Genomic DNA, 72,089 nt, shown 5'->3' on the forward strand with positions numbered 1-72,089 from the left:
GTATGCCTTGTGTGTTTTTATTTGAGGTTATCAAGCTCCTCAACAAGTAGAAGATGAGCAATCTATTTTTAGTAGACTTCTGCATTGAATGGGAGTTACAGTTCAATGTTCTAGATCTTTTAACCTGCCTGGACTGCTTTGGAATCTACTACTCAGATGTGATAATGTGAATAAAATTAAATCCCTGTAGTATACTTGTCACATCTGGCACAGAAGACCTTCTGTTTTTATTTTATTTTGAGCAAATCATTTGTTTCAGAGGCTAAAGGTAGCGTGAAAATTTAGTTAAAAATTTTCATAACATGTTTAGTAATAACCCTCCATGAGTGGGAGAATAACTATCAAAGATGATCACTTCCTCTAATCACATGCCATGAGTGTTTATAGATATATTTTCCCTGATACCATTTCCTTAAACTTTTTCTAATTGGATATGAGAATAGAGAGTATCTTTTCTCTTATACTTGAGACAATAATGGGCTAAGCATGAAAGTGTGGAAACCATGTCTTCTGAGCACAGTAACCGGCCCAAGAAAGAGAAAACAGAAGACCAAAGAACAGAGAGGGAAGCTCCTAGTTACACAACAGTCTCTGAATCCCATGTCCCTTAAGCCAGCTTTACTCATTCTTCATGTGCTTTGATCATATGGACTAATAAAGTCCTCTTTATTAGTCTAAACTAATTAAAATAATTATAATAAAGTAATATTTCTGACACTCACACCCAAGGATTTCCGATTAACAAAAAAGTGTCATTAAGTGAAGAGTTGCTCATTGACTTTGGTATAAATGGGCAATACATATTTTATTGGTTAGATAAAAAGATCCCATGAGTTTTTATTATTACCATTAGCATTGCCATTGTAATCATTCTTTAAATAATGTAGGATGAGTAAAATGTAGACTAGAAAAACCATTTGGGAAAATAAATTCAAAGGGGTCACAGGAGCATGGCCAGTGAGAAAATCCTGGGAGCCTGGAGTTTCTAAGATCAGAAAAGGAAGGAATCAAGCCCTCCAAGGAGGGATGATCCCAGATAAATGTTTAAAACTGAAGAGTCCCAATACAGGAAAGGGTGTCCAGTGACACAGAGGATTTAGTTCTGGTATGATCTAGAGAATTTCCCCCATTCCAAGGGAGTCTTTGAAGTGGAAGACAAAAAATTAAAGCAGGGAGGCAAAGAATAAGAGAGGAAACATATCTTAGAATGCTTTAAATATTTAAACATTTCAAAGTATAATATGAAAATTCAGATTTCAGGGATCAGACAAAATGATTACTCCTTGCATCCTCCATTCTCTGCTTAAGTCATCTTTCTCTAGTGTCTCATCTCTGCTAATCTTCAGTTATTTTTATTTCTCTGAACGACCTCCTTTCTTTGCTTTGCTTTATATATACATATATATCACACTCTTTCTCTCTGTGATTATTCATTTTTATGTATATTCTACTTCTCTCCACATCTTCCACCCTCTTTGGTGTTATTGAGTTTGGGCACCAGGTAACTGTGGGTCAATGCCTGGGTTAGACAATGGTGACAGAGCATATAATGGAAGTTTAGCTTACATAACAGCTAAGCAAAAGTAAGGAGTGCAAAGGGACACTTGCCCTCAAAGTCATTCTTCTCATTCATAATTATTTCAACCCTAATGTCTGACATCAGCTCTTTGTTCTGAATTCAGTTCACTGGATGTTTTGAGCTTTAACTTTGAGCTGGAGTTCTTTAAAAAATGCTGGAAGCTTAGAAAAGACCAGGACCTTTGTCTTTTAAGAGTTGGCTCATATATAGTTAGAGAAACAAATTTTCTCCTATTATTTTGGTGTGTAGGATGAGTATGAAGAGGGTGTCAGGAAGAGGCAATGTTACAATAACCTAGAAAAAAACAGTGTTGGTTTGGGGAATGAAACTACAAGGGCTTTTTTTTTTTTTTTTTTTTTTTTAATTAAACAGGGAAATCCCAACAGCAAGAGGTAAAAGATTACATAATATTAAAAATTATGATTACCAAAACTACTAATCTGAAAATAGAGACAGAAACAACACAGATGCCTGTAAAACCTAAGCTTTATGTTTGGAATGGCATGATGTCAAAGATAAAACTTTTTTAAAAATAAAATACCTATACATTTCATATGTGGAAATGTTTTTTTGTGTTCATGTTATTCTTGGACAGTGAATTTTATGTGACTGGGACTTCACTGCAATTAGCATTCTGATAAAGTGTTACCACGAACAGGCAGATTTCAGGGGCGCAGACTGACGAGTAGCACCACAGTCTGAATTAAGGGAACATCAGTTATCTATCATTCAAATTCAAAATATTTTAACTGATTATTCAACAGGAAATTATACTTCTCACTATACCTCACACACTGCTGCCTTGGAAATTCTCCCTTAATGTCTCTTTAGGGAGCTTATGATTTCCTAGTGTCCTATTATGTTTCCATTCCATCAATTTGTTTGCTACAGCATCTCATTCTTAAGAAGACATGTACTCTCAGGGATCGCTATCTTGAATGTGGTACTCTCGGTCCCTAACCTTGGTCCTGTACTGCATATATCTCGACTAATTTCCCACCTACTTTGATTGTCACAGGCATACCACATAAGAACTGCTGCTCTTTGCAGTCCTCACCAAACCTCTCATATGGAGTCTTTGGATGGGAGACATAATTACTGCCACTTCTGAACCCTGTTTCTGCCACCCAACCTACTTTGCCAATCAGCCTGTGTATATATGGATTACTCATCAAACTGCTGAAGGATCAAAATTTTAGTACAAAGAAAGACTTCATGAACCTCTAGTGATGTTAACTTCTCCCTACACAATCAACTGTCACCAAATATGAACCCTCCCTTTTTGAACTGTGCTCTCTGCTTGGATCAACTGGACTTGTTCAAGATATCCTTTATGGTGGGACATGCAACCGTCAACATGCAGACAGAAAGGCAGTCTCTGCTCTTTAACTCCTTCATTTGATTAATTCATTGAAAATTGTTTTAAATCTTAGTGATGTTTTATTTCAAGGCGTATTATTTGCAATAAGGTATATTCTTACAAGTGGAAAACAGTAGAGAAAAATTAGATTGTGGGATTAAAGTCACTGGCACTAAAGTTGTGCACTCTATTATTCTTCATTAGTATATTAGTGTATGTTTTGGATACTCTGGGTTTCAAAGAAAAGAAATATTCCCTTTCCTGTGAAATATACACTAAACTGTAAACTTGGAGATATGTTGCCATATATAGGATTGCTAAAGATAGACTGGAGTTTTGACATCTCAATTTTTTTTTTTCTTTTTATGAAACCAAATAAAGGAAAATAGAGAAAGTTAAAAAAAAAGAATGTTTGAAGTTAGGTTATATTTTTGGTTCTCTTATTAACTGGATTTTTTTTTTCTTTTTTGAGTCGGATTCTCACTCTGTTGCCTAGGCACACTCATGTCCACCGTAGCCTCGACCTGTGGGGTTCAGGTGATTCTTCCACCTCAACTTTCCAGGGATCTGGAACTACAGGCACATGCCACCATGCCAAGCTAATTTATTTTATTTATTGTAGAGATGAGGTCTCGTCAAGTTGCCCAGGCTTGTCTTGAACCCGTGGGTTCAGGAAATCCTCTGACCTCGGCCTCCCAGTGTTGGGATTATAGGCGTGAGCCACTGCGCCCAGCCATTAACTGGATTTGATCTTATACGCAGAATTCAAGTTCTTTGGGTGTTACCTTCCTGGTATGTAAAATCGGATGGCACTTCATACTCTGTCTCTGAGGTTTCTTCTAGCATTACCCACCTATCCATATTACATAATGAGTGTTGGTAGTGGCATGTCAGGAGTGAGCTGTTTATGCCCCTATCACAGTCTAAATTCTTCTACATGGCCTAAGGAAGGAGGAACAACAAAAACAAAAATGTTTAAAATGTGATACAATATAAAACATAATAATGTTGAGATAAATTTGTAAAATGGTAAAATCATGATTCCTATATAACTACACAATAAACACATATAAAATACTTTACTCATTAATAAATGTGGGGTCACTGAGATGCTATAACTGGCTCAATGGCTAATTCAAATAACATAAACAGATTATTAAAAAGGCTGAAATGAATTTCACAAAGATACATGCTCACTATCCATAGAGTAAAAACAAATGACATTTCACTGGACACAACTGAAAAAACAATCATTTGCATTATTAACAATTTTCTGCAAATTACAGAATTATGTAGTAGTACTAAAGAATAATAAATGGAGTTGCCCTAAAAAGTGAGCTACACAGGCCACAAAATAATTCATTTCCCCCATTTCAAAATCTTTTACAATTTTTTTCTGACAATAGTATGTGAAATTGGTAATGTTAACTGCAAAGCAGTATCACATCAATTCGATTTTCTAGGTTTGATATAATACATAAGATGTCATTATTGGAAGAAGTTGGGTAAAGGGTTAAAGGGATTCTATGTACTATTTTTGCAACTTCTTGTGAGTCTATAATTATTTTTTCAAAGTTTTTAAAAGTTAGTCATGTGTTGAGAACATAAGTAGACTGCTGATTGGTAAGATGTGGTATAAAGTTTTTAGTGGGCATTTCTGGAAAACCATTACAGGAAGACCAAAGGCTGTTAATTAAAGTTAGAAGATCCAGTTATTAATATATAGAAGCTCTCAAACTTTTAAGGGTAGATGTAGAAGTAGACAACAAAGTCAAAAGATTAGAAATTATCCTGATTTTTTAAATTTCTTATTCACCATTTGTTTGTTTCAATGTTTGTGAATTCCCCTTTAGTTCCCACTTTGTTTCCTGATGATACCAGTCACTCCATTGCAATCTCAAGCGACTAAAGCCCCACTGCTCAAACATGGATCACTGGAAATACTGGTGTTAAGGGATATTAATGGAATAGATATAAAGTTTATATTTATATAATTAATATTGGACTCACCAAGTTAATCAGGTTTATTTTCTCCCTTTTAAAAAAGTGTGTTAGTATGCTCAAGTGTAATTTCTAAAGGAGGGAAGGGAATGATTATGGTTTTCCTTTCCTCCTTTTCAGACAGTGGAGTTGAAAGAGACACATCACCAGTGTACCCAATTTTTTTTGAACCAGATAATATTGTAAGTTTTGGTCAAAACTAATTATAGTTAAAATTCATACTTCAGGTAATGTGTTATTTCCCTCACTTAAGGGACTTTCTACAAAGGGACAATATCTAAATTTGTCTTTGATATACACTATCTTTGGTGGTCGTTTACTAACAAAATAACCTTAGTCATGTAATTGACGGGAAGACTGTTATCACACTCATAATCATAAAAATAAGTGAATAGTGGTTGATTTTGTGTTTTTAAGAGCGTACTCTTTCTGCTGGGCAAATGACCACAGAGATTAATATGTCAACTATGAAGTTGATTCCAGGGGCCTTAACTTTCCATGTTCTCTAGATATTGCAAGATGAAGAGGTGACATTGATTGTTCATATTCTTCAACTTATAAACCAAATTTCAAAAACTCTTCAGCTTTGACAATTTTAGTATGATTTACTGAGATGTATTATTATACTCGAGAGAACAGGAAAAATAGTCAACCACATTTTGTACATCCTTGGGAGCTGCAAGTGTCAGCCTGAGTGAATGATGCAGGAATGTTCTCTTCATCAACTGCCAACACATGGAGAGGAATGGTTTGTACAGCAAGCCAACATTTACTGAGGTCATGCGATGGAAGTCTACTCAGCAAGATTTTTATTTTCCAATTCAAGGCAGGAAACAATATGGTTATGGATTCTAAAAGAATCCACCTTCTGCTTTCCTACTTCCTACCTTCTGTCTTGTGCCTTGGTACTCTGCCTGGGAAAGTCTCTTCTTTCCTCCCATTTTTGTCCTTTTACTGAAGAGTTTTAAGAGCTAAAGAGCTTAATAATAAAACATCACCTCATTTGCATAAGGTGTTCTGTCATTAACATTTGTTAGCTTTACTTTGCAGCTTAACAGATGTAGAAAGTAGGGCTGAGTAATGAAATACTGTCAGAAAGACAGAACTAGCCTCACTTTCTGGCTTTATAAGCTTTTATTAAAATAACTTTCAACAAAATACTTTATATTTTTATCTGAAAAATATAAAGTATTAGTTAATTCATAGGGCTATTATGAGGAACATACATGAGAATTACCTAACATAGACAAAGAAATTTTGGATTTTGAATCTCTTGAAGGTACTGTGCCTCAGATATTTTTTATACTTCTGAGCACATTTTTCTTTATGTATGATATTATTGTCATATATACCCTTTAGCGTTTTTATATTAGTCTCCTTTTAGCAAGCAAAGAAAGCATAGACTAGACTTGGGTTGGCATTATTGAGATTTCCATAGGGCATCATTATTTCAAGCATAAGCAAATCAATTGTTGCTTTCTCAACTACAGAGAAAAATAAAATGTTTTTCAAAGTTTACTTTTAACTATATTGACATGCTTTCTTTTCCAAATCTTTCACTGACTGCAATGTTGAGTCTGAGTAAAACAAGTACAAAACATATAAACCTTCTTCCTTAAGAGAGTCTTTTACTTCTTGAAATACTCTTCTAGACAAACCCCTATTAAGTACCAAACATAGGATGAGAGACACTGAAAAAGTAGCGAAACACCAATACTGAAACAGAGTGGTCACCTGGCACCCATTAGACTATCAGCATGTCTAACAGGTCTTATTCTTAATGGCAACGGATGAACAGTGATGCTACCATAATTCTATTGGGGATGCTGAACAGCACATTGCTTAGTAATGATCTTGAAACTTAAAATAAATGAGCACCACAAGTTACAACCTTTGCCTGTTGAACTTTAAAGTTTTCCAATAGGGATAGAGAATGAAGGAACTTTTCCCTCAAGCTACTGAAATCATGTAGAATTGATATTGTCTAAAGAAGTCCTGCCTGTTAATATGCACACAATTCCTGAATAGCTAAGAGTCACTGAAGTCATAATTTGATTCATAACAATAACGTCTTCCTCCTAAAATGCAAATTAGAACTAGGGTAGCTATAGTGGTAGATACAGAGTCTGTAAGGATCAAGCCCCTTAAAAAGGCAGAGGAGTCAGGGCTGTGGGTCTATTGACCAACAAATATCCCAAGTTGTGCTTGAGATCCTATGCTGTCCTCCAGATAATGGGATTGTTGGATAATCAGAATGTCATACTCAGGGTCTCCATTTGGTTTCTCCACCTATAAGATCTGAAGTTTTATGCTTTGAAAATATTCCTTCGAAGGTTTAAGCATTTAGCTAATAATGTGTATATATATTTTTTACTTGAGCATTAGTTTCACTGCTGTGAGAGTGAACTCTTTAAGCCGTCTCTTCATATGAATCCTGAAAACACTTTGTATGTCTGAATTCTCAGCTTTAACGCTTACTCTTACTTAACCTTGTGAGTACTGTAGAGCTTCTCAAAAATTTAGTTATCTTAAATGTAAATGATAGATAATGGTAGTGTTTATGGGGAGACCCTCAAAAAATCAAATTATTTTTTGTAGGGCAGGCCCCTTGTAGTACACTTGGAATTTGCTCCTCCAGATCAAATGAAACCAAAGTTTTTAACTGGAAGTTTTGAAAGGATTGTATCACGATTTGCGGAAGAAATGTCCTGAATTGTGGCAAACAGGTCACTGGTTCTTCCACCCTGACAATGCACCTACTCACACTGTGCTGAGTGTTCAGCAGTTTTTGACCAAACATGGCATGACTTCTGTGCCCCACCTTCCCTCTACACACAATCTCATTCTAAGCAACTTGTTTCCCCAGATTTTAAAAAAAAAGTCCTTAAAGACAAACGTTTAGCTGATGTAGAAGAGGTGAAACAAAAAATGTCATAAGTACTAAATGCCATCAAAATTGATGAGTTCGAAAACTGTTTTGAGCAGTGGAAAAACATCTTGATAGGTGTATTTCATCAAACAAAGAGTTTTGAAGATGACTGAAGTTTCAAAATGTAAGAATAAATACACAATTTTTATAGCCAAAACAAACTTCAGTAAAAGGAACAAAGCAGGAAGTATTACTTTTTCAGACTTCAAACTTTATTACAAGGCCACAGTAATCAGGACATGGTATTGGTACAGGAATAGGCATATATATAAATTAAAACAGGACAAGGATTCTGGAAGTAAAAACATTGTCTCTCAACCAATTTATCTTCGACAAAGCCACCAATAACAATCATTGGGGAAAGGAGGCCATATTTAGCAAATGGTGCTAGGAAAACTTGTTAACCACATGCGGAAGAATGAAACTGGACCCCTACCTATTACCATACACAAAAATCAATTCAAAGTGGATCAAAGACCTACACGTAAGACCTCAAAACATAAGAATCCTAAAAGAAAGCACAGGAAACACCCTTATGCACACCGGAGTGGGACACAATATCTTGACCAAGTCCCCAAAAGCAAATGCCATAAAAATTAAGGTAGACAAGTGGAACCTCATCAAACTGAAAAGCTTTGCACAGCAAAAGGAACACTCAGAGAGTAAAGAGGCAACCCACAGGATGGAAAAATATTTGCAAATTATGCATCTGACAAAGGCCTAAGATCCAGGATCTACAAAGAACTCAAAGTGAAAGGGGAAAAAAATCTCATTAAAAAGTGACCAAAGAACATGAACAGACACTTCTCTAAAGATAGCATACAAGCAGCCAACAGACACATGAAAAAGTGCTCAGCTTCACTAATTACCAGAGAAATACAACTTTCCTAACACTGGTAAGAATTGCTATTGTTAAGTCACAAAACCACAGATGCTGGCATCGGTGTGGAGAAACAGGAACGCATCTTCTCTGTTGATGGGAGCACAGGCTAGTTCAGCCTCTATGGAAACTAAAAATTTATCTTCCATTCAATCCCTCTCCTGAGAATGCACCCAGAGGAACTAAATAATTTTACAAAAACAGGCATCTGCACATGCGTATTTATTACCGCAATAGTCACAATAGCAAGAACATGGAGGCAATTCTGCTCTCAATGAAAGTGAACTGGATAAAGAAAATGTGGTACATATATATGATGGAGTATTACACACCTACAAAGAAGAACAAAACCACGGGCTTTGCAGGACATTGGATGGAGTTGTAGACCATTATACTAAATCAACTATCACAGGAACAAAGAACTGAATACCACATATTCTCACTCATATGTGAGCTCTGAACACTAGTCACATTAGCACAAAGGAGGAATTGACAGTAGTAGGACTCTGCTAGTGAAGGGAGGTACAGAGGAGGAGGGAGGCATGTGTCAACACAAAGCATACCTAGTCACTAGGAATAGCGAGGATCAGTTAGGAGCCCAAACTTTGCCTGCATGCATCCTAGTTATGTAGTTAACCCTCACTTGTACCCCACATCTCTATAATTTTAAAAAACAAATAAAATAAGTAAATAAATACACAATTTTTTCAATAAATAAATAAATTCTTGGCTTTTGGGGTACTTCCTTGTATATCACAAGGTTATGATGAGGAGCAAATGATAAGATAATGTAGAGAACAATAAGAGATAGTGGGTATAGAAAGCACTCTATAAATGTTTACTATTAGTAGACTATAAGTGTATATAACTTATGAACAAAAAATAAATGCATTTTAGGTGACTTAACCTGACTTCCTGATTGAGTAAGCCATAAATGTCATATTATTTTATGTATTCTAAAATAAAACATTTATCCTCTCAATTCTTAGACATTTTATATATCCATAAGGTACATAATAGTTTACTCCATTTCCTCCCAAATATCAAAAATATGTAAATAAATATGTTTTAATCTACTTCCTTTATCATATTTTTTTTCTGGGTGCATCTAATTTGGCATTTTCTTAATGCTTTTTCTATCCATTTTAAAACTATCTTTTAATCCTATAGTCCTTCTGGGTAGGTCAATCTCTTTATCATTAATTCCTCGTCCTCATCAGTGTCTGCTCTTTTCTAAGCCATCCCATGGCTATATCTAAGTTCATAAGGCCCCCTCTCATATAATATGAAAATGTTACTATCTGTAACATTGCTGTGGAACTTTTCATTTGTTCAGCAATTTTCAATGTGCTTGAAGAAAATAATTTGGTATTTGCTTTACTGCTTATAAAACAGTCCCTAAGGGGCCATTAAAACTTTCCACACTATAAATTTGATAGTAGATTATTTTTTAAGTATTTGGGCTGAATTTTCATCTTCCTAGCTAATATAATTTAAGTCCACTTATATAAGGCATTCCATAGCCACCCAGCTGGTAAAGAGAACCAAGTAGAATTATTTTTCCATAAAACTCATTTGACTTTTATTGAGTATCGTGATCATGCAATGATATCTTTGTCTTTATGATATCTTTGTCTTTTATGTGCCATTTATATTATATATATTAGCTGTTTTTGAACATAAGCACACACTTTATAATATGGCAAGCCACATTAGGAGTGACTGAGAAAAGAATCACATGAAATGCAATACTGTAGCAGGCAGAAAGAAAAGAGCTACATCTCAGCACCTTGTAAATGATCCTCTCAGTTACAAATTAAGCTGGCAATGATGATCAACTGCTTTAATATGCAATAATCATCTGAAGTCTGGGACAAAAGAATAAGCTGACTTTAGGCTATAAAACACAAGTATGCATACGTATGATGGTATTAATCTATTCAGTTGAAATTCGACAACACATTAAAGAGATGTCCTTATGCAAATTGTAGTGCAGGTGGATATTAAAGTTGGCTGTCAAAGACATCACACCCCACAGGGTCAGAGTACACAAGCTTTTAGGTCAAAAAGTGACATTCAGATATTCTCTGACAAAGAATGAATTAGATATAGCGGTTACACATTACAGCTGCTAGAAAACTTCTATTCCTGCTCTCTTAGGGAATTCCTGGTCTACCAAGTTTAATCTGATGTCTCTTATTTCCCAGCCACATGGTCTAAACTATTGCCTTTGCTTTTCCAGTCTCCAACAGGATGAGTCTCTCTGTAATGAAGCTCACCAGCAGCCATAAATCTTTTTTTGTTGTTGTTGGTTGTGTGTGTGTGTGTGTGTGTGTGTGTTTTATCAGAAGATGGTCTCTGGGCTGTGAATTCAATGGATTCCAGTCTCTAAATTATAGATCCAGTGAATCCTACAGCTTAAATTCTAGTTCCAACTTCTTGGCACCAAAACTACTTCTGTACTAGGTACAGCTTGTCAATTTAATATAAACCAGCCTGCAGGCTTGGCTTCTATAAATCAACTTAATCCCTATTTAGACTCCTCCAGAAAATGCTCCTTTTCCTTATATTCTTTCAGTACAAACCCTGTTTCAGGTATTGGCTGACCATCAACTAGTTAGTTTCTCTTAGAGAGACATATCCATTATGCAATCACAAAATGGTCAAAGTTGAGAAACTACCTTAGAATTGTATATGTCAGATAATTGAAAAATTTATATGTATGTAAGAGAAATTATGGGATTATTTCATCTGCTCTCACTATTTTATAATGTGACAAAAAGGTTAGTAAACTAACATTTTAAGAAATTCAAATAAACATTTTTTCTTAATGTTTTTAGAGTTATTGACAACTGTGGCTGCCTTTTTTAAAAAAAAACTATGACAAATTATTATGTGGATAACTTTGGGTGTTGATTTTGTAAGAAACAGTCTATAAAATTAGAGCAAGAATAGCCCATTTGTACAAGCAAGGAAAATTCTATAGTCTACAGTAACTGCTAATCCTAGAATTACTGTTTTCTGCATAAAACATTAACAAGATTCAAAATAATTTAGAGTATGCAAATGTAAAGGAACTAAGACTTTATTCAGCTTTGTATAGTAGCTTCAGGGTCCCACAGAACAGCAAAAGTGATGGAATTTAATGGACTATGACACACTTTCTCTAAAGTCACTTATCTTCTCTTTACATATTTCCACTCATTTTCCAGAGACAGATTAAGCATATCCCCTTTAGGGTTAGGGTCATCTCTTACCTCCTCAGCCTTACCTCTCACCACAGTGCCTATACTTCCATGCATGCTTGTGGAATCGACTTGAAATGGATCTCTCTAGCTTTCAATTTCTACTTTAATATATTGAATAATTTGGACAGGATGGTCAGTTTAACCATTATATAGCATTCACTATGTACTGTTGAAATTGTGGTCATTTCCAAGTTTAAGAACACACACACACACACGTGCACCAACACATACATGCAGTCATTTGTAATAGTGAATAATGAGTTGCTCAAAATCCAGGGTGGGCATCTAACTTGACCTACCTCTAACACTGGATTCTTTTGACCACTTTCCTTTATTTTTAACACATGTTTAACTTGACTTTGGTACTTCACGGGCTACTCTTCCTTGGTCTTTTGTGGGCTCCTCTTCCTTTGCTGATTCTTTCAATGTAAAATTTTCTCCTAGACCCTATTCTCATTTTCTTCTACATATTTTCTTCAGCTTTAATAACCATTTGTATGGGAGATAGCTGAGCATTGTGGTTAAGAATATAGTCAATTGGATTATGCTGCCCTAATTTGAACTCAAGGCCCACTCTTACTCCTGTGTGACCTTCTAATCCATTGTTCACATTGCAGTCATAGTCATTTTCTAGGAGGCAAATTTGATCTAGTTATCTTTATATTTATATCTAACAATGTCTTCTCCTTATCGAAACCAATGAGGGAAAAATAAGTTTTAGAATTTAGAGATTTTTTCAGATCTTAGATAGATAATAGAGTGGATAAACTATACATTATAGTACTCCAGGTAGTATCTTAGGCAACACTCTATAATTAAAAATATTGATTTATTTCGGAGGCACAACATAAAGATATCCGCACCAAGCAGCAGCAAAAGAATATGCATAGTTTTTCATTAGTTTGAGCCAGGCAATTTCATCTAAAGAGTGTAATATCTCACTTCACTTTTTACCACCAAGTTCTAAAATAAAAAATGGTTTGGGTTTTCAGAGTTTTTTGGATTTTAGAAGACTATTCAGATCCCCTTTAAAGGCTTCGAAAGTCCATTGTAACCTGGCTCCTGTCCAACTATCTTCAGCCTCATCTTTCACCTCTCCTGTTCTGACACTCCTTGCCAATGCTGAGCTTCTTGAAACAAGACTTTACCTGACTACCTCTTTGCCTTTAGTGTCTAGTTCAGCTAAAGCAATTTCATATCTTTTGAAGATAATGTTAGGGTATGAAGACTCTAGGTGTGAGATTATTGGGGATCAGATCACAGGATAACTTTCATACTGAAACTGAATTTGAGTTTGAAAAGGTCAAAATGGACTTTTAGAAAAGAAACATTATGAAAATGCATAGGAACTAGATTTAAGATAGGTGAGACAAAAGGCTCAGGGGCACTGAAGACCACCTCTAATAGTGGAGGTAAAAAGAGCTGAATTCAAGCAATATAAGAAAGCTACAGGGAAAGCAGAAGACTCCAACATGTTTTGAAGATGAAAACAGCAAAGCATGTTGATCTGAGATTGGAAATGGGAAGTAAAAAAGAGGACATCGTAGATATCTCCCAAGGATCTTGTTTCCAGAATCATACAGATGGTACACTATAACTAAGCTAGGGTGTAAAGGACTTGAAGCAAGAATGGGCCAGGTGGTACTGATTAAGAGGGCAGTTGAGACTCTGCTGGGTTTAATGTTGTAAAACATCCACAGGGAGTTTAGAGGTCAAGGGACAAGATAAGATAGGAGATATTTAATGATGATAAAACCAATAATTTTCTAGTTTACCATGGAGTAAATATTTATTTTAAAAATAACTATTAACTTTGGTTATTCTTGAGGTGAGGATTCAGTGTTAAATAAATAGTTGCCTGTCCCTACTTTAGAGATTATAATTCAAAGGTGTGTCACTCATAGAGTAGATCATAAACCAGGGTAAATCAATGGAGTTACCAAACATACAATTTCATTAGGTTAAAATTTTTAATCATGAAGACTTCCTAATGAAAGTAGCCGTGTAATCATGTACATGTGGATATATATGACTTATCTCATGGCTGATGGGTGAATTTTCATGGACTGGCTTGTTTGAGTAGCTCTAGTCTAGGAGACAGTATAAAAAATAAAGAAATAAATGATAAAATTACATACAGGGACTAAGAAATGACAAGGTAACTTAATTTATTTTTGGATATGGTGGCTAGAAAGCTAACAAGTCTTAATTATTTTAATCCAGATAAGAAAAAACAGCTGGGTGCAGTGGCTCAAGTCTGTAATCCCAGCACTTTAAGAGGTCAAGGTGGGAGAATTACTTGAGCCCAGAAATTCAAGACCAGCCTGGACAACATAGTGAGACCTCATCTCTATGAAAAATAAAAAATTAGCTGAATGAGGTGGCATGCAGCTACTACCAGCTATGCTGGAAACTGAGCCCAGAAGGTCAAGGTTACAGTAAGTTCTGATCATGCCCTACATCACAGTCTGGGCAACAGAGTGAGACCCTGACACACACACACACACACACACACACACACACACACACACACACGTACACGTACACACACACACACGTACACACACACACACACACACAAAGAAAAGAAAAAGATAAAGAAAGACCAATTTTAGAAGAATGTTAAACCACATAGAAACAAGATGTTTATTGAAAAGAGAGTAAGAGGTGAGATAGTTTTAAAGAATTCTGACTTATAAAACAATAAAAGCTGTATAATCATGAAGAAAATGGCACCATGTAAAACTTTGAGGTTGAAGACTGAGTATGTTTATAAAGCTGAGAAAAAAGGAACCATTAGAATGGATGAAAATGAAGCAATTGGAAAGAGAAAGAAGTAATAATTGAGGAAGTCCTCAAAGTCAATTTTGTTTGAGGTGGGAATGGAGAACATACAGCAAGGATCATTTCAAGCACTAAAATTTGTGAGATTTGATTTTTAAAAGGATTACATTAATATAGTGAAATGAGAAAGAGATAATAACATTTCAAAAGTGACATTCAAAATGATAAATCAGGGAAGCCTACTCACAAAAATAGGTACAAATGTAAGATACACACTAGAGGGTAATGTTTATGGAAATACAAAGTAAGGTGAATATAAATTTTTTTAAAAGCTTGTGTAGAAGACAGAATTGGACTAGAGAGCCAGAGATCTGCATTCCAATCTCAAGCTCACAGTTTTCTGGCTGCAAGTAACACATTATTATTCTGTGATTATAGCTCCTTCAACCATGTCACAAACATGTTATGAAACCTTAATGTGGAATCCATGAAAGCACTTTCAGACCAGTACAGTGTCACAAAAAAAGTTGACATGAAGCAATACAAAGTATTTTGGCAACATTTCCTAATTTAATGACTATATAAACATAATATTTGAACTTTCTCAAATTTTGTGGGCATATAAAGGGTGAGGAGGCAAAAAACAAACAAACAAACAAACAAATAAAACAGAACTATCTATAACTTAGGCCAGTAGGTAAATGTTCTAGGAACCCATTGGCATCAGTGTACCAGTTAGCCTTATTGTGAGGGGCTGCACTCAGTTTCAGTGAATTGTTGAGGGAAGATTCTTTTCACGTTTGCCCATTTCATGACGGGTGATTCACAGAAACAACCTACCCACACCAGGCTGAGTGTTCAGCAGTTTTTGACCAAAAGCAGCATGACCACATGCCCCATCCTCCCTATTCACCAGATCTTACCTCAGCAATTTTGTTGTTGTTGTTGTTGTTGTTGTTGTTTCCCCTGATGAAAAAAGTCTTCAAAGGGAAAAGATGAGACAAAAAATAGAAAAGATGAAATAAAAACGGTAGAAGCGCTAAAAGCAATCAAAATGGACAAGTTCAAAAACCGTTTTGAGCAATGGAAAAAGCTCAATAGGTGTATTACATCAAACGGAGAGTACTTTGAAGATAACTGAAGTCTAAACATTTAAGAATAAATATACAACTTTTTACAAATAAATCCTGTTTTGTGGTCCCTCTTGTATATGTATATATCACATTCATAATAAATATATACAAATATAATGGCATTCTCAGAGGGAGGTTTTCTAATTTATTTAATAAAAAACTGGTTCTTCATATGTAAACCTGCTGGATTACCATAAATGAAATATATGGCAAATTCTAATTTTTAAAAAAATTGTGGTCATATCTATTTTTAAAATGGTATTCAAAGTTCCAAAAGGAATATATGAAAAAATTTTTAATATTAAAAATTTGTCATTTACATATTTTTAAAAGTACGTTGATTTTGAAATGTTGTAAAAATAACAGATGAATAGTGGCTATAGTAGATTTTCCTCTAAATTAAATGACACTGATATACCTACAGGAATGAAGGAAAAAACTAATTAAAAACTTATGATGCCACAGTGATTCAGGGAAATTGTTATACCGCTGATCATGATGGTGAATATGAGCTAAGAGAAATGTCTGGCTAGTGTGTGTGGTTTTAGCATCTGTAATATAATGGAAAGATGTCATAATTAAGATGCCACAACAATATAAAATTGTACCTAGATTTCTGGCTAAGCTAATTGACCACATTTTTCCAGGTATAGCTTCTTTGATTCCATTGCTCTGACAGGAAGAAAATAAGCACATATTCACATGCAAGAACTATAAAAAGTGTTTAAGAAATGCACACACTAAAACAATGACTTCTATCCATCTTGTTCTTTTTCCAGGTAGCTCACTAGTTTAACAAACCCTGGTTCACTGAATGGGATTCACTTGGGTATTATATTTAAATATAAAAGAGATATTTATGTTCATTTACCATTTCATTAAAGGTAACTTTAGAAGAAAATAAATATGTCTACATGCTTATATTTATTGTGGATGAAAGTAAAAATAAGATGTTAATAATTTGATATATTTCTTCATTTGATAAATAATTGGTGAACACCCACTGTGTGCCAGATGTTGGGTCAAACAAAACTAAACAACATCACTGACCTCATGGAATTTGTGTGTATTGCATTCTTCTCACATATGTGAGTACCCTAAAGCTGAAATCTTACTCATCCTGCACAATCCATTTCAAAAGACATCCCTTGCAATTTCTCCACAGAGTGTGTGGGGGCATGTGTGTGTGAAACCACTCAGATAGACTAGTTTATAGTATATGGAGATCTGTGTTCCTGAAGAATTAAAGCCTAGTTGAGATAAACATCTGTCAGATATGAGGAGTTTGATTTTGGCTTTGAGGGATGGGAAGTATTAACCTAAAAAGAAACTCAGGCATCCTCTTCAGAACAAATTAGTTTATTTGTGAATAGCAGAGAATTACAATCACAGATATGCATGCCATGAGGAATCATAGGCGTGTCTAGGGAAGTCCAGGCAAAAAAGGAAGCATTTAAAGACAAAAAGAAGTGCAGGTAACCTGCTTTGAAATAAGTTCATAAGTTCATTGCAGGAATTGCTGTTTGTTCATTGGCAAAGACAGCTGTTTCCACATAAATACCCTATGAACGGCTTACTGGGAATACTGCAGTCTTGAGGAAGTTCTTGTGAAAGTTCTGTTACTGGTCTATATACAAGAATGTCTTGTAATAAGTCCTGTTACATGCAAGTGTGCATGAGGGTTTCTTTATGGCTTCCCTGACTCCATTTAGTTAGTTTGACATAAGTGACTCCATTTTGATACAACTTTCGTAGAAGGATTTGAAGGAATGGGGAAGAAATGTGATCAATATATTTAGCAGAAATTTGTAAGCAAAACAATGGGCAGAATATCCCATTGATGCCAAATAAGCAAATACTATAGAAGATTCGAAAAACACAATCATCTATGGAACAATTTTAAAAGATCAAATTACATAAATAACTTTTTGTTTTCCAATTGCTAAAAGATGCTTTAAGACAGAAGTTGCTAAAAGATGCTTTAAGACAGAAGTTTTAAAAAGACATTTCTAATTCTAGGACTTTTCTTTACGCTATTGATTTTTTTATAGTGGTAAGGATGATTTTAACTACTTAATATGAAGGCAAGTTTTATGCTGCTTTGTCTTTCTAGAAGGATGAGCAAAAGAGAAGCTCAGCAGGGAGTGAAATGAATCACTCTTGAAGGTGTCAAATTTCTCACTCCCAACTGAGTTGGCAAAGGTTAGCACACTATTAAAATTCAAGTTTTTGCAAGTGTATTTCATTGGTAGTCCACTCACTGAAAGTATTCCAGTTTTTAGCAATGATTCCTAGTGATAGTCTGTTTGCCAAATAATTTTTTGCCTCACATTGAAAAAGAATCCAGTAACTCCATGGTGGATAAAACATGAGTTGCTTAACGATGATAAGCTAAATAAGAAGGCAAATAGAAGACAATTTGTAACAATCATCTCCATGGCAAGTTGAAACACTAAGAAAATAAATAATCAAAAATTGTCAAGAAAGTGTTATTTCAGTGGCTATATTTGGGGACTTCATAAAAAGGGCAAAAATACTCATGTAGATATATCAGATACGATGCAAATATTGTCACCTTAAAATATTATTTTTTTCACCTACATACTCAATTGTCTATGTAGTTCTGGGAGCAGAAGTAGCAAGCTTCTCAAGTTGTCTGTATAGCATTGTGGTTCCTGCTAGCTTTGGAGACAGACAAGCCTGGTTTGCAACATGGAGTCCATGTTTGATCTATTACCTGGAGGTTACAAAACTTATCCAAGCCTCTGTGGCCTCATTGCTAAATAGTTTATAGCAATTCTTATCTCATGCAAGTGTTGGAAATATTAAATTATGCCACACTTTTATATGATTTGCACATAATAATTGTTAAACAAAACATGTACATAATTAGGAGTTGGAAAATGATGGCTGTTAGGACTACCTTGCTGGAAAAAATTTACACACTCATGCTCAAAATACCCAAGCCCAATAAGAGGGGAAGGGACACTATATTCATCATGAGCAATATTTTTGAAGACAAACTACACCTTATTTCTGCAAAAGAGAGAAAGATAGAAAGAGAGAGAGAAGCCGAGTGACTTCCAATAACCAGCGTGATTAAACTGCTGTTAAGAACACATGAATGTATTTATTTATAATTACAGTCTAGGTTAATTAGTCATTTTATGAAAAGACCTGCACAAGAATGGGCAGGGTCTCTGATACTGCATCACACCAAGCAGAGTGAGGTTATATAAACATGACAGGGAACAGGTAGGGACACCAGAACATCTTCACACTGTAACTCAACTGAACTCATACCTCCCGCCAACATGCCCTACAACAGCTGCTCTGGAAACGTCTCCCCCCTGCTCCCTTGGGGGTTACCTGCACTACCCAGGCTCCTCCTGTGGTTCTTCCTACCCCAGCAACCTGGTCTACAGCAGTAACCTCTGCTCTCCCAGCACCTACCAGCTGGGTTCATCTTTCTACAGGGGCTGCCAGGAGACCTGCTGTGAGCCCACCGGCTGCCAGATGTCCTGTGTGGTGTCCAGCCCCTGCCAGACATCCTGCTACCACCCCAGGACTTCTATGCTGTGCAGTCCCTACCAAAGGATTTACTCTGGGTCTCTGGGCTTTGGATCCGGCAGCTGCCACTCCCTGGGCTGTGGATCTAGGAACTTTTCCTCACTGGGCTGTAGATCCAGTGGCTTCAGACCCCTGGGTTATGGAAGCAGTGGCTTCTCTTCCCTGGGCTATGGATCTGGATTCTGCCGTCCAGTGTATTTTCCTTCTAGGACCGTCCAGTCCTCTTGCTGCAGACCAATCTGTGGATCTGGCTTCTACTGATCAGCTGGTTCAATGCTCCAGACCTCGCTTTACAATTAAAGTTTATCTTACCTATCATCTGGATAGAGTCTGTATTTTACTACCTGGAAGGGTGATTGGTATTTTTAAATTCTGTTAATAGTAAAAGAATTTGTCTCATAGAACACCTATCTCTTTTTCTTCATTTTCCTTGTGTTTTTCCTTTTCTCTAGTTAAAAATTGAGAAAGAGGTGGGTTTTTTTCCTTAAATAAACTTATTTAATCTGATATCAGATCACAAGTCTTGCTGTTAATTCCCTTTGTAAGATGATTGTTAGTAACTTCAAATTGCCAATCTTTGTCTAAAAATAAAATATTTAATTTGAAGAATGGGAGTAAGTTCCCTGATAAACTGAGTGTTCTGACAACACAAAGTTCGTTTCTGAGAATGTCTACTAATTAGAATTAGAGCTTGGACAGGAGATTGCCCTCTACTTTTCTATCCATGGTCATTTCAGCCTAATCAGGGCACCTCACTTTGGTAAAACTACTAATGAATCTAGTCCAAGATAAAAAGTTTCAGAGACAGCAGTGATGCTTCCACAAGTACTAGCCTGACTGTTTTTTTATGAGTAAATTGTCAAAATTCTTCTTGTGATCCTCCTTCTCAGACATACATAAGCCATAATGAAATTCTGAGATCATAATTTTAACTAATTACAGTAGCTGGTGTAATGAAACAAACATTTTAGGTATGGAAAAAATTAAACACGCATGCATTCTATTATAATAAAAGGATTTTAATTTCTAAGAGTTATTTCTTATGTTGGTGCTTAACTCACTCTAAGACCATCTGTTTTCACAGTAGAAGTCACCTGTGAACTATTTGAAACAAGGCAGTATCATGAGTAGGAGTTCTAGACTGAGAGGGAAGACTATACTTCTTGATATCCTGGGCTTGGGTCTGAATGTGCTAACTCGGGAGTTCATTACATTCTCTTATTAAAGGGAGTACAATCATCTACATTTTCAAATATGTAAGTGGGAATAAAAATATATAAGTGGATGTGAGCAACTTATTGTTCATTGCTCTCACAGTTGTTTATCTCCCCTCTCTTCTTCCTGTGGTAACTAGATTTTGTTTGTTTATCTCTCCTTAACTGCACATAAATTAACATGACCCTGCCCAGGTAATAGAATTGAATCTGGCTAGTCTGCAGTACCCCAGCCCCCACTAAAGGTGATTGGCTTAAGAGTGAGTATGTAATCTGATGTAAGCCAGCAAGAAACAAGGATTTATTATAGAGAGATGCTTCTAGTAAAGTTCTTCCTAACAGTTTCTTGAAACAATCCTTCTACCTCTGAAGTTTGTCATATGTAGAATGCTGTATCCATCTTTTATATGGCCTGAAACGTAAGCCATCGACCGAAAGAAACCAGAACAAAGAGAAATGCAGAATGGAGCCTGGATCATCTCATTTTTGGACTTTGGCTTATGTAAGCCAGTAGGATTTCTTATTCTTGACTTTTGAATTGCAATTTGTTGCATGTAGCTAACATGTTTCTAAATGAGAAACGCATGTAAAATTTTAAGCAATTTCTTTTCCTAATAAGGACTTCTTAATATAATCTTAAAGACCACTGGTAGCCTTACCTGTGCCCTCTCTCCAGTCCCCATAACAAATTCCACCAATATACAGCCCATCAACATTTAAGTACCAGTTCCCTCCACATACACATTTTACCAACATACACTCCATTGGTGCCACCTCTTTTCATTTCCTTGAGTACACTGTGCAGAGCTGAGTTCATATACAGCCTAGGGCCTCTAGAAGGAATGTTATATCTCTCCAACCCTTCAAAGTTCAGAGAAATCTTATCTGTCACCTCACCCCTTTTAGACAGACTCTACAATCAATGGAGTTTATTATTCTCTTAACGGTACTAGCATTAAAGATATTTACATAACATAAAATGCCAGTCACTATTTTTGATATTTAATTGAAATTATAATTATTTTTAATCAGTACTTCTTTTAATGTGTTTGTTTATTTTCTTTGTATGCTCAGTGGACAGATTCTTGCCTAACAGAATCTTGCAAGTAATAAATACAGGCATATCTCAAAGATATTGCAGGTTTCAGAGCACTGCAAAGACTTGAAAGTCAAAATTACTCCTTGATTCATGGGCTGTAGAATAAGCATTGTGTTAACAGGAATGAAAACAACATTAATCTCCTTGTACATCTCCATCAGAGATCTAGGGTGACCAAGTGAAATTTCAGTGAGGAGCAATATTTTGAAAGAATTTTATTATTAGCAATAGATCTCAACAATGAGCTTAAAATGTTTAGTAAGCCATGATATAATCAGATGTGTTGTCATCCAGGTTTGGTTGTTCCATTCATACAGCACAGGCAGAGTACATTTAGCATAACTCTTAAGGGCCTTGGGATTTTCAGAATGGTAAATGACCATGACTTCAACTTAAAGTCACCAGCTGCAATAGCCCCTAACAAGAAAGTCATCCTGTCCTTTGAAGATTTGAAACCAAACATTGACTTTTCCTCTCTAGCTATGAAAGTCCCAGATTACATCTTCCAAAAGAAGATTTGATCTACATTGAAAATCTGTTTTTTAGTGTAGTAAACTTCATAAATTATTTTAGCCTTTTTTCCTAGATAACTTGCTATGGCTTCCTCTATCAGTGCTTCATCTTGCACTTTTATGTTTACCTTAAACCTCGTGAACCAGCTTCTGCTAGCTTCAAACTTTTCTTTTGCAGTTTCCTTGCTTCTCTCAATTTTCATAGAATTAAAGAGAGTCAGAGCTTTCCTCTGGATTAGTCTTTGACATAAGGGAATGTTGTGGCTGGTTTCATCTTCTATGCAGACCAGTAAAACTCTCTCCCTATCAGCAATAAGGCAGTTCAACTTCCTTATCATTTGAGTGTTCACTGGAGCATCACTTTTACCTTCCTTCAAGAACTTTTCTTCTGTATTCACAACTTGGTTATCCATTTGGTACAAAAGGCCTCATTTTCAGCTTCTCTTAATTTTTAACACACCTTCACTACGCTTACTCATTTTTAGCTTTTAAAGAGAGACACATGTGACTCTTCCTTTCACTTACACACTTACTGGCCTCTGTAGGGTTATTCATTGTTCTAATTTCAATAATGTTGTGTCTCAGGGATGAGGAAGACTCTAGGAGAGGGAGAGACCAGGGGAATGGTTCTTAGGTGGAGCAATCGGAAAACAAACATTTATTAAGTCTGCTCTCTTATTTGGACTTCATTTGTAATTCCCCCAAACAAATACAACAATAGCATCAAGGATCACTGATAACAGATAACCATAACAGAAATAATAATAAATTTTGAAACATTGAAAGAATTACCAAAATGTGACACAGACATGAAGTGAGCACATGCTGCTGAAAAAATGGCACCTATAAGCTTGCTCAACACAGAGTTGCCACAAATCTTCAATTTTTAAAAAGTATAAGTGCAATAAAGCAAATTACAAGAAAATTAGGTATGTCTTATACTCTACAAAAGATCATTGAGGCTGGGTTCAGTGGCTTGGCCTATAATTCCAGCATTTTGGGTGGCCAAGGTGAGTGGATTACTTGAGCCTGCAGGTTTGAGAGCAGCCTGGGCAATTTGGCGAGACCTTGTCTCTACAATAAAAACAAAAACAAAAACAAAAAAACAGTTGGATGTGGTAGCACATGCCTGTAGTTCCAGCTACTTGGAAAGCTGAAGCAGAAGGATCGCCAAAACCCAGTAGGTTGATGTTGGGGTGGCTGTGAGCATGCCACTGCACCCCAGCCTGAACAACAAAGTGAGACTCCAACTCAAAAAAAAAAAAAGATAATTGAATAAATAAACTAACGAAATGGTGCTAGGGTGACAGTCCCCAAGATATATTATGTCTAAGACATCAAACATGCACTCATTTTTGCTTGTGAAATTCTTTTAAGATGAGGTAGTTGTCACCACTCCTCTGATCATCATCATCGAAATTGATTTAGCACAATCTCAATAGTACATTGTCACAATTGCAGTGTCCATAGAAGTGTGATAAGTCAAAAACAAACTCGCAACTCTGGATCACATAAAAACAGAAAAATAACTTCATTCAAAGCTAGCCTCAGAGGCAGGCAAGAGCAAGCGCATCTGGGGAAAGAAACAAAAACAAGTGTATAATTACTATAATAAACCATGACACTTTCACACTGAAGACATAATAGAACAAAAGGTTGGATAATATGAACTATAAAACTCAGATGGTCAAGATACCATGGTTCATTCTTTTCGCCAATTGTTCATCATTAAGAACTACACAGATGCTGTGTAATCCTCCATTTTTTCTTCTTCTTCTTCTTTTTGGCTATTTGAATCACAGTCTGGTATAACTGAATTGTAAGTGACTAAGGCTTATCCCAAGAAGTAAGTTTATTTAGAGAGAGTCTCAGATATAACTTCATCACATTCTAAAATCTGTTTATCATTAGAAACAAAGAAAGGTGGTAACAGATCATTTCTATACTCCACATAAGAATCATTATTATTGTCATAGTGCTATGATTATGAAGTATTTCAGAGCCTGAAATGTTTTTTCATATATGCATTACAGTGTCTGAGAAGGGTTATATGGTACTTGACTTATTTCATAGAATGTTCTATCTAACAGAAGTTAGTTATTCCCCTCAACAAACTCTTTTGGGGGTAGACCAATTTGTTCTTGACCACAAAAACATACTTTTTATTTATTCTCAGAATTTGCTCTAAAATACTATCAAATCATTCATTATACAGTTATATATATCTACCACTTCAGTCTTTGGTCTTTCCTGTTAAAATTTTATAAGTAATTTCAATAAAGATTAGATGACCTAAAATGAAAGTGAGGATTTCATTCAGTAGGTAGATTTGATAAGATATCACTTAATGTTCTTTTCAACTCTATGATATTAATATTCTGATAGAAAATTATGGGATGTGACAGCTAGAAAGGACCTTAGAGAGCCTCTCATCTAAACTCATTATCTTATCAGATATTCAGAGAAGCAGAGTGACTTATCTGAATTTATGCAGTGAATTAATAGAAGCAACAAGGCTAGAGGTCAGATCTTTCTTCTCCCTCTTGGTCTAGTATTCCTCCATTGCTGTACAATGGTTCTATAGGAACCTTCAAAGTAGGTTATTTGGCATGTTTGGTTGATGAGATAAAACTGAAGCAGGGCTGAAGTAAATACATTGTGGGAGAGCTGGGATGAATTATGTTATTTAAGAGTGACTAATTTTTCAATTTATTTTATTTCACCTTAATGTGGCTAAACAAGTGATTAGAAGTGTGTCTTAGTCACATAATAATATATAAAAGCAATATAAACCATTCAACCTTATAACCATCCAGTGTGAGCTCTGGAGAGATGGAGACATGCTAAATATTTATCTTTAAAGCAAATAAGAACAATCCAATCTTTCAAAGAATGGAATATGAGAAATTAACACATGAGTATAATTTAACAACATAATCAAACAAAAAAGATACCATGCTTATTTTCTCTTATAACTTTATATCAATCTTAGATTTATGTTATGATGAGAAGCGTGTGTGTCTGCATGAAGATCCTTAAACTGGTTAGAAATAGCTACTTTTGCTCATCATTCAGCATGTATCTGGCAATCTGGTATTATAAATAATATCTCATTTAATCAGTAAAACATCCTTAGGAGGTTGATATTATTATAATCTTAACTTTAAAAATGAAGAAACCAAAGAATAGGAAGTTTAAGGTAATTACTCAACATTACAGCTTGAGATTATCGATTCTGGTTTAGAATTCAGCATTTTGGCTCTATAATCCTTATATTTAATGTTTTTTTTTTTTCCACAACAAATGTTGCTATTTCACCATCTGGCATTAGAAGGTACCACGCAGCTGTAAGGCAATCATTCGTGTACTTCACGATCATGATAGACCAGGGAATTGTTCAACCACTTAGTAACAGACTATCCAGTCACCATATACAATCAGGCAATTAATTCTATCTATTTCTCAAGAATAATAGCAGATAAACTAAATAATTATCATTACCCAAGTGCTACAAAGTTAATAGTTTTTAGTAGGCTACATGTAAACAATCCTAAGGTATAAAAGTTGCTCCAGCCTACATTATTCCATAGTAATAAAGCAGGTAACTCCCATAAATCCATCAATGGCCAAAATCTGTATTTACTCACTGAATCAAAATTATATATGGAAACACGTCTGAATTCAGCACTTGGTTAAATGGAATTTGCAAGTTAATGCTTCATCCCAAAGAGAAAAGAACACATGGAGTGACCTTATTCACAAATGACAGGCCTAACATCACCATCTGACATTTGGAAATTTGGAACTGCACAAGTATTCACAAATTTACTGCACATTGTGAGGTTAATGAGAAGGCTGTTGGCTGGAGACAATTGTATGAATATATGATTTCTTGCCTTTGCCCACACAATTTGGCAAGAGAACTTTCTGTTGGCAGTGAAAAGAGGTGCCTATTTTCATGATAAAAAGTATTTAAAACATGCCTACATACAATCAAACATAATTTTAAAATAATTGACTCAGTGTGCCATGCTAGTAAGTGGTTCTCTTAATGATTTTGTTCTTATTTCACACAGGGGTAGCTGAAAGGTAGACATAGTTTTGTTTGGGTTTCTGTTTGAGTTCTGTATTCTTGCTGATTTTTGGAAAATCGAGTATGTCAAGGTCTCAAAATTATATTCCTTCAGATATGTAGTCATAATTTGAATACATCTTTATTTGGCACATTTTATTCATTCTTCAGGTACATTTATAGGGATATTTTAATGTGGTAACCAGGCACCTTCATGGTGCTGGGGATGTAGTAGTGATAAAGATATACATTCTTCTTGCCTTCATTAATTCACAGTGAAGTGGCAAAGGCACAATAAAGAAATAAATAGACCAGGCTCAGTGGCTCACTCCTGTAATCCCAGCATTTTGGGAAACAGAGGCAAGAGGATTGTCTGATTCCAGGGGATCGGGGCCAGCCTGGGTAACCTAGTGAGACCATGTCTCTACAATAAATAAAAAAACATTATTTGGGCATGGTGGCGCATGCCTGTAATTCCAACTACTTGGAAGTCTGAGACAGAAAGATTGCCTGAACCCAGCAGGTCGAAGCTACAGTGACCTTGAGCGTGCCACTGCATTCTAGTCTGGGTGACAGTGAAATTCCAATTCTTCATTCATTCATGCATTCATTCATTCATACATTAAGTTTTATAAAGTGAAAAATATTAAACTCTGATAGACAAATTATTTTTCAGATAGAGTGACAGAGAGCCACTATAAACTCAAGCAGAAACACAAATGATGAGAAAAACTGTATATAGAAAGGGAAGAGGCAGCGAAAGGGTAAAACATACTGGCAGCTGTATGGGCAAAATACTGAGGCAAGAAAAGTTTTGATATGTTCAAAGTGTTGAGTAAGGCCTGTGAGGACGGTAAACATTGGGCAGAGGGAAATTACAAGAGTTAGAGTCAGAAAAATAGGTGGCAGGTCAGGTCGTGCATGGTGTAATAGGGTACACTAGGGAAGGGATCTTATTCTAAGGGCAATAAGTATCCATTTGATACCTTTAAGCAGGAAAATCACAAGCTATAATGGAAGCCTACATGCAATAATAAGTACAAAACCACAAGAGAATTAAACAGTCTGTTGTAAGGTGCATGTGGAGGCCATAATGATATCTTTAAAAAATGAGATCCTTAAACACACGAGTGGCTATTCACAATTATAAATAACTTGTTACAAAGGTATTGTATACAGGTATAATGTGCAGTTTATAATGCTGAATATATTCAGATGTGTCCTTTTAAGTACACAATATCCTCATTTTTTCACATAGCAAGGAAGGGTTTGTATTTAAGAGGTATGGAGAGTTCTTGAATGTCCTTGGTTTTCTTGAGATCTGAGAGAGGGAGAACAGGATGCTGGGCTAAGAATATACTTCTGTTTTATTGTCATTAGTTGAGCTAAGGAAATTATAGAATATACCATAGAACTTGAGCTGGTAGGTTCTGTGCTATGGGTATGCTAGAATACTACGTTCAACGTACAAATGCAGTAAATGTAGGAGTTGATCATCTGTCCATAGTGAAAATACAAAACACAGTATAGACAAAAATGAAAACCACAACAGAAGTGGGTTTGTTGCAAAGGAGAATGATCAACCTTTGAGAAGCACAAACACAAGTAAACATACTCCTTGGTGTAAAGTACAGTCATAAGAGAAAGGGAGTTAAATCTTTGGGTAATTAAAAAAAAGCAATAATTTCTACATAGGAAAAGTCTATATGAAAAGGAAGTATTTGAACTTGGCCTTGAAAGAGATGAGAAGAACAAAATGTTAGGTGAAAAGAGAGTTGTTTATAAGGCAAGGGCCACGTTCAGCACTTTGGGTGAACAATAAGAGGGGATGCATGGTAGAGTCAGTTCCCTTACCTTCTGTTCCACTAGAGAGACCAGTGTCTGAGTGGAATGAGGTTGGGTTCAGCTGGACCCACTATTTGACTAAAAATGTCTGAACATCAAATCACCATGTTCTGCCAAGTTGTTATCTCTCAATACTCCAATGCTGAATGTTAAACAGTATTAAATTGTCTGTTTCCTCACACACGCCTCATTGTCCACGTACCAATATGCAAAGTCATAGTGGCTAAAAAAATGCTAGCTTGGGTAACATGTTGGGACTCATATTTGACAAACCCCACCCTGAATGAGTCAGGTTTGAAACTAACATGAAAGCCATTTGGAAGACTCAAAATGAACTTGCACCTTTGTTAATAAGACATCATTTTCATATATAGCTAAACAAAGTGCTAATGAGATGTTATCCTTCAAATTAGCTTAAGCAATAAGATGCAAAGAAGTCTTGAAAAGAAGCCAACACCCATTTTTCCGAGTATATAATCTTCTCAGCAAATAATTTAGTTTTCAAACTCAGCATGTTGGGGCCTTATGATCAAACTCAATTAAGGGTATAGCAATATGCCTCATAGCCATGGCCACTCACTCAGGAGATTCTACAGTGCCCCACCACTCTCTGCCATGGAATACGGCTCTAATCCTATAAGCTTTGAAGATGGATTTTGCTTGCCCAGCAGCTGCCATAGCAGAACCTGGCTCTTGGACAATGTTCAAGAAACCCACAATGAAACAACCACCAGCTGCCACCTGACCAATTGTGAAAAAGACCTTGTCACAGAGGATAGCCGTGTGCAGAGTACCTGCCTCCCCAGAGTTGTCCAGACAACTTACTGCAATCCCAGGCCCTGTGAAAGGACAACATGCCAATCAGAAACTGCCTTAGCAGCGTTGGAGTGTGTTTCTCAGCCTTACCAGTCTGGAAGCAGTCAGCAAATGGGTTTTGTTGTCCAGTGTCACCAACCAGCAAGCTACTTGGAAGAGAGCTGCCTATCTAAGACTTCTATGTCTACGTGTTGCCAAACTCTGGAATGTGAATGCAGCCAAGACCAATCTCAGAGATCTGAATCCAGTTCCTGTAGACCTTTGGTTAATGTTGCACCTGAGCTCCAACTCTTGGAATCTTCCAGCACTTATGAACCAACTTGTTGTGTTACTGGTGGTTTGCAATTGCCTAGTAAGTGAAGAATCTATAGGGGAGATGGCATGTTCTCATTTAGATTGTTTTTTTTTTTTAAATTAATTATTATTATTATTTTTTTTGAGTTGGAGTCTCACTCTGTCGCCCAGACTGGAGTGCAGTGGCTGTTCCCGGCCACCGCAGCCTCGACCTGCTGGGCTCTGGCGATCCTTCCGCCTCAGCCTTCTGAGTAGCCGGAACTACAGGCATGCGCTACCACACCCGGCTGATTTTTTGATTTATTGTAGAGATGAGGTCTCGCTGCCCAGGTGGGTCTCGAACCCGCGGGCTCAGGCAATCCACTCACCTCAGCCTCCCAAAGGCGCGGGATTACAGGCTGAGCCACCGAGTCCGGCAGAGATTGTTTTTTAAAGATATTTAGGAACTTTTATTTACCTAAATACAAAATATTTTTGTGTGTATGTGAGTGAATGAACATGTCTTTTGCTACTGTCTCCCAAGACAATATTTTTTTTTCTTACTCTTTCAGGCTTTTCTTGTGGTAAGCTGGGTTTGGAAAGCATGATAACTATTTTAGATCACTAGGGTACTGTTTGATACAGAGTAATAAGAGTTGCAACTAGAGAACAAAATGAGTACACAAAAAGTCAACATTATTTGGCTATGGTTATTTTCTATGAAGATACTGGATCTGTTTTTTTCTATGAAGATATTGAACCTGGTTTATTAACTAATGTGCTATTAGTAGAAATGCATAAAATATTGGCGTTAAAACAGACTTAGAAATGTACCTAGTCATATGCATTCTGATAATAGTGGCCACCCAACATTTTGTCCACTGAATCACAGCACTTTTAAGTTGGCTATGACATTGCATCTTTTCCTTGAAAAGTGCAAAAGAATTTTTAGTTTCATCTCCATGGACTTTATAAGCACACAGCAACCAGAGACCTTTGAATAGGGTGAGCTCAAGTTTAGCATTTTTGCTACACTTCATTCCTGCTATTCTTCCTGTTTCAACTATTTAAGTACTTTTCGAGTTGGGAAAATATTCTTTATATTAAATAAATTGCTTCATTTGGAATTATAAACTACATTGTCACACTATTATTTTTATTCAATTGTTTTCTGATTTTTATGTAAGAGGTTTTTTTTTTTAACTTGATGGAAATGGTACAGATATTTGGAAAAGGAAAAGAGAACATCCCCCCCTGCCCCCTGGTCTTTATAGTATGAACCAGAGTAAAATAACTCATGTATGGTAGTCAATAAAAGATAGGGAAAATACTCAATATGAGGATTATAATACCCTAGAGTCAGGATGTGTGCAACTAAATAATTTTGTTTAGGTAGCTTAGATATTCTAAAGCTCTGGGTGTGCTGGAAAATGGATCTCTTATTTTTCTGGGCAATATATTCCCTGGTTCAGAGTATGAGCTTGGAAGACAGATTTCCTTGTATTGGATTCTTAGCTTTGCTGAGTGAAGGCTGTTTAAATCTCAACTGTATGACTATGTACAAGTTATTTAACCACTCTACGCTCCAGTTTTTTCAACTTCAAAATTGTGATTATAATGAGAGGGCTATTTTGAGGCTTAACAAGTTAATAAATTGAATAAGTATGAGGCTTAAGAAGTCACTTTTTATATAGTAGATGTTCAATAAGATTTTAGCAACACACTTAACTTAGAGACTCAGTCTAGGGAAGATAGTGGGGATTTGTAAATAAGCCCAGAAATGTATGGTAGATTAGGAAAGCTAGTCATTCAATAAAAGAAAAATTATCTGTTTTATGTTTTGGAAGATGCAGGCAGCATCATCTATCAAAGGAAATGATTAAGTAACACACACCTTACCTAGTTGAAGTGGACTGACATGTATCTCTGAATCTATGACCAAGCTTGATGCTGTTGATAATTTGCCAGTCAGCTCTGTGGGTGAATGTAATTTGATCTATTAACTTGACTGAGCCAAGGAGTGCCCAGATTAAACGTTATTATCTCTGTGTGTGCTTGTGAGGGTTTTCTGGATGAGACTGGCATTTGAATCAGTGGGCTCAGATTGTCCTCTTCAATGCAGGTGGGCATCATTCAATCCATTAAAGGTCTAAATAAAACAAAAAGCAGAGAAAGGAGAAATTTGTCTCTTTCTGATTCCTGCCTGCCTACTCAAGCTGGGACAGTGGTCTTTTCCTGCCCTCTGACTGGGATTTATACTACCGCCTCCTCTGGCTCCCAGGTCTTCACATTCAGACTGGAATTCTATCGCTGGCCTTCATGGGTTTCCAAGTTGCAGATGGTAGATCATGGGGCTTCTTGGCCTCCGCAATTGTGTGAGCCAATTCTTCATCATTAATATCTTTCTGTAAATATAAATATATTCTGTGGAGATCCCTGCCTGACTATACAGTGAGTCAGACATAGGCAATCTCAAAGAGAAACATTTAAACCTAAAATCTATAAACCTCCAGGGAGAGCTGAGAGAGTTCTGGAGAGGTCAAATACTATCCAATTCCATCAATACAGTAATAGAGCATGTGGCAGCCACAATAGCAGAATATCTCTGCAGCAAGAGACATTGACTTAAAGCTTCTAGCCCTAGCACCAATGGCAACAACACAACATTTGCCATAATAAAGAGAGACTTTATGTCATGGCAGCTTCTCCGGATTCTGGTCACAGCCAATTATATGAACATAGATGAAATTCATTCACAATGAGAATTGTTACAAATGCAATTCAAATCAGATTGTCTGGAAAGAGCTCAGTTCATTTGATCCACTTTTTCTAAAGATCAGAGGGAAAATACAGACATTTAATGTGACTTCCAAATATATGTTCCTTTACTTGGCATACTTTGTTGGAAAAAACAGATTTTGGTGAAAAGTGGCTATGTGTGCTATGTATGTGTGTGGGGGAAGGTGGGGCATGAGAGTGCCAGGAGTGAAGGACAACAGTGTTAAATAAGTTTGGTCTTTCAGTGTACTTTGTTCATTGTTCTAGAGCTTAACACATTCTTACCAGGCTGTTTGCCTACTCCCCTAAGGAAAAGTTAACCAAAGAAGGAGCCAGTCTTGAATCTAACTCAACATGGAACATATCTGAGCCCTTCATGAAGAGAAATTATGTGGACTCAAGTGCAAAATACATTTGATATTTTAATAGAGAATGATATGATTACATGAAGAGACCATGGTATAAAATTTAGTTTAAGAAGAAGAACATAAGCCTTAGATTATGGCTAGATCTTGCTCACTTCCAAACTCTGTCAGTTAATAGCTATGTGCTCCAGGGCAAATTAACATTTCTGAGACTCAGATTCTTCATTTAAAAATGAAGATAATAACCCTTCATTCACTGGGTGATTGTGACAACTAAATGATGTCATTCCAATTAAATGCTTAGTGGAGTGTTTGACAAATGACAAGAGTGCAATATATGCAAGTATCGTTTGATATTTTATCTGGTGCTTATCTCTCAGTCCTCAACTTTATTTATTTTATGATTTCTATGTTTATTTCTATGATTTCTGTAATACATTTGAACTTCAGGGAACAAAGCAAGAAAAATCCTCCATTCCATGTTAAAAATATGTCAACAGTATGAAACATAACCTGGATATTCCTATGCAGGACTCACTTTCAAACAATGTAGAAACAACCCAGTGAGTACAAGCATGCTACAGAGCATTCTTCATAGATCACAGGACTTCTTCCTGCCTAAACAGAAAAGTTCTGGTAGGATTTCTGCATTGACACCCCAGACTCTTCAAGATATGGGTAGCTTAACCACAAGCTTTTCTCCTAGAAGTCAAGCATAAACCGGGCTCGGTGGCTCAGCCTGTAATTCCATGCCTTTGGGAGGCTGAGGTGAGTGGATTGCCTGAGCCCGTGGGTTTGAGACCCGCCTGGGCAGCGAGACCTCATCTCTACAATAAATCAAAAAATCAGCCGGGCGTGGTAGCGTGCGCCTGTAGTTCCAGCTACTTGGAAGGCTGAGGCAGAAGGATTGTCGGAGCCCAGCAGGTCGAGGCTGCGGTGGCCGGGAGCGGCCACTGCACTCCAGTCTGGGCGACAGAGTGAGACTCCAACTCAAAAAAAAAAAGTCAAGCATAATGACTATCAAGAACATTTCCTTGCCTATAGAGTACTAATCCAAGAGCCACAAAATATCTCCTATTAATTAGGTGCTTATTATTTATCAAACACTTATCCTTTTAAAATTAAATAACCCAAAAAAGAAAGCATAGTTTTAAAGTCCCCTCCTTTTTTTTTTTTTTCCAATGAGGACAAAGGTACAAATAAATTATATTTTCCTATACAGTAACTAAATGGTGGAACTAGGATTTTAACCTGAGAGTTGTACTTTAAAGCTTAAGCTATAATCCCTGACTTCCTTAATTATATTACATCACTGGTCATTAGAGTAGCTTCAAATGTTGGGAAAAATATTTGTGTTATATGAAAGGTCTGTACAAATAATTTGATTGAAATGATTTGTCTGGGTATATTGTATTGTGTGAGATGGAAGAGGAAACAATCAGATAATTAGTATGATTAACTGAATGACTAATTTGTAACTCAGGAATAAATACAATAAAGGAAATGTGCATTTTTTCATTGCGTTTGTAAACTACTATACACTTGAAATATCTTTCAAAAGGAACAAATATTAACCTCAAGTCATGTGAAATTGACAGTCTAGGTTCCAGGAAAGGTGTTTAGATGGTATACATCTAAACTATATACCTACAATAGGAAATTTATTATCTTCATGTTAGTAATTTTGTTTACTATATACCTTTCAGTCTTTATTCTTTGTTAGTTAAGTGAAGCTTCTTTTAACAATTTTGAGCTCATTGTAACACTAATGAAATTGGACTTTATCCCACACTAGATGAGAATTACCAATACTTCTCTTTAAGCCAAAATATTCTTTCCTAGTTCTGCTTTCTGTTTCTGTTTTCAGAAGTTCTACTTATTCCCTCAGCTTGACATTCTTTCACCTAGAAAGTGTTTCTAGAATCTTCCACTTGAACTCAAATCATAATTGATTGAAAAAATATATATGTATAAAAGGAGCAGAAAACACAAAACAAGCGTCTTGTACTTCTTTTTACAATTAATAACTTACCACTTCCAGTTATATCAGAGTAAACTGGGATAAATACAGTAAACATCTAAAGATAAAAATTTTAAAATACACAATTTTTAAAAATTGTATAATAGTAAGTTATTTGCCTGAATCTTTGTGTAACTTTCTCTGGTTTTATGGAAACAGGCTTGCTAACGGGATTCAAAGAGAGTTATCCCTTAGAGCCTAGAGGCAAAACCAATGTAGTTGCATCCAGACACAAGAAGAAAGAAATCTCAAGGGTAAGTTTCTGAAAATGGTGAAGCCAATTTCTATTCTTCCATTACTCAATATGGAATTGTTTTAAGTACACAGTCAATGACCCTGAAGAAGTTTAGTAACTACTAATTGACAAAGATAATGAGAAAAGAAGACTGAAAATCAAAGAGAAGGCTAAGAATAGCATCTCCCCTAGCTATGTCACTATTTCTTCATGGACAGTTAGTTGTATGCTCCTTAATTAAATTGTGCAGAGTAAAACACCTGAATTAAAAAGTCCTCTTCCATTATATACTGTGTCAAAATTTACAGTAGAGTTATTAACCATTTTTTTGTCTCCCATTTGGCATGAGCTAATTTACTTTCACACTTTATATGTTAGGAAACCGATCTAATAATATATGTTGAGATTCTCAAGAACAAAATACCTCTCTCTAAACCCCATATTTTGTTAAAACAAATAAATTTAAAATTTTAGGTCTGTTGATGTTCACAAATGCTACCATTTATTTATTTATTTATTTATTTGTCAGATTGACAGTGAGCCACAGTAAAGATCTGTCGTGATTACAAGTGTGCTTTTCAGACTAAAGTTAGGACATCTGCTACTACTGAAAGAAATACATCTATCTGAGAAAATAGAAAAGGCATCAGTGTAGTTCTTTCATTTTTCAAGCCTATATTTGTTCAACAGTTTGCCTAAAGTAGCCTGCTCCCTGTTTCCCATCCCCCTGAGGTTGTAGCTGATGATGGCTTGGACCCCAGGAGTCTGGTTTAATTTCCTGCAGTGAGTGTCTGTGGAGATCAAAGCATTGATCTTGTGAAGGTCCTGAAGGGGATCCTAATGTAAGGCCAGTGCTCTGGGGCCCTGGGGCTACAAATGGAATGCTAGGCAATCAAAAAACAATATTCTATACTCTGAGCCACTGAGCTTTCCTCAGAGGACAAATATCAGCCCAAGCTGTATTTTGCTCTGAAATGTGCCTAATAAGAGTTAAATGTTTCCTGTGCTTTCATTAGGTATCTGAGTAGAACACTAATACCCTACATATTTGCGGCAAAGACCAACTGACCACTTTTTGCATAGGTTCTTCCAATGTTGCCCATTTCTATCACAGTTACATTTTCATAGAATTATAATTGTGCCTAAATGTGTAAGAGATTTTTAGTCAGCCTCACTCATTATGTAGTTGAGCAAATACACTTGCTGAGGTTAAGTGACTTATTCGATTTCATACAACTCATTATGGGGGCTAAAATTCAAGTCTCAAGACTCTCATCTCAGTGTTCCTTTGACTGTATCTCAAAGCATTCCTCATGAAACGTTTATGGCCGGGCTCAGTGGCTCAGCATGTAATCCCAGTGCTTTGGGAGGCCGAGGTGAGTGGATTGCCTGAGCCCGCGGGTTCGAGACCCACCCGGGCAACTTGGCAAGACCTCATCTCTATAATAAATCAAAAATTAGCCGGATGTGGTAGCGCATGCCTGTAGTTACACCTACTTGGAAGGTTGAGGCAGAAGGCTCCCCAGAGCCCAGCAGGTTGAGGCTGCAGTGGCCAGGAATGGCCACTGCACTCCAGTCTGGGTGACAGAGTGAGACTCCAACTCAGAAAAAAAAAAAAGAATGACAAGTTTATTAAAAATATTTAAACGTACAAAGCACAATAATTTTTAGTGAGCCCACTATGTACATTAAAGGTCACACATAACATAAATAAAAACCTTTATTAGGTCATAAATGTGGCCTATCTTAAATTAATATGCCAGCTGTAATAAGTATTCATCTATCCACAGAACTTAGATATCTGTTAATAAAGGATGGAATACTGTTTGTCTAAATGCATGGTTTGTTGAATGGTAAATAAGACCACAGTTGTCTTGTTTTGAGATTCAATGGGTACTTTTTCATGGTTGTAAGTTGCTATCTTCTGTGATATCTAAATTATTGAGTTATGTTCACAACCAGATTTGAAATAGTGAGTCAGAATAAAGCCTACATTGGATGCCAAAAGCCATTGCTAAACAAATTCTAGAAATCACAGCAGAAAAGGGGAAATAACACTAGGTAAGTGTGGGTAATTTACCTAGAATTTAAACTAAGGTCATCTTGTCTTTCAACAATTGCTCAGCTGAAAGCTATAGCTCTCATTCCCTTAGGGGTTATGGCCCTGGTTCTGTCATCCCCTCTAATAGCCCTTTCTTCCATGTACCCTTCAGAGATGTCTTTTGCCAAGCTAGTAGCAATCAAGGAAGAACCCAGCTCCTGAACTACTGACAAGAAATGAGGAAAACCACCACCTACCAGCCAGCAAGTCTTGTACCCAGCTCTTATGAAACCACTCCCTACACTCCTCTGCTTGTACTGTGTCTAGAGCCTGCCATACAGTCATCTGCTTTTTCTTTAGTTCTGTCCACCCGGCGATCTGCAATTGACAGCAATGACTGTCCCAGGATTCACTTGTCTCATAGTTGTTAACCCCCTGCTCTGGCTCCATGATTGGGGCTGAGCAACTACTGACCCCTAGTGGAGTGCTCATTTGTTAATAACAGCTAGTTAGAGGGAGTCAGCAGTCTTAGGAAAGACCATGGTATATGGATGGATTGCTTTAAAGAAAAATCTGGCAACCCATCTATTGCTCCACTGTTCAGCCTGAAGACTGTATATTAACTAAATCATGGTTCATATCTTTTCTTTCCTTTGTCAGCATATACTTTCATGCCTTGTAAGCCTTTAAGATGTGTTTTTAATATGGCATCAAGTTGCTTTCTTTATCATCTAATAGCTTCAATTGATCTCTACTAGCTACTGCCACATAAATTGCCCATCATTATTTCAACATTATTATGATTATTGTATTTCTACTAAAATATCTGTGTCTTATTGAATGATCATCAAAGCAAAAGAGCTGGTGATAATGACATCATGGTGCCATAGTTTCAACTGGAAAACAGAAATCTGTAGAAAGGGCATTGAGAACTGTGAGAAGACAGATATTTTTGCCCTATTTGTATGCTAGCAGGTTAACCTGTCATAGTTTCATGAATACGGGCAGAAGACAGAAGAAGCCTAGGTCAGAGACAAAGACCTTTATTATTCATGGCAACAGCAGAAGCCAGAGTTTTAGCATTTGCATCTGTTCCCTGAGCTCCAATTCCCACAGGGACAGGTGACACCTGCATATGCAATAAGTTGTTTTACAGGAGAGGAACTCAGAGCCTAAGAAGCATGGATCACAGACATGATAATGAATACTAAGCATGCCTGGCATTTGCCCCAGAGAGAAACACTGTATCTATTTTCCAACGCTGTTTGCTATACAAACATGCTTGAAAAGATAATTCAGAAAAAAAAGGAACCAGTAACTCTGCTCTCAAGACATGCAGAAATGCAGAAGACTTATGGGGATTTTTCCCCCCCAAAATACTCAAGCTTCGTGTCTATACTGTACTGCTTCTGGAGAATTTTTCTGTAACTATGACATTCCACTGACTACTCTGACCATCATAGAATACAACCAGATCTATTCAATATACCCACCCACCATTCAGGAAAGAATACTATTAACGAGACTCCAAGCAGCATTCAGTGGGGGGAGGAATTTTCCTATGCCAAGGGCTCTGATCAGCAGAATCAGCAATCACAGTGATCTATAGCTCAAAGAGGCCCCAAAGGAGACTTCTAAACATATGGCTGTTCACAATCAGGGGAATACCATTTGGAATTTATAAAATGCAGTAGTGCAGGTATATAACACAACAACAAAATTATAGTTGGCCTTCAGTATCTGTAGGTTCAGCATCCATAGATTCAACCAATCACAGATTGAACACATTTGGGAAAGAAATGGATAATTGCAAATGTATTGAACACGTAAATACTTTTTTCCATATCATTATTCCCTAAGAAATACAACATAACAACAATTTACATGGGATTTATATTATATTAAGTATTATAAGTAATCTAGAGATAATGTAAAGTACATAGGAGGACCTGCATAGTTAATACATAAATACTACATCATTTTATATGATACTTGAACATCCATGGATTTGGTTAACTGTAGGGATCCTGGAACCAATTCCCCATGGATGCGAATGGATGATCCAAACATTAAATTGGCCCAAATTGACCACCCGCAAGGTCACATTATTTTTCCCTCCCCACAGTGATGTCCTCATTAGCTGAATCCAGGCATTTCCTTTACCTCTATGCTGGACTGGGTAAAATGGTAATTTGGGCACCTGTATCCAAAAAAGCTATAAAAGTTTAACTTCCTTTTTTTCCCCAGAGTTCCCCAGCATATTTGAATAAGGGCAGATAGCCTCACTCCCCATTGGGAGAAAAATAGACATTGGCCCTGCCCTGATTCTTCTTTCTCCTCAATGAGACTGATGTTAGGGTAGAAAGTGAGGAAGAGATCAACAGGTGCAAAGAGAAAGAGATAAATGCTTGACATCGAAAGCAGGGTGCTTTTAATTTCAGTTTGGGGAAGTAAGGCATCTGCCAGGGGCTCAATCAACCTAACAACTTCTAATTTTTCAGTCCAACTAATGTCCTACATTAAGCAGTAACATAACCATCAACACCTTTTATTTAAGCCACGGAGACATTTGAACTCAGCAATTGCAGCCATGTTGTTTTTCTGCCAAGGCCACAAAGTTTGTGTCTTTTGGCTACATGAGACATTATTTAATATGGAGCTGCTACGCCCCCATTTTGAAGGTAAAAATCTCCTGTTTACTTGCTCAGTTTCAACACAAAGACTAGAAAAGTTTTTGAGACTTGAGACACATTATTTAATCTGGCACATCAACCTGATTTTGAAAGTAAAAATCTGGTTTTTTTTTTTTACTCACCCAGTTTCAACATAAAATCTAGAAAAGTTTTCCAGGGTGCTGGTGCTGGCTGCAAGAATTTATCTTGAATTCTCCAAGTCAGTTTCTCATTCAACAATAGTTCATCTTATTTGGCATTATAAACCCAACCCAAGGTACTCAGTGCCTCATGCACAGAGTCCTGGAAAAGTTGGGCTATCTCAAAGAAATTTCCCAGAAAGAACCAAAACTCTCTTATAGCAGCCAAAATCCACTGTAAAAACTCCTTGACCTTTTACTGTTATCTCCAAATGGATCTAACGTAGCCAGACTACTGTAGCCTGGAGATGGACTAGCTGTTCCTACTTTTTCCCCCCACAGGTGAGAACATGCTACTTCCTTATTTCCCGAGAGAACCAATCAATGTTCTAGCAATGTAACTAGTTCCAGTCATAGCAATGTTGAATTTTCCCCATTTTAAGCTCACTATAGGTGCACATCTCTACAACTGTTGTCTAAAAAAGAACGGAACATCTGTCCAAGATGAATATCTGTATTAGTTATATTGTGAGAAACTTGAGGCTTTCAGATTAGTGTCTCCTTTGCTCAAAGTAAGGCACTGTTTATTCAGCTGTCTTTGAACCTGTTTTCCAGGAATCAGCTTTCAATCCCTTCCCCAATTCCTCATTACTTATAGACAATTAAATGATTGGGACATCATATGTTGCTCTATTAACCATATAATTTGGTCAACATGTTCACAACTGATTTCAATGAAATCCCCTAAAATACCATTAACTGGCCTGCAAAGTTGTTTTTTTTTTTTTTTTTTTTTTTCCTGCTCTTCCAAAAAAACCCATGTCTCTATCAATATTCCATCTAGGGGAATGAATGATAATATATGTTAATGTGAATGTGGATGTGGGGAAGGGAGCAGATGCGTTGATAATAGTCACAACAGAGTGTAGAATTCTTGTAACTACTTAGCATATCCAATGCATTCTCTCTCTCTCTCTCTCTCTCTCTCTCTCTCTCTCTCTCTCTCGGCTGAAAATTCATCAAATGTCTCGTTGAAGATAATCAATCACTTGTTTCTCATTCGATTATTAGACCTGCCAATACGATTTATTTATCTATGTATGTATGTATGTGTGTATGTATGTATATATGTATGATGTATGTATCATAGAAAGATAGATAGATAGATAGATATAAAATTTCTGAGCCAATGCATCAAAAGAAAGCCACTGCTAGGCATACAGGGTAGTTGACAAATACTAAGTAATACACTCTAGTTTATTAACCTTTTTTAAAATTTCTTCAATTTTATTCTTGACTTTTAAAGCCTGGACTCAGTTTATTAGTGCTTTAGCCTAAGTTTAAAATGCTGGATATTGGCTAATCATTATGAATGGCACTATCTTCTTTATAATAAATTTAGCTCCTTCATAGTCTTAGTGATATTTCATATCATATTCAAGGCACTTATTGATTTAGGATACATATATATATTTTAGGTTAAATGGGCATTTGCTACATAATCCATTCCACAGGCATTTCAGATAGAAAGTGTCCTCCATTATTTTCAAAATGCCTATACATTACTCTGGAGAAGAACTTTTGATGAGATAAAGTCGTTCAGAGTTGAACAGATCTCTTTCCTACTTCCAGTATGAAAAAAAAATGCAACTATTATTTAGAATAACCAATGCCCAGTTTTCAAACTATGCCATCACAAATTAATTTCCTTGAGTTTAAAATAAGACAATTTCTGGAGGTATTAGTCAAGAACATAGACCAGAAGTTTTTAAACATAAGAAAACTTGCAGGAAAAACAATCTCCTCAACTCAGAGAAAACCATTTTATTAGAACCTGGAAATGGCTTGTGATACAGATCAGGATAAAGACTTGAATCACTTAAATGTCAGTCTTTCAACTAAAGAATAATGAGTCTCTACATTTTATGAGGTGTTATAAAATAATGCTTCAGAGGAAACAAGTGTTTTAGCCACCTCGGTGTTTTCATTTGTCTTGAGTGCAGTTCCATATAGGAAGATAAAGGATTTTTTAGGGTCCAACTTCCAGAGATCACCTATTGATTTTAGTGGAACAGTTGAGTTGCTGACAAGTCATAGCATTGCTATTTTGATCTCATCTTCTATTTTAAAAAAACTGGAAAACTTCTGCACTCTAAAATGATATTTCTTATTGTAAAGTCTCTCCCTAGAGTCCTTGTGTGTCTAGAGTCTGGAGAATAAAGAGGCCAGGAGAGGTGCTTGTGATATGCAGGTAAATAACTAAACAGCATCTTCTGTGACCTGGAAGGTGAACTGCATTCTTTCTCTGGCTATAAAGTGTGTTAAGTGGGAAAATTCAAGACTTTGGTGACAAGGCATATAATAGACCTATGTCTCACTTTTTCTAGGAGGTTTATAGTAAATATTTATTTTCACTGTAAAAATATCTAAAAGCACCAAAGTCAACAGTAGGTTCTACTGTATAAAACTAAGGGCCAAAAAAAGGTGAAGCTAAATATCGACATCTAAATGAATAGATTATACTTTGATATAAATTGATCATATATATTGGTCTACATGCAAGTCTTCATTCTAAAGTGGGAAATACTTCAGATAAAGTAAGAGAAAATAAAATGTATAAACTTAATAGAGGAAAACAATGACAAAGTTTTTTTAATTCAGTATTTGAACAAGCATATACAAAACTAGTTAGCATGTTAGACACTTTTAGCAATATGAACACAAATAAGGCTACTAGTCTTTGGTGAAATCATTACTCAGAAGTAAAAATAAACAGTAAGTTGAATAAAATATAAGGTATGAAATAATAAGTATATTAGGAGATATGTAAAATAGAAAGGTGTCCAAAGAGAAAAGAGATTATTTCTGGTTAGGCAGAAATGAAGATTTCCTTGTGATGGTTATGTTTGACCTGAGTTGTAAGGATGAGTAAAATATGGCAAGCATAAGCAGGGTGCAAGAGCATTCCAAACAACAAGCAGTACACCATCCAATTAAAACCTGTACCATCCCTAGTTCTCAGGTTCACAGACTTGTACTAATTACACCACTGGCTTTCCTGGCCCTCCAGCTTGCAAATGGTATATGTGAAACGTCTTGGCCTCCATAATCATGTGAACCCATTTCCATAATAACTTCCCTCTTATATATTTGTATATATTCTATTAATTCTAGTTCTCTGCACAACCTTGACTAATACAGCTAGTACAATTTGCCAATAGATACACAGTATAAAAAAGATGTAATTATGGCATCAATAACATAAAATGTTTGTGAGCAGGAATTAGAGTTTTTGTGTGTGATAAAAGTGGTTATCAGCTTAAAATACACTGTTGTAAGCATAAGATGTTTTATGTAAGACTCATAGTTATCACCATGAAAAATCTTGTAGTAGGTTCACTAAAAAGAATGAAATCAAAGCACACCACTACAAAAAAAAATCTCAAATCAAAAAGAAAAACAGTGAGAGAAGAAGAAAGAAACAAAGAAACTGTAAAACACACAAAAAACAATAATAAAACATCAATAATAAATTTTGCTTATCAATAATTACTTACATGTAATTAGTTCAATTATCCATTAAAAAGATAGAGTGTATTTTTAATCCAATTATATGTTATCTACAAGAAACTCACTTCAGATTTAAGAACACACACACGCTGAAAGTGAAGAGTTGGAAAAGTTATTCCACAAAATGGTAACCAAATGAGATCAGGGGTGGCTATACTTATGTTATTAAAAAATAGACTTTATGTCAAAAATTGGCATAAGAGACAAAGTCATTACATGATAATAAAAAAATCAATTCATAAAGAGAAAATAGCAATCACAAATATATATGAACCAAATACTGAAGCACCTAAATGTAAAAAAGCAAATATTAACAGAACTGAAGGAAGAAATAGATAACAATACAATCATATTAGGAGACTTTGATAACTCATTTTCAACAGTGAATAGATCATCTAGACAGAAAATAAATGAGGAAACATCAGAATTGAAAAGGACTGTAGACTAAAAGGACTTAATGGACATATACACTACATGCCATACCCATTATTTTCGAGCACACACTGAACATTATTCAAGTTAGATCATAGGGTAGTTCACAAAAGAAGTCTTAACAAATTTAAGAAAATTGAAATCATATAAAGTATCTTTTCTAACTATAATGGTATTAAGTCATCAAGCTAGAATTTAAAATCAGATAAATTTTGGAAAATTGACAAATATGTAAAAATTAAGCAACACACTACCGAACAACCAATAAGTCAAAAAAGAAATCAAAAGAGAAGTTTTTAAAAATATTGAGACAAATGTAACACTTTAAACCTTATGAAATGCACCAAAGACAATTCTAAGAATTTTACAATAATGCAGTCTACATAACAAACAAAGAAGGATCTCAAATAAACTAACTTCTCAATAAATGAGAAAAATAAGAACAAACTAGACCCAAAGAAGAACTTTTTGAAAGAGCAGGAAAAAAATCAAATAGAGAAGTTTTAAAAATATTTTTAAAAATCAATGGACATTATCACCAAACTTATTTTACCAAACCAATTATTACCTAGATACCAAGGTCAGATAAGGACACTAGAAAAAAAGAAAAACTGGAAGTCAATATTTCTTATAAATATAGTTATAAAAATCCTCACAAGAATACTAGCAAGCTAAATTCAACAGCCCACTTAGAGGATGATACATGAGAAAGTGGAATTTATTCCTGGAATATTAGGCTGATTCAACATATGCACATTAATAAATGTGATACATCACATCAGCAGAATTAAAGATGAAAACCATATGATCATCTAAAGAGAAACAGAAAATGTATTTGACAAAATTCAATAATCATTCATTATGAAAACTCTAAAAAATATTAAGTGTTAAAGAAATGTACCTCAACATAACAAAGGTCGTATATGATATGACAAACTTACAGCTAACATACAAAATAGTAAAGAGCTGAAAACTTTTTCTTTAAGAATAAGAACAAGACAAGGATGTCCACTCTTGTCACTTTTATTCAGCATAGTACTAGAAGTCTTAATTAGTCAATAAAAATATATTTAAAGCATTCAAATCAGAGAGAAAGTGATAAAATTGTTTCTGTTTGCATATGAAAGTCTTCTATATAAAAAAGTTCTAGTGCACCACCAAAAAATCTATTTGGACTAATAATTGAATTCAGTAAAGTTGTAAGACGCAAAAGTCAGCAGTATTTCCACACACTAAAGACAAACTATCTGAAAAAAATTAAAACAGTCCCATTGACAAAAGCATCAAAAAGAATAAAATAACTAAGAAATAAATTTAATCAAGAATATGAAAGGTGTGTATACCTAAAACTCAAAATATTGATGAAAAAAATTGAAGACACAAACAACTGAAAAGATATTCCATGTTTATATATTTGAATAATTCATATTGTTAAAATGTCTATAACTACTTAAAGTAATCTACAGATTCAACACAATCCATATCAAAATTCCAATGGTATTTTTAAAAAAAATTTATCCATATGGAGTTACAAATGACCCCAAACAGGCAAAGCAATGCTGAACAAGAAAAGCAAGGCTGGAGTCATCATATTTTCTAATTTCAAAATAAATGACAAAGATACAGATATACAAGTATGATATTGGCATGGAAACAGACATACAAACCAGGGGGACAGAATTGAAAGCCCAGAAATAAATCAACACATTTGTACTCAGCTGATCTTTGCCAAGGTTTCTAAGAACACATAATGGGGAAAGAGTAGTAATCTCTTCATAAATGGTTTTGGAACAACTGTATATCCACATGCAGAAAAATGTAATTGGGCCAGTATCTCACAGCATATATAAAAATCAACTAACAATGGATTGTTCAACATAAGACCATTAGCTATAAAAATACTAGAAGAAAATAAAGAGGAAAACTTTTTTGTATTGAGTCCAAGAATAATTTTTTGGATAGGACACCAAAAACACAGGCAACCAATGCAGAAATAAAGTGGGATTTCACACAGCAAAGGAAACAAGAGAATAGAGAGACAACCTATGGGTATGATAAGGGATTAATATCCAAAATATATGGAAACTTATATATGTCAATGCCCCCAAAAAAACCCAATTGAAAATGGGCAAAGGACCTGAATAAAGATTTTTTTTTTTAAAGAAGACATTCAATGGCCTATAGAGATATATGAAAAGTTGCTTGATATCAGTAATCGCCAGGGAAATCAAAACCACAATGAAGTTATAATTTCACACCTGTTAGACTGGCTATTTTGAAGAAGCAAAGATAAGTGTTAGTGATAATGTGAAAAAAGAGAGCCACTATTCACTGTTGATGAGAATGTAAATTCAAATACCCATTATGAAAAACATTATGGTTAAAATACAAAGGATATCTAGCCCACTACTAGGGAGAATGAGGGCCTGATAGAAGCCCAAATTTTACCTGCATGCAGTCTACTTTTGTAGTTAATCTTCACCTGTATGCCATATCTTTATAATAAAACAAAATGTTAAAAAAATTATGAAAATTGTTTAAAAACTAAAAATAGAACTACCATATGGCCCACTAATTCCACTTTGGGATATATATTCAAAAAAATGGAATCAGTAACTCAAGAAGATATCTGCTCTCCTGTGTACATTGCATCATTATTCACAAGATATGGAAACATTGTATGAAACCATCAATGAATTAAAGAAATTGTGTATATTATTCAGTCTTGCAAAAGAAGTAAACCCTGCCATTTTTTGACAACATGGATGAACATGGAAAACGTTATGCTAAGTGAAATAAGCTAGACACAGAAAAACAAATATTGCATGGTATCACTTATATGTGGAATTTACAAAAGTTAATCTCATAGAAGCAGAGAAAAGAAATGTGGTTGCCAGGGACTAAAGGGTGTGGAAAATGGGGAGATATTGATCAATGGTACAAAATGTCAGTTATGTGAGATGAATATGTTTGGGATATCTAATATACAGTATCGTAACTATATATTAATAACACTGTACTATATATTTTTAAAAAAGAAAACAAAAATCAAATGGTAACTGTGTAAGGTGATAGAAATGTTAATTAGCTTGACTATGGTAATCATTTCACAATGTACATGTTTTTCAAAACATCATATTATAAACCTTAAATATATACAATTTTCATTTGCCAATTTTATCTGAAAAAAATCTGATCTGGGGGAAATTATAAATAAAAGTCTTTTACATTTAAAAAGTAAGCATATAGGCAAAAGAAGGAAATTTAATAATACCTTGTAAAGATGAAAGAGACACAATTAACCATGAATAGTGAAAAAAAAACCTTAAGCTTCAGTGTCACTAATACAAGTATGAAATAACGTGTTGATCAATACAAAACTGTTTTTAAACATCTGGGGAAGGTTTTTGTGTGTGAATAAGAATAGAATGAGGGAAGTAAATATTGTTCGAATCATGTACACAAGTAAACTATAGTTTCCACACTAAAGGATACCACAATGTAGCAAAACTTAGTTGAAAGTAGATTACTGCCTGACAGCTGGATCATTTACCCAGAGCTTTACATTGCTGTTCAGGGAATTACTTAATTCTTTGAATTGATAATAATTCAATGACTTTTACACGTGGCATCCAACAGAGGGTGCTATACTTGTCACTTTATTATGTTGTAGGTTAGAGTAGACCAAGTCCATGTAATTGGTTATCTTCTCTAAGCCAAGCTAAGGTGAATATTAATTAAAAATATAAGAAAGGGCAAGATAAAAACTTGACAAAGGGTGTGAAATCTCCCTGAACCTTCTTCTGTTCTCATGTTGTTTAATATTCCTTGGAAGTTGACTTTCCCTGATGAAAAAGGATAAATCATGAAAAAAAGTGTATAAAATAGATTATTGAGTTGACCAAATAAAGGCCAACTTTTATTTGATGAAGAAAACCAAATCTATATTTTGTGATTGCTATGATGTTAGTAAGCACATTATTAAGGACAGACTAAATTTTCTCACAGGAATTGAGAATAATGATTATGTCTACTCAAATAAGGATGCTATGAAGATTGAATCAACTAATTCACATAGAACAGTGTCTGGTATATGATGAAAGTTCAGGAAACAGTAGTTAATATAATATAGTTGGGAAATAAAACACATAGAAAGAATGTTTTGCTTCCAAAGAAAGGGAAATGTTTTTTGGGTTTGTTGTTTGTTTGTTTTGTGTGTGTGTGTGTGTGTGTGTGTGTGTGTGTGTGTGTGTGTGTGTGAGAGAGAGAGAGAGAGAGAGAAATTAACGTTCATGAAAAAATTAGGTTTTGATAGTTATGCAAATTTAAAGACTGGAGAGATTTAAGTTAGTGGGAATGGTCTGAAAAGTATTTACAACAAAAAAAGAGCAAATTTTCCTGAGATTTGAATGATAGATATAATTTAAAAATTATTTCAGATGAGAGGAAGAGTGGGCAAGCAAGGAGATAATGTGGAAAAAAAATGAATATAGTATACTGGGAAACATAAACAGGCAACCCAGAAGGTCAAAGAGAACCTTTATTGGGAAGCAAAGAAGAGCCAAAGTTAGAATAATTCTCTATTGACAAAGAGGAATCATTCACATTTTTGACTAAAATTGTCATATGATAAAATTAATTTGGGGGATATTCATCTGAACACAGTATTCAGACAAAATATGACAATAGAAATAGGAGTGAAGGATGGCAATAGGAAATTCACCAAAAAGGAACAAAACTGAATAACTGCAGTTATAACATAAAGGAAAAATGGTGAAATGATGTAATTTTAGAAGATCAAGGGAGAAAAGCATTATGATAGGTTTCCCACTTTCCAAACTGTGCTGCAAATTAATCTCAGCACTCTTCTCTTGAAATGAGTTACCAGATCATCATGCCTTTAGAACAATATCTTAACTACTTCCCCAATAAGTGAGTGAGATTCAGCATGTGAATCTAAGTTTAGTTACTATCATTTGCCTCTAAGAATTCTTCACTCAAAGCACTGCTTTGTCATTTTTTTTTTTTAACCTTCATATCTGCTGCCATGGCCTAAAGTATCTCCCTCTTCCCCAACCGCCTGACACTTCCCTTCATTTTCCAGGGTTAATATCAAATACCAACTTTTAGGTAAAGTGAATGAATTATATTTGCCCTTTCCTGTATATTACTTATAGAATATAGTAAACACTAACATGGATTATATTATTGTCTTAGCACACCTACAAAATAGGGTATGTCTGGGAGCAGAAAATAATTTTATCTTGGTTTTGTTGTTAGCATCTATTATAATGTTTTCCACATACTAGATGCTCAATAAATATTTGCTGAATGAATTAATTAAAGGTATATTGCTTATTGGCATGCCTTTCTTGTTGCCATGCCCTAAGGATTCTGCATATCTAGGACAGAGAAATTGAGAATTCTCCCTCTAGAGAAGGAGAAGCAAAGATCCCTGATTTCTTGAAGAAAACGCAGCAAAGTAGGTAAATCTGGGGAAGCACACAGGATGTTCAGTTTATCCCTGGGCTTTAGCATCAGAAGAGGAGCCTGAAAACTGTAATTTATAGAATCCTGAAATTGAGGTACCCAGTGTAATGCTCTTTCCTTTTAGTGGCATAGCAATTATGAAATAACATCAGTTAAATCTATATTATGTTAAAGTGCATCTTACATTCAGAGCACTCTGTTTTCTGAAGGCCCATGGATATTTTAGCAATGTTACCTACATATAAGTGCATATACACACACATGAGAAAGTCACGGTGGTGCTCTAAAGAAATTAAACCCAAGGTTGTACTCTCTCGAATGGGTTAAGAATGCCAAAGCAAGAAAATAAATTATTCTTGTGATGTTTTGTGGTTTATATTAACTTTTAATTAAATTTCATTTGATCCCAAAATGACACTGAAAAATAGATATTATTAAATTCCCTTTGTTTCATAAAATGATACTGATAGTGACTGGGGATCAGAACAATTATGTAAATTTACCAGGTTCACACAGTTATTAAATGATGGTATCAATGCATGTCGACTTAATGCCATATTGGATAGTGGGGAAACAATATTTTGGGAGTCAAGGAGCCTTTGTCCAAATGTTTCTATTAATATCTATTTGTGTAACTTTTTAAAGCTCAAATTTCTTCATCTGAGTCATTTGAGTAGTAAAGTTTACTGTAAAGAATTATGAGGATGAAGTGGCATCACACATCCCAATACCACAACATCTGTCACAGAGTAGGAACTACATGAATACCAGTTTCCTCTTATTACACACCTCTTCTCATCATGGAAAAAACATCCATGTATTCATAGACCATATGCAAGACATATTTATCCAAACATACATACAAGTATATTGATGTACGTATAATATAGGTGTGGGCTCTTGCTTACATTAGAGAAGAGCAAACATAAAGAGCATCAACACATAATTTGATAAGCATTCTGCTAAAGATGGCTGTACCTATTACTAATGCCATTCAGAAGATGCATATAGGATTTCGTAAGAAGACTCTAGCAGCTGTATATGAAAAGTATCATGTAATAAGGACATGGGGGTGAAAATTGATGCAAGTAGGGAGAGGAAAGTCTCCTCAAACACATCAGTTACGAATCATCAAAGAGTAATAGCCTCTGACCTAAAATACTGAGATAAATTCAACATGTTTGTACAGTACCACAGAGACTGTATCTTTTATTTTTATATTTCTACCCCTGGTAGTAAAATAGTCCTGTTTTGCCTTATAGGAAAATCAACCCTGTTTCAGATATTCTACACCTCTTGGACAGAGAGAGACTTGGTAAGAGTGGGCATGACCATTGAATATTAAAATAGAAGAATGTATTGTGATTTAAATTGACTTTTTAGCCAAAAGGGAGTGGAACGAGGAGGCTGAGGCAGGAGGATCACCTGAGCCCAGGAGCCTGCAGACAATTTAAATTCTCATTAAAATGGCCACTGGAGCCACTAGATATGTCAGCATGTCAAAAATAGAGGGACAGTTGAAACTAATCACAACTGTACAATTTTTTGAACAAGTTTGACCAGAAATACATATCCCCAAATGGTGTTTACAGTCCTCAAACTTAAACTAACTGTAGATTTATCATGAAGTGATTGGCTGTGTGAAGCAGTTTAGAAGCTCTTTTTTGGAAACAGATATCAGAACTAATACCGAAAGTAAAATAAACTCATCTCTTAATTTCTGAATCTTTTTTTTTTTTTTTTACCAAGAACAATATTTTTAGTTAGAATATGAGTAATTATGCAATGCATAAGCTTGTAATAATTATGAAAAATGTCATGCTTTCAAACTTTCTTTAAGGGGTCTGTTTATTTGCTTTAGTTCACAGTGGGATACTTAATTTTAACTGAGCCCAACTTCATTATGTATGTTTAAGGATACCTTAAACACAAACCAAGTTTTCAGCTTGACTCAGCTTCTTTATTTATGGAAATGAATAAAATGAGCACACATTTTTTGAATAAAGATATCTTGCTGGGAAGTCGATTTCCAAAGAATTCTGAAATAAAGCAAAGAAAGAATACATTTGGAAAATACATCCTGAAATAAAGCAAAGCACATTGAAATTTTCCACATTATGGCAGCTTAAACTCTTCCTGTCATATAATTGATAGGAATTGTCACTTTCTTTTACAACATACTTGCTTCCAAGTTACTTACTTTTGGCAATTTCCAAAAAAGAATAGAATTTCCTTTCAAAGAGAGATAATTCGCTACTGTTTCAAAGAAGTTTGCTACAACTTTTAGAGATGATTTCAAGAGAGGAATTTTAAGGATGTTTGTGCAGTGGTGGCTACAATTTGAATAAATGCCTAACTTTCAAAAGCGTCTGTTTTGGTTGGATAATTTAAGGAGAGATCCTATTAAAATTCAGTCACACTGCCTTACAAATATACTTTATCAATGGAAGGCATTGCAAGGAATAACTAATTTTATGGGAAGTGGAAGCATCACTTCCCGGGCTATAATAAAGAGTTCTGATGCAGCTTCATATAATAAGGAGGAAGAGTCTGTTTACAGAAGCACCACCTTCTAGGGATATATAAAGGGTCAAGTCAAATGAGGGGCAGAATCAAACTTGAGGCTCAAGCTTCTTTCCCTCAACAACAGCCTGCTCTCAAAACCTCGGTATGTCTTGCCCTAACTACTGCTCTGGAAACAACAGCTCAGGCTCCCTCAGAAACTCCTGCCATATTCCTTTCACCACCTCCGTTGCCCTCTGCTCTACCAATGTGAGCTGTGGAGATGTCCTCTGTTTACCCAGTAGCTGTCAAGACCGCACCTGGCTCACGGACAACTGCCAAGAGTCCTGCGGTGAGCCAACCAGCTGCCAGCCAACCAACTGTGAGACCGGCAACCTTGAAAACTCTTGCTGTTCTTCTGCTTACTATGTTCCCAGACCCTGCCAAGGAACCCATTTTCTTCCTGCTTCTTCCTTCATCTCCAGCTCCTGCCTTCCGGTATCCTATAGACCTCAGAACTACGTGTCCAGCAGCTGTCGTCCACTGGGCCCCCTGCTCAATAGCTGCCAGCCCATAGGAGGCTGTGTGTCTGGTGTCTATCGCCCACAAACCTGCTTATCCAACATCTGCCAACCCCAGAGCCTCCTCACTTATGGATGCCGACCCTTGGGTTGCTTGGCCTATGGTCCCCAAACACTTCATGTTGTGTCCAGCAGACTTAGACCTCTGGGGCCTCTGTCCAGTGGTTGCCAACCTTCTACCCATGTCTTCAACACGTGTCATCCATCTTGCTCTGCATTGGGTGGCCAGTAGTTTCCTTGTTCCAGTGAATAATTACGCTGTGGACCCAGGGCAAAAATTCGAACTACAAGGACTTTTGTTTCTTCCCTAGTAGTGACTGCTTTTTCTTATTTTTACTGTGTCTGGTCTAATGTCAGCTGCTTTTCTGATGTTTTAATCTCCTTTTTCATCTTTCCTTGACATAAAATATTGGTACAATGTTTGTCAATGTTGCTGTGGTGTGGGAAAAAATGTATTTGCTTCATACTCTAATAAATGGGATTAAGTCAGAATTGACAAATTGGGTTTGTTGGTTTGTCTTTCATTACTTCATTTTAGCACAGAAATGGATACCCTTAACTGCCTGCAAAATAAGTGAGTAGGACAGGTGACTCAACTGTTCTTATCTGACAGTAGGGGAGTTATTTGGCGGTTTATTCCTCTAGCTGCTAGCCCAGGAGGTTGAGACTGTAGTGTGCTATAATCAGTCACTGTATGCCAGTCTGGGTGACAAAGCAAGACCCTATCTCAAAATAAATATATATATAGACATATGTATTTATATATATACACACGCACATATATATATATAACATATGCTATATATAATGCAAACACTAAACTCTTGCAATCCTGACTTACATGTAGCACCCCAAATATATGCTTTTTGCAATCATCTACCCTTTTTCATATGTCATAATCAAAGCTAGGATGCCCCTTTTGCTCTAACTACCTTGAAAACTCATACTCATACATTCTAAGTTCATTTATTAACCTGTTGACTTATTCAGCAAAATATTTACTGTTTGCTTAATATATACCAAGCCACCATGTGCCAAGCACAAGAGATATTGAGGTGAGCAAGATAGTCCTGAATTATCACAGAGTTTGCTAGAAGTCATTTGCTATGGGACATTTCTCAATTAAGGATACATTGTCCCCCCCATACTCAGCACAAAATGTGTGAGGGTATACAACTTATACATTAAACCCGCCTGGGCAGCGAGACCTCATCTCTACAATAAATCAAAAAATCAGCCGGGCGTGGTAGCGCACACCTGTAATTCCGGCTACTCAGAAGACTGAAATGGAAGGATCGCCGGAGCCCTGCAGGTCGAGGCTGCGGTGGCCGGGAGCGGCCACTGCACTCCAGTCTGGGCGACAGAGTGAGACTCCAACTCAAAAAAAAAAACAAAAACCAATGTGTAAACACATAAATGTTTACCCTTTTTTGAAGAATTGGGATGTCTAGAAACTATATCAATGTGCAAGAAAGACAGTGATTGCTAGAAGCTAATAGTTATTCCCTTTAGACAAGGAATATGCCTTTGGTTCTCAATCTCCATTTTGCCCTGTAGACTTTCTAACACTGAAGCAGAATGCCAGTTCCTCTTATCATCGTGATCATGCTGCTGTTTTAAAATCTAGTCTCGTTCATTCTTTTGTCTTATCCACTTGCTCTCCTGAATATTGTGAGTTTGAAAAGGTTATTTGTTGAAACCTTTCCCAGGCCTTGTTTTTGTCCCTTACCTTAAGCACACCTTGAGTCAGCCTGACTTTTCTCTTATACATCTTTGTTAATCTTGCTAGACTGTTTGTGTTTGACACCATTTTTTAATGAGATCTTAGCTGAAATATAGCACATACACCAATTTGTGCATAAGCCAACAGTCACAAATGGAGTCATTATTTTGACTTTTAAACCATATATTCTTAGTTTTGTCTACTCTTAAACTTTAAAGTGAAATTGTAGGGTATTTTTATTTATTTGCCTCTTGTCTTCTAAATATTATATTTGTAAGATTTTTCCATCTTGCCATGTGTACCAGTAGTCTGTTTATTTTCCTTGATGTGTAATATTCAGGGTATTAAAACACTAACATGTATTTAGACATTCTTTTGTTGATGAGGATTTGGGCTGTTTCCAATTTGAATTTATTAGTAATAATGTATTGCATATTACCATATTCTTGTACTATATTTTTATACACAAATGGAGATATTTCTGCTGGTCAATATATTTAAGACTGGAATTAGATTACAGCGAATGGGCCTGTTAAGCTCTATTTTATACCATGGCAAAATTATGTCATGCAGTTATGCCAATATTGACTTCTACTATCAGTATATGAGAATTTCAACTGTTCTACATCCTTACTAACACTTCCAGTTGTCAATGTATTTAGGTTTAGCCATTCTAATGAGTATGTAATTATCCTGATGGTTCATTGGATTAAGCACTTTTTAATGTTTCTTGTCTATTTAAATATTCTTCTTTGTGAAGTAACACCCATATCCTTTGTCCATGTTTTTAGTTGGTTTGTCCTTAAGAATGAAAGACTTTTTTATATAGTCTAGATATTAATTCTTTATTAGTTATATGTTTTTGAATCACATATTCCATACCATTTAATATCTTTTCACTCCCTTAATGGTGTATTTATATTAATAAAATTTAGTTTGATTTATTGATCTTTATTTATGAGTAGTATTTTTCTTATTTTTAAAAAACTTTGTTTATCCTAAAGTAATAAAGATGTTAACTTTAGAAATGCTTTGGTTTTACTTTCAATATTTAAATATACCATCAATGTAACATTGATATGTGTGTTCGTGTGTGTGAGTATATGTGTGCGGTGTGAGGTAGGGGGTCAAAATTTCAGTTGAATCAGTATCATCTTCTACAAAACCCTTATTTTCCTACTACTCTGCAGTTTAATGCACTCCTTTTTCATAAATAAAGTATCTTTATATATGAGTAGGTTTATTTCTAGACTCTATTCAGTTCTATTAACTATTTGTCTATCCTTACTTCACTATCATGCTTTATTTATTTTTATTTTTCTAAATTTGCATTTACAAATTCTCCCATCTTTGAGCCTTTGAAGGTTGCCTTTGTTACAGTACATGACTAGGCACTCTGTAAATGTTTATTGATTTGGATCACAGTAAATTACATTTTGATTGGATGGCTGTGGAAGCTAGGTAAAGTGATATTAAGATTTATAATATAATAGTGCTGATGAGAAATTCCACCTTTTCTTTTCCTTTGGAATTTTATTCTTGCTATCTTTCTTGAGGCCGGATGGAAATAAGTGTTCACTTCTCATCTCCTCTGAGTTCAGAAATTTAAGAGCTGGGATTTCAGGGAAATTTTGTATCCAATATCCCATGACTAGAAAAGAACTGATAATTATCTGTTGCAAGCAGTGTCAGATTTCTTATTTATTAACTCAATTACCTTAATATCCAGCAGTATTTATAATTGTCCCTAACTTAGCTAAGATCATACAGATTATATATTACTGATCTGGAATTCACTTCCACGTTTTCTCAAAGCCCATATTTCTCCAATAAACTACATTATAATTATAATATAAAAATTTGTTTATTTGGGCCAATTAATTACAGGGCAATATATTAGCTGATCTGGGGAGCTTCTAGTTTTATAGTTTTCTTTCCTATGAGCACAATAAATGATGGCTTGATCTTTAAGGTCCTTTTATAAAAATGTTAAATATTCTTTATTAATATTCAAGTACCATCATATTCTTATGATTAACCTTCTGGACATAGTAATTTTTAAACTGGATTTTTTGAAAACTGACTTCTACCTTTTTTGTTTCACCTATTCCATGTTTCCCTTTGAGGATTCCTTCATCCAAGAAAATAACAACAAAAAAAGTTGCTCAGGGTGAGATTGGGTGAATAGGGAGGATGGGGCGTGAGGGTCATGCCACTTTTTGATCAAAAACTGCAGCATACTCAGGGTATTGTGAGCATGAGGACTTGTAAATCACCCATCAGGAGATGGAAAAATGCAATGAAAGAATCTAAAAAAAAAAAAAAATTCACTGAAGTTGAATGCAGCCTCTCACAACACTAGCTGGTACACTGATGGCTATGGGCTCCTAGAACACTTACCTAGTGGGGAAAGCCTGTACTACAAGGAGCCCACTCTCCAAAAATTAATTCTGTCTCATGGGGGAGGGTAACCCTGGTACAACACAACAGACTCAACAAAAAAGTTAAAAGACCTACAAAATGGCAATAAAAATACAGTCTCTATAGAAAAAGTAAACATCAAAATCAGACTCAAATCTGCCATTGATGTTGGAATTATCTAACAGGAATTTAACATAACTCTATTAATATGTTCAAACCTTTAATGAGAAAGTAGATAACATATAAAAACAGATGGTCAATGCAAGCAGAGAGATAAAAACTTAAAGTACTTTAAAATACTAGAAATACACACACACACACACACACACACACACACACACACACACACAAACCTGCAACATAAATGATGAACTCTTTCAGTGGTCTCATTGAGAGACTAGATATGGTCAAGGACTAAATAAGGAACATGAAAATATGCCAATAGAAACTTCCCTTCAGCTCTGGTCTCCAGCCTGTGCCCTCTGCTCTCAGCACAGGCTGATAAGGTTGCTCTCAGCCTGGATCAGATGCCCCAGGCCTACTGTGGGAGGAGGGTGGATCAGATCTGGACTCACTCGACTTGCTGCCTGTCCAGTCTCCCACTCAGAGCTGATATGTCTGTGTCTGATCCAGTGTGGGGGAGGGGTATCTGTTTCTCTGAGTTTGATGAGATTATTTTAGGGACCAAGTTGGAAGCTAGGTGGAGCTGGCCAGGGCAATGGAGGTCTCTGCCTGGTCCAGGGACAGAGAGAATGGCTGCAATGTTTCCCCATGGGGGGTGGGGCTCCTCTTCAGCTCTCCCTATCTTCTCTCTCTACGGGATGCGGGCTCCAGCCGCTTTGCTGTCACAGGTGATGGTGTGGGCCAGGCAACAGGTGGTGAGAATCAGCTGTATTAGGCAGGCTCTTCTCAGGAGAGTCTCATGAATGGCGGATGATGCTGTGCGCCAGCAGTTCCAGTTTCAGGATGGTGGCGGATTGCAGTCACCTCCAGAAGAGAGCCCCGGTGCATGAACCCGAGTCTCCCCTCAGACGAGCTTTCACTCACCTGTGAGCACACTTCTACTCCCACAGAGTCTTTATGGCTACTGGCTTTTGTGGAGACTCTCACAGTCTGACCTGTCCTGTCACCATCTTGCCAGAAGATACCCCCACACGTATGTTTATTGCAGCATTGTTCACAGTAGCAAGAACATGGACCTGACTGTGCTGCCCATCAAAAGAGGACTGGATAAAAAAAAAATGGGGTACATATACCACGATGGAATATTACGCAGCCATAAAGATGAACAAAATCATGAACTTCACAGTCACTTGGATGGACTTAGAATCTATAATACTGAGTGATCTTTCACAGAAACAAAGAACTGAGTATCACATGTTCTCACTTATAAGAATTATTATGAACAATTATCATAATACTATAAGAAAAGGATTTGCAGTAGTGGGAAACTGCCAGGAGGGGAGCGGGGAAGCAGGATTGGCAGTAGTGGGAATCTGCTTGGAGAAGAGGGAGCACATCTCCTCAGCAAGGGTACCTGCATAATGAACATTTGTATACCTAACTCTGAATTATACGCCACATCTTTAAAATAAAAATAAATAAATAAATAAATAAAGAAACTTCCCAAAGTGAAATGCAAAGAGAATAAAAAAGAACAACAACAACAACAACAAAAAAAAAACAACCACAGAATTCTGAGACCATCCAAAAATTATGGAACAATTTCTAAAGGTGTAATATGTCTTAATTGGAATATCAAAAGGAGAAAAAAAAACTTGAAGCAGTAATGCCTGAGAACTTTCACATTTTAGTGATAAACACCAAACCACAGAATCAGGAAGCTCAGAGAACATCAAGAAGGATTTAATTACAAAAGAAAATAAGCATTATACCTAGGTACATCATATTCATACTTTAGAAAAACAAAGATAAAATGGAATCTTGAAAACCATAAAAAAAAAAAAAAGGAAGAGAAAAACACCTTATCTATAAAGGAACTAGGTTAAGAATTACAATAGACTTCTTGCCAGAAGTCATGCACGCAAGAAAACAGTGGAGTAAAACATTTAAAATATAAGCAATATCAAGACTATTTAGTCATTGTTTCATTTACCAATTAAATCATTAACTCAATCTTCTGTTTTGTTTTGCTTTTTGGACTATATTCCCTGTAATGGTTGACAGAATCTACTTAAACATAATAACTATTTCAGATTAATAACTCAGTCAATATTTTATTATATCATTTGATAAATGCATTTGTATTCTTTGAATTAATTTCAGCATGCATAACTATTCGATCAATAATAAAGAATTCCTATTATGTTTCAAGTCTTCTTCTATGTGCTGGGAATACAGTAATAAACAACTCAATCTGAAAGGGAGGGTGATAAAAATAAATCATAAATATTGATAAATAAATATAATATGAATTCAAAAAGCAGTATAAAGGGATACAAATAGTATTACAAAAGGAGAAGAGATGGCTAATTTTAACAGTCAGGAGCATTTTAACAAAAATGCTGTTTGAATCATATCTAGAAAGATTAAAAGGAGCACACCCTGCAATCAACTGTGTTTTGGGCAGGGAGAACAAGATCAAAGGCAGGAATTTGAAGAGGAAGTAGAACAAAAGATGGTCAGTGTAGCTGGAGGGTAGGAATTTAGAGCAGTATCAGAGAATTTGCCAAAATGTTCAATATATTAGATCCTCTTTCAAACAACAAGGTGAGTCCACCAAGAATGTCTAAAATGTGTTTAGCAAGCATTAGTTGTTTTCCAAAAGTAGAGAAAACCCAACCAGATGGGGCTCCAAATAGAGGTAAATATTTTACCCATGCATACTATGAATCATAGCATCATACTAAGACAGTAAGTCTCAAAGTGGTCCATATTATATTTGAAAAAGGACTGATTCTCTCACAAGACAATTTTTTTTAAAGCAGTCATTCATCCTAAGTCCTTTGATTTGGGTCATAAATTATGACCTAAGATTTTGTAAGACAAATGCTTCTACAAGAAGCAGAAAGGCTGGTCATCTTAGTGCATTTTCTGCTGCTATAGCAGAATACTAGAGACCAGGTAAACTATAAAAATTACAAGTTTATTTAGCTCATGGTTCTGGGGGCTAGGAAGTTCAAGATAGAAGGGCTGCATCTGGCGAGGGTCCTCTTGCTGTCATAACATGGCAGAAAGCAACACATGACAAGAGAGTGCAAGAGAGCATGTAAGAGAAAGCATATCCTGCTGAACTCATCCTTTTATCAGGAACACCTGCCAGTGATAACTAACCCATTCCCAAGCTAACAGATTAATTCATTCATGAGGAGTCTGCCATTTAATCACCACTTAAACTTCCTACTTCCTAAAGAGCATCACAATAGTAATTAAATCTCAGCATAAGTTTTAGGGAGGACATTCAAACCATAGCATTGACTAAGGATGTTCTTTTTTGATATCTGATGTGTCAGCAGCCATGTTAGGATAAGCAACAATAATCTCCTCTAGATGTCTTCATATCATCTGTTACCGATGTTTATGCATTTGTTTCCTCACTGAATAAAAACACAAACAGTAGAGTTTGAACTTTCAGACAAAGCCTTCTAAGTTATGATGTGATAGAGGAATAAAAAGTGTGTATAATCCTTAAACCAATAGAAACAAGGATAGTCAGTTTGGGATCATGGGGATGACATATGGAGTGCCCTTCTAAGCCAATACAGAAGGTGCAGTCCCTTTTCTCTTGCATTATCTCAAATCCTCTAAATTTGACTCTGATGTTTATTAACTTTCAACAAAAAGCTATTCGACAAACACCTTGCAATCATTTTGCTTACTTCTTGAAGGTTAACAAATTATCAAAATATGCATTGCAATATTTAGAGAATCCAGACTGTAAGCTTCAAAATAAATACATAAAATAAAATACTCTTAATGTTCTAATTTGTTCTGACATATTTGCTGTGACAGTACTTAAATATTTGTTTGATCTTATTCAAGTTTCAAGCACTTTTTCTCCTCTCAAATTATCTAGATATTTCTGTTACATTTTACTGATTTCATTACTTTTTTTGTATAGAAAATTGCTCTTCCAATTTTAGTGTATTCTTTTGATCAAACAATCATATGTCACTAATAGATATTAATTATTGCTGACATGTCCATGATATTAATTTTTTCTATCTTTTATTGAGAATGCAGATGTTCAAAGTTTGGTCTGTGCATTGAAACAAAAGCAGATTGTTCTCATCTTCTACTAATCTAATTTGTGCTGACAGATACCCAGCTATGAAACTGAAGATCTACTTTAAAAATACAATATGAGGTTAATTAACTCTGACATTTCTAACAATTGTCTTGATAGATAGATAACATTAATTAGAAAAAAAATCCTGTGGATTAATGAAGGCCTCAGTGTCCTATGCATACTACAGTACTTTTATATTTTGGAAAGCAGCAACCTTTCCTAAGTAGGTGATTGTCGTTTAGTGATATCTGGGCTTCCAGAATGTCATGAGCAAGCAATTTACTGTACACAAGGCACCTATATAATGTGCCATACATAGAAATGCTGCTAGGGAGAAGTTGTAGAATTAACTAGCAGTAAGTCTTTGAAGTTCATATCCCAAAAAGGGTGGACTGAGGAACAGCGCTTCTGTGTAGACAATGTAGTATCGAGCATGTCATTGTGATAAACGTCCCTTACTTGAATCCAAAGAAAACAGCACTACAAACTGGATATTTGATATATAGATCTTTCAATCAAATGCTGGAACTTTTATGTATCACAAAACTAATCCAAGCCTACTTTCCATAGTAATTTAATCTGATTGTGGATTAGATCATGATCCCTCAAAAATGTATTTAACTCAACTTAATAAATTTTTTAAAGCCCCGTGCTAGGCTCATCTAAATATGAAGCTAAAAATAAACACCATATTATTATTTGACGCCTCATTGCAGAACACAGAATAAAGTGTCAAGCTTCTAAAATTATGTCTGTGAATGAATGCAATATTGAATACAATCTGTTTTGCTTTCTTAATTACAGCTATATTGGCTGTCTCTTACAACATGTAGATAAAATTATTTAGCAAAATGTAACATATCTTTTTTTAAAAACGGAACTATTCATTTTTGAATGATTATAAAAAATAGACTCAAATTAAGACATCAAATGATTAAAAAATTCAGTTATGGGAGCTCATATTTCTTTATGCACACGTATCTGTCATCATTTTTGCTGTACATCTTTGACTGTAATCACCTTATTATGGATATTAACTTGTAGTTTTCTAATGCACAGTGACTGCTGAATCACAACTGCTTTAGTTTAATATTTCCTCCACTATTGTCTTATCTTCTCATCCAAAGTTGAAAGACATCACTATTTTCTGAATAAAGGGTCTCAGAATAATAAATTTATCATTTGACTATTTGTATCTCTTGGTAATTAATTAAAGAAAGGATGAAGAATATACAATATAGGTCACACTTCAATAAGGAAATCAACTTCAGGCTAGGTCTTCTTCTAAACTCAAACCAGAGCTTTACTGAAAATGTTCAAATCATTTTTTTTCCATGACCTGAAGAGATGTAGTTTACTCACTAAGGAATTTTTCTCAGTTCCTTCAGAGAAACAATTTAACCTTACCTAGGAACTTAGGACCAACGATTTCAGAGGCAAATTGAGAGGATACACACAAAAAACAATATTTTGCTGCCTTTCCACTTTTCAATTTCTCTTAATTTTACACACAAGTACCTCTGGCTTCCTATAAAAATAGACCATTGTCAGGTCTAACTATACGATGGAAAAGAAAGAGCATCCAAGAAAATGTTATGTGGCCTACACATAACACATTGTCTGCCCCTGTTTGCTCTAATGGCAGTTGTATTGATGAGCCTTCATTCTCCATTAAAACAGAAGAGCACTTTTCATTTTCCTTATGAAATTCTTATTGGTTGAAAAATATCTGGTATTGTCAAGTCAGCATGAACTGCATCTCTGGAGGTGATGATGCCCTGCAAGATACATCTGTAATACACATTTATGAATTGATTACACAACTTTCTCATCTGCAGGGTAAAAAGACTGCTATATTTTAAAATATACTTGATATCTTGTTTCCTATAAGAAACTTACTCTCCATTATTTTGTTTATTATTAGAATGAAATAGTGCAGTAAGTCACAACGTTTTCCACTTTTTTCTCAGTAGTATGAGGAGAGAGTGCAAAGGAAGAAAAGGAAAGATAGAAGTCTTGAAAGGCAAAAAAATTGCTCAGGGATAGAAGCTAAAACCTTGTTGTTGAAACACAGCTTACTACCTTTGTATAAAATTCTGTCTCCAAATATATTCATTCGGCATTATTAATTCAACAAATATTTTTGAGTGGCTGTTATGTGCTGAGCACTATTCTGGGTGCTGCCCATGGTTCATTTGCATAACGCTTGTTCTACAGAATCTTCTACATCCATAAACAAGAAGTTTACAAATACTAGAATGTTAATACTTTGGCATATGGAAGCAGAATGCTACTAAACTTTTAATCCAGTGGTTACTTCAAAATTTCTCCATCAAATGTCAAAGCAATTTAATATGCATGTGAGGCTGAAGGGGTATTTCTGCAGAAAAAAAAATTGGTGAAAGTTGCATGATACCTTTCAACTAGAAATTTAAACGATTTTCTGTCTTAAAATCTTCCAGAATGTAATAGATTTACTTTTAATCGTATGTGGGCATCGCTAATCAGAGACTGAAAATTGTCAGATGCCTGGGAGACTTTCCTGCCCAGCAGATCCCTGACAAGGCTTTCTAGAGGCAACCTCAAAGTAAATCAAGTTATTGAGTCCAATAACAACTCTGAATATGACCTAAGTGATAGGTCCAAGAATGAGCTTTATTTTTTTATTTTCCAAAACTTCACCATATTTTTCAACACACAGTTTAGTTTTACAATAAATAATTCATCAAAAATAATCTTTGTTGCAATACTGATTTTCTTCTTTTTCATTTTTTGGCCGGAAAGGGTCTTCTTTTATGAAATACATGTTTACTAAATGGTGTTAAATTGACAGTCAGGATCCAAAAACTAGAAAGCTAAATAATTAATACAAATATACCAAAATAGAAAATTTCACCAGTCATCTGATAAATGTTTATTAGATTGATTAAAAGGTACCATTTTCCACATAAAATTGGCAAAATAAATAAAGGTAACAATACCCAGTAGTAATGAGGAGTTGATGAACCAGCTACTCATTTTGTGGTAGAAGTGTAGATTTGGATTCATGTATCAAGAATCTTTAAAATACAGTAGTTTATAATGTGATTTAAGTCGATTATAATTTTTTTCCAAATGAAATAATAAACTAAACAGGAATAAAGCAGAAAGAAGAACAGTCTCCAAACAAATTCTAGTGAATTCACTGGTTCTCATAGGAGCCTATGGAAATATTTGCAAAATTTCTCAGGACTTTGGAATCCAATTTAGCTCAGGAAGTGTTTCAATTAATTTGAATTTCACTGTCTAGTATATTTTTTAAATGGGGGAATTTACATGAACATATAATTTGGATAGAATCTTAGGAAAAATGACAATATTTTACTTTGAAGAGTTTAATTTACTAGAAGCCTAACATGTTGTGCACAATTTTTCTCTTTTTGCTGATAACCAGAGTTGTGTTTTTGCTTTGTAAGCCATTTTCCTATTCTTGGGTCTGTTGTCCCCATCGCCTGACAATAAGAACACTTATGTTCTCCCTCCTTTTTGAGCCATATTCTAAAAAGAATTTCATGTTAGCTAGTTACAGTCCTAGTCCTTCTCTGGACATAATCATAAGAGTCTTAATAGCTGGGACAGTAGAGTTTGAAAATACAAGTAAAACTAAGAGAACACTGAAGGGCGTTTTCACTGGCATCTGAACAACTATAAAAGAAGTGCTGACAGGTAAAAGAATCTCAGCAAGACAGAAGTGAGCATGTACCTGGAACTGCCAGGAAGCAGTAGGATATATAGAAAATTTGCTTAGAAAGTGACAATCACAGTTAAGACAGTCAGTTTTGAGAAGGTGTCTGTAACTGTTCTGAAACTCACTCTGTAGACTTCATGTCTTTCGGCAACTGCTGTTCTTGAAATGATAGCTCCTGCTCTTTGGAGAATGATTGCTACATTATTTTTGTCTTATCTGCTGCTCTATGCTCTAGAAGAGTGAGCTGAGAAGGTGTCCTCTGCTTACTCAGCAGTTCCCAACTTGGCTTCTGAACAACTGCCAAGAGAACCATGGTGAACCCACCAGTTGCCAACCAGCCAACTGTGGGTTCAGCAACTGTCAGATATCTTGTTGCCCTTCTACTGATGGCCATGTGTTCAGACCCTGCCAAGAAACTCACTTTGATTCTGTTACTTCCTGTGCTTTTAGTTCAGGCCATTTATCAACAAACAACAGATACCAAAGTTCCCAATTACCAGCTTCCATCTTCTGATATGGATGTCCTGTGTCTTCTATACTTTGAACTATATGTCTGTGAATGGCTTCCCTTTGATCTAAGTCTTCCATTGTTGCCAACTTTGGAATAGATGCACAGTAGTGGCCAACCACGTACCGTATTGTCCGGTAACTTCAGATCTCTGATCCATGCATCTGTTGATTTCTAAAGCTTGTGCTGTCCTTGAAAGATCTGGCCTTTACCTTCCAGTAAATTTGGCTAAGCAGAATCTATATCAGATTGGAATGTCTTGCTAAATATAGCTTGTCATTTATCACTTCTTATAAAACTCTTCCAAATAAAACTTTATTTTTGCATGAATTGTTTCAAGATTTTCCTGGACAGCAGTCTCAATCAGTTTTTGTTTGCACACCTTCCAGCATGTGAGAAAAGATTTGCTTTAACTTCTAAGAAATGTACTTCCTCAGGCATTGCAAATATGATTGTTGTTAATATTTATTTGTTAATACCAGTGAATTGATGATGCTTTTAATTAATGAGCGAGCTTTGTCCACTTGATAAAGAATGGTAAGTGTGACCTGAGTGATCCGTTGACTCCTTCATTGATTCACTCAGCAAGTATTCATTAACTTTGAAAATTGTGGCATATACTCTGTTGTATCATTTTCTTTGGATCCTTCTGGATATTAATCTCCCTAAGATTTTCTTATCATTTGTAAACTACTCAGATTAAAGTCACTCTCAATTTCTGATTTTGAGGTTCTATGAGCATGGGACTAAAAAGGATTAAGCTTCATTCAGTAGTGGCTTACAGAGTCCCAGTTAAGACAGTGCTTTTGGTTTATTCTATCTTTACATTGCTCTCAAAGATGGCTGGTAATTAGAATTGTGTAATCTTGTTGATGAGTTTTCAAGTGACCACTGTGATTAAAAGTATAAATGAACTGAGTAAACACAGTGAGGTAGAGGTATAGAAGAACCTACTAGTGATTGTTGAGTAAAACTTATATGCAAATTCCTCAGAATTAATTAGTATCTGTTGAAATTCCATCAATTCTTCTGCAACTAGAAAAATATGCTCAAATTACTTACCAAGTGGTATTCTAGAATTAACGTATTGTACCAGTTACTGAATGGTATAAATTATAGGTGTTTAAATACAAATGCTATTTGACAGAGAAGTATATAATGTATGCAGAGGATTAAATTTTTCTCAGTGCTTTTTTCACATGTAGTGGTAAATTAGTCACATGAGTTGGTAAATAATGTCGCAACGGACCCATTTAGATTTTCTGGTAATATATTCCTTTTTCATAACCTGTTAAAATCAGGAAATCATGTATTTTTAAAAATAATAGCCTCCAAGACTCATGAAGACTTTGAAAACACTTACCAATGACATATTTTAGCTGTTGTCCATTCATCAGAAGTAGAGCCACTGAATTGTCATGTGTTAAATTATTAACTTAGATCCTGCCAGGTAATATGCTGGAAGAGTAATAACAAGTTTTCTCATTATGAAGCCCATTGTCTCTACCTCATTTCCTGAGAAACAAAGTATTAAAAAAATCTACAGTCAGTTGCCCAGTTCTTATTACCAGAAGGAGAGTAGAGTTTTATATGGGGGAGTAACTTAGGAAGGTGTATTATCATCATTGTTTTATAGGCTACCATGGGGCTATTCAAAAATAGTATAGTAATATAATTTTTGCTTTCTGACTATAGTCAGAGGAAAATGTATTTTCATTGTTAACAATGGGATGATTTTTCTTAAAATGAGAATACCAAGAAATATTGGGTAAGATGAGACAAAAGCTGGCCTCTAGACTTAGCTCTGCTTCTTAATAATTCTGCGACATGGATAAATTTAGTAAAATTTTATATTTATCTTCTCATCAGGAAAACAAACCTGTCTTCCTGCCTGAGAAAGATGCCACAAAAATGAAATATGTGTACCAAGACAGGAGAGTACCAGAGCCCAGGAGTTTAAGATCAGTTTAGGCAACGTGAAAAGCCCTCATCTCTATAACAAATCAAAAAATTATCCAGGCATATTGACACGCACTTATAGTCCCAGCTACTTGAAAGACTGAGGTAGAAGCATCACCTGAACCCAGCAGTTCAAGGATGTGGTAGCTGTGTTAATGTCACTGCACTGCAGCCTGGGTGACAGAGTAAGGCTCTGACTCAAATAAATAAATAAATAACAATGGCTAAAAATAAAAGACAAATGATGATAGTTAAGTACAAACAAGATATATTCAGCAGGGAAAAAATACCTTTAGGATGGGCTACTAAATATTAGGTCTCTATCTCCAAAAATTAAGGTAAATTAATTTTCTTTATGTATTAGATATATATCTATATGAAAGCAGAGATTAAAATGAGATGATCTGGACATCTGCTTCCCAAAAAATGGAATAGCAGGGACAAAATTAATTTTTTCATCTAAAATAATAATAAAATTAGACAAATACTTAAAATATGTGTTTTCAGGACCTTGGACGATAGGCCGAAAATTAAAAAAATATACATAAAAGAAAGCAATCCCTGAAAGACAGAGAAGAGAAAGCTGAGTAGAAAAGGGGTTCCAATGATATAAAGAGTCCACAAAAGACTTCTCTGAGTCGTCATGATCAGTGCGCTGCATGAAGCTGGGGGCTGTGCAAAAGAGTTGGAGAGATACTCAGAGCTCACAAATGGCTACAAATAGTTTACATTCCCACCAGACAGAGAACAAAACTGACAGAGGACTTAGAAGGCTCTTTCTCAGTGATGGGACAAAAGTTACTCTGGATTAAATGCTGCTTTTGTTCTACCTAGATATGCTTACAAGCAAGATTCAAAAGGATCAAACTGTTCTCAAGTAAATTATCTGTATCTTAGAAAAAAATCTCAAGAGTATTCGTATGAATACAAAAATATGCAACACACGAAAAGTTAAATTATAGTATCTGACATCCAATCAAAAATTAACAAGCATGCAAAGAAGCAGGGAAATAAGATCTACAATAAATAGAAAGTAAATCAACCAAAACTAACCCAAAAATTACACAGGTGATAGTATTGTTAGAAAAGGATGTTAAAACAGTTAATATAACTGTATTCATATGTTTCAAATGCTGAAGAAAAAATTGTTCATGTTAACTAGAAAAAGGAAAGCTGTAAATAAAAGTTCAAATCAAACTTACATAAATTTTTTATAAAATACAATGACTGAAGTGGAAAATACAGTAAAAGGCAATAACAGAAGATCAGACTGCAGAAGAAAACGTCAATACATTTCAGACCATAGTAATAGACACTATCCAAAATGAAGCAGGGAAAAAAGATACTGAATAAATCCAGCAAACAAGTTGATTTACTGAGGTCTCTCCTAGCTTCACAAATTTATGATATGAAATACAAATTGGACTGTATTGGAAGACAGAATTTTGCCCTCCTCACTTATTTGACTATAACTGACTCTTATTCCTGCCATTTCTATGACCTATGGAAATTCTATTTTCTCTTGCTGTTTCTACTGATTCTCAGGGAATTAGGGCCCTGTGTGTTCACTTCCTGGGCTGTGGCTGACTGTCTCATCATCCACCCAGAAGCTATATATAGCCCTTTACCACTTCCCAGAAGGTCTCTAATAATAATAATATTAATATTATTATATAATAATATTACTGTGAAGATTGTTCAAACAGTGGGTCATATAACAGCAAATATAGTGTATCTCTTTCCTATATTAGCTCCTCTGTTCTTTTTCTCAGTCCTTTCACATTTAGATTGATTCTGGGAACTTCAACATCTTTTCATTCTCTGATGAAAAGAAGTTCAGCCCTCTCTCCATATCTAACCCCCAAAATTAGACAGCTGTACCAGCCAAAGTGCTGAAAATAATAAATTAACTTCCTTAGAAGTGGATCTATCTTTAGGAGGCAGTTTTTGAATTATGAACAGTTTTGTTTGTGTGGGTTTTTTTTTCCTATTATATTTGTGTAGCCTCAGGACAACATTTCTATTCTTTTGATACTTGTGTTATTATTTTTTCATATAGGCACTTTGTAAATATACTATATTGGAGTTAAGTTAGTATTATTTAATTCACTTAAGGTAAATATGGGCTTGTATACTAACTGAAAAACAAATAAGAAAAACATGCTTTATGTACAACAATGTCTCATTAGCTATGCTATGGGTATCTGATGATGGAAATCTGACCATGAAAACAATTCAGAATATCCTCCATCCTGTCACACAGCAGCTCAATTCCATATTGACAAATTTAATAAATTCACATGAATCATGGAGATATGTGAACTTTTGTGGGTATGTGAAAACTTAATTGGTTTGAGGGCCCCATATCATTAGAGAACATCACTTTGCAAGATTAGAAAAGGTGTGATGCCTATGACAACCATTGGTTAGCCAATCTTTCAAAGAAAATTTTTCACACTTCAATGTAAGGAGGGTGGAGTATGTCTTTAGTTATAATAGACACTTATACTCAATAAAGAGAATTACAACCTGACTCACTTGATTTTCAGTTTAATCCAAAGATCATAAAATGTGTTTATAGATACTACCAATATTATAGGGATTCATATGAATACGACTATTGAATACACATACACAGGAAAGATGTATACTCAATGACAGTGTAGAAGTTTCCTGTTGTCTCCAATGGGGACAAGACTTTATCTAATTACTAAATTCACATAACTGATCCATAAGGATTTTCCAGAGCTTCTAGTAGGAAAATTCAGCTACTTGTGTACACTTCTTCCACAAGGAAAGATATGCCTTTCTCCACAAGCTGCAATTTAAAAAGAAAGTATGTGACAGCAATCTAAAAAGCCAGCTTAGTCAATTCTTCCTTGGTTGTGATTGCTATGCCTCATATTCTGGTCAGACTAATTAAATAAGCCACTTCATTCAGGGTGCTCTAAAAGGGTGATGGTCAGGGCCTTTTTCATACATTAAAAAAAATTAGATTCTTAAAGATACTGGTGAGATATTGTGTACGTCACCCATTTTATATATGAGGAAAATGAAGCCTATAAAATTTATACATGATCACATTATAACTTGATAGTGCCAAATTGTGAGTTCTGGCTACATTTGTTCAGACTACAAATGTCATCTCTTCTTACTTCACCATTCAAAAAGATAATTCTTGCACTGAGAGTTGAGAGAAAGAGCATTATTTCATATAAGACCTATTGTTTTTCAATCTCAATACGTATCACCAAAAGGATCTTTCCAGAGATGCTATAATATAAATAGCCTCCTTAAATGAAGCCCCTCAAGGAACTCATAAAAGTCTATTTATCCAAATGATGGGTCAAGATCAAGTTATAGAGTTCAGTAACACCATTAAACTAAAAGCATGTTTCTTTAGGGCAGACTAGTTTAGGAATTTTCACTTCCTTTCCATATATAAATACATCCTGACTCCAAATAATCAACCAACAAATAAAACTTTGGAAAACAACTCAATCATAAATAAATTGTCTTTCTTAGTTAAATAAATGGAAACATATGAACATTTCAAAAGCTTTTAAGTATGAGAAAATACTCCTTGGAAAACAGTAATATGAAAGCTGGTTATAAACATGAACATTATTTTTATATTTTCAATATCATGCTAAAATTTACCTAGGTAAGCATCCAAGGAGAGATGGTCTCTGTTTCATATAGTATCTATCAAAACATGTGTGCTAACACCTTTAGTTTCATGCTAATAAAATATATAGAACAATGACATATATGCTTATTGGGTGTGGATCTTAGCAAAGATTGTTAATGCTTTTCAGGTCACCATTCTTCATTGGGAAAGACAATTGAAAATGACATTCATATCAAATTTCTCAGAGATGAATTAGATTTTGAATTTATGTTATATCTCCAAAGAATGCAAAATAAAATTCAATTCCAAAATAAAGAATTTTCAGCATTTATTACTTCTAAAAAATCTTATTAATATTTGTAAATATTTACATACAGTTTGGTTTTACAGGAAAAGTGACCATAAATAGATTCTCTCCAACTATGCAGATCCATTTTGGGGTTATTGTGGGGTTTTAACAGCAACTTCAAGGAAGTGGCAAAACTAATGAAGGCACAAAAGCACATTATTTTTTTTTTCTTTTGAGTTGGAGTCTTACTCTGTCGTCATGATTTCTAAAGAAACAGCTGACCATGACTGCAAGAGAGGCTGAACAAGGAAGGCCAGATTGACTTTGGAATGACAATTATTTGAAAGATGTGGTATTGATAATATCTGCTTTACAGGTTGTGGGAGGACTGCTTGGTAGGCAAATAACACTCAAATGAGGTGACATACAAATGGTTCTAAAATATGAGCAGGCGGATGGGCTTTAGAGAGAACCAACACCCAGTAGTCATATATAAAGGATAGGTTCAACAGGGAACAACCACACTTCAGCAACCTGCTCTCTGCAATTTAATCAAGGCTTGACCTTCTATCTCCGCCATGTCTTACAGCAATTACTACTCCGGAAGCTACAGCTCTCACTCCATTAGAAATTCCTGCCTTGGTCCTGTAAGTCACCCAATGCTCTCTGCTCCACTGAGATGAACTATGAAGATGCCTCCTGCTCTCCTAGTAGCAACTTGGGCAGCAACACACTCCATGACGACTGCCATGAGCCCTGTGGTGAAAGTGGTGCCTGTAGCCCTTCTGGGCATCCTTCAATTGTTTCTGATGTGTCTGTATCCCATCAAGGAACTAGCTGTGTTCCTTTAACATTCTGTGATTCCAGTTCCTGTCATCCTGTATCCGGGAAACAACCTTTGAGTTCTCATCTTACAAATTACCGGTCTTATGACTGTCAACCCCTGAACTCCCTGACCTATGGCCATCGACCTCTGAGCTACCTGACCTATGGCCATCAACCTCTGAGCTAACTGACTTATGGCCGCCAACAGTTGAGCTACATTCCCTATGATCGTCAAACCCTGAGAAACTTGTCCTATGAACGCCAACCATTTAGCTACATGTCCGACTGCTACAGACCCATAAACTACACATACAGCAATTTTCAACCGTACTCCTCTTCCTTGAGCGACTGGCAGTATTCTTATTAAAGAAAATTATCATGAATAGCTGGAAGCAACCTCATGCTTACTGATTTGAGAGATCATTCATCAGGGGCTCCTCTTATTCTACATGGGTTATGTTATCTCTTTTAAATTATACTCTAAATCTCCATAATAACTTTGCTTTAGGAGTTCTTATCACTTTTATATCTCTATTTTTAAAAAGCTTGATGTTTTTCATCCTGTGTAAAATTCTTTTCCTCTATTTTATTTCTAAATAAATTACAGCTTGGCATA

The 72,089-nt window shown here is 35.5% G+C and overlaps 2 protein-coding genes and 1 pseudogene across 2 annotated transcripts; all 3 read left to right on the forward strand.

Moving 5' to 3' along the window:
• Positions 1–19,192: 19,192 nt before the first annotated feature.
• On the forward strand, positions 19,193–19,745 carry LOC103264221 (annotated as a pseudogene).
• Positions 19,746–28,781: 9,036 nt separating this feature from the next.
• Positions 28,782–29,402, forward strand: LOC103264222 (keratin-associated protein 27-1). Its single transcript, XM_008061865.1, has one exon. It carries the CDS (start codon positions 28,782–28,784, stop codon positions 29,400–29,402), a length of 621 nt encoding a protein of 206 aa, XP_008060056.1.
• Positions 29,403–51,728: 22,326 nt separating this feature from the next.
• LOC103264230 (keratin-associated protein 26-1) lies at positions 51,729–52,373 on the forward strand. Its single transcript, XM_008061873.1, has one exon. The coding sequence runs from the start codon at positions 51,729–51,731 to the stop codon at positions 52,371–52,373; it is 645 nt and encodes a 214-aa protein (XP_008060064.1).
• Positions 52,374–72,089: the final 19,716 nt, after the last annotated feature.

The sequence above is a fragment of the Carlito syrichta genome, unplaced genomic scaffold, assembly GCF_000164805.1.
Source record: "Carlito syrichta isolate Samal-C Ts95f unplaced genomic scaffold, Tarsius_syrichta-2.0.1 Scaffold305632, whole genome shotgun sequence".
NCBI classification, from domain to species: Eukaryota; Metazoa; Chordata; class Mammalia; order Primates; family Tarsiidae; genus Carlito; species Carlito syrichta.

Excerpts from the sequence above, each read along its gene's own strand:
- LOC103264222 (XM_008061865.1), top strand. The coding sequence starts at position 28,782 with ATGCCTCATAGCCATGGCCACTCACTCAGGAGATTCTACAGTGCCCCA.
- LOC103264230 (XM_008061873.1), top strand. The coding sequence starts at position 51,729 with ATGTCTTGCCCTAACTACTGCTCTGGAAACAACAGCTCAGGCTCCCTC.